This window comes from Takifugu rubripes, chromosome 20 (assembly GCF_901000725.2).
Source record: "Takifugu rubripes chromosome 20, fTakRub1.2, whole genome shotgun sequence".
Taxonomy (NCBI): Eukaryota; Metazoa; Chordata; class Actinopteri; order Tetraodontiformes; family Tetraodontidae; genus Takifugu; species Takifugu rubripes.
In genome coordinates this window covers 13035816-13106712 of record NC_042304.1, presented here as the reverse complement: position 1 = coordinate 13106712, position 70897 = coordinate 13035816, and the positions used below count along the sequence as shown (strand labels likewise).

General features: G+C 44.7%; 2 protein-coding genes across 5 annotated transcripts in view; both read right to left on the bottom strand.

Moving 5' to 3' along the window:
• Window positions 1–10819: 10819 nt before the first annotated feature.
• Window positions 10820–57704, bottom strand: nek7 (NIMA-related kinase 7). Its single transcript, XM_029828005.1, has 10 exons — window positions 57400–57704; window positions 38952–39038; window positions 33472–33612; window positions 33075–33137; window positions 30010–30120; window positions 27334–27442; window positions 26481–26588; window positions 22212–22306; window positions 16225–16338; window positions 10820–13547 (listed from the first exon to the last, which is right to left on the bottom strand). Exons 2-10 carry the CDS (start codon window positions 39009–39011, stop codon window positions 13437–13439), a joined length of 912 nt encoding a protein of 303 aa, XP_029683865.1. The 5' UTR covers window positions 39012–39038; window positions 57400–57704; the 3' UTR covers window positions 10820–13436.
• A 6128-nt stretch (window positions 57705–63832) lies between these two features.
• lhx9 (LIM homeobox 9) overlaps window positions 63833–70897 on the bottom strand; it is an 11511-nt gene continuing 4446 nt past the window's right edge. For 2 of the 4 annotated variants that reach the window (XM_029828190.1, XM_011615029.2), the window contains 3 exons: window positions 70040–70398; window positions 67493–67695; window positions 64937–66990 (listed from right to left, as the gene is read on the bottom strand). In XM_029828190.1, coding sequence (XP_029684050.1) covers window positions 66736–66990; window positions 67493–67695; window positions 70040–70398 — 817 coding nt within the window. In that variant the 3' untranslated portion in view covers window positions 64937–66735. Of the gene's footprint in view, window positions 64517–64936; window positions 66991–67492; window positions 67696–70039; window positions 70399–70897 lie in introns of those variants that run through there. The other 2 variants (XM_011615031.2, XM_011615030.2) reach the window with 2 other exon arrangements.

The following is a 70897-nucleotide window of genomic DNA, read 5'->3' as shown; positions in this document are numbered from 1 at the left end:
CAGAACGGTGACAGTTTGGGGATTTACTGAACAATCTGAACATTAAAAGATGAGCCCGTGCTGTTCGTTAGTTGTGCTGTGACGACACACTGCTAATAATAATGATAAAATCTTCCTCTAAAAGCTTAAATCGCTTTTCCCAGCATGCAGTCTCAGCTACGCCGGTGTGCGAGATTTGGCGCCATCTAGCGGCGGGACGAGAGAACTGCAGAACCTACAGGAGACTGAAACTAATTTTCTAACTCAAATTCGTCACAGATGAAATTTGTAAATTCCATGTGGAGTTGATTTTAGACTTAACGCTGGGGAAGCGATGAATTAAAACTGAAAACATCAACATTTAAAATGACCACAGATTCTAAATCTAGAGTAAAGCCGCTTTAAGGAGAATGTTGCCTTCACGGCCACGCGTTGGTGTTGTTAGACGCACAATGGACACAAACGTCCTCCGCCTAAAAGGAAGACTCACACTGATTTTTTCTGCGCGCGCAGACACATTTGGTCTGATAAATGAAAAGAAAACGCGTGAATCAAAAAAAATCCCCCGTGCCTCCTGTAGGTGGTGGAACCGCATCCTGGCGGTCGTTAACTCGGGTCGGGTTCGGGCGCGTAAAGGGCGTGTTTATGCTCGTGCGGCGCTGCTGTGTGATGAGTTAGTTTGGGCAAATTTGCTACCCCGTGTGGTGGCGAGCTTTACGAGTGGCGCAGCCTTTAATATGTCCCGCTGGCCATTAACGCCGGGCCAATGTGGACCTTTTATCGCGGCGCAGTGTCTCATTTGAAGAGTGGGCCGTAAAACCCCAGGCTCTGTCACTCAGTGGCGTTTAAACTAGGACTGATTGGAACTATCTCTGGCCTTTTGCTTTCGCACCTTCCTCCCCGCTTGCGTTCTTTCTCGGTCGCTGCATGAATAATGAATGAGGATATATGCAGGCTGGAGCTCAGATATTAATGGAGCAGAAAAATAGAGGGGGAACAGTTCTTTGTGCTGCCAGCCATTGCTTCCACACCCTGCTGAAGCCGCCCCTGCCTGGTCAGTTTTTCTTTTCCTTCTCCTCCTTTTCTTTCCTTATTTGTTCTTTCCTCCCGGCTCGGGCTGGACGGTGACTTTGACAGGAGATTGGCAAAGTTTTGGAGGAGGAGGAAGATAAACTGGGCATGGAAGGTGGATACTGTCCAAAGGCAACTGCACACGGACAAAATGTTTGTGTGACTTTGAGCAGAACAATATCGGCTTTGAAAAGTGGGCGAGAAATGAGAAATTCCAGCAGGAGAGCGACCATGTTTGCAGGAGGAAGAAGCCACTCCGACACTGGGAGAACATGCAAGCCACTGTTCTCGGTGGGAACATAAAATAGACAACGATGCTACCGAATCTGAGACCAGCTGTCCGGATCTGATCTTGGATTGGCTGGATCCTTGCTGCCGTCTGACCTCCTTCGCTGCCAAAGTTGACTAGAGAGCTGCGTCCTGGCTGTTGTCGGTTCGAGCAGCTCTCACTCAAGGGCATGGCAGGTCGCTGCCTCCTTTGTTTGCCCCCGTTCTGTCTTCCTTCCAGCCCCTCCAGCATCATTCGGGTCTGGCCAGAGAGGCCCCGAGCCAAACTGTGGCAGTCAAGGGCCAAATCAGATCAGAGGTCAGAGGACACTCACTCGATCCCTCGCTTCTGATCACTTTAAATCGCCTATTCTTGAATCCAGGTGAGACGTAAACGCGCATTTTTTTGCGCCGTCAGACAGCTTCGTGGAGCTCCTGATGACAAAGGCTCGCAGACGTGGTACATGCGGCGTGCGTGGGGCTGGCAGGCGGCGAGGTCTGGCCCCGGGCTGGCAGAGTCTCTGCCCATCCTTGGATGAGTCACCCAACAAGGCCAGAGGCCACCGATAATGGGCAGATCTGTGCCAGGACGTCTCCACACTCAGCCATGTCACATCCCAACCTCATACGGACCAACGCAGACGGGGAATTGCACTTCCTGTCCAACTGAGAGCTGGCTCCTGGCGGCGAGGCGGGCAGTCCTTGACCTCCGACCCCGTCACTGGCGACCTCCAAACACCGCCTGATTATCGTCGTTCATTTCAGGCCACAGATGATTTTTCAAGGTGAGTTTTTTTTGAAAGAAAGATGCAGATAAATGTTTGTTTTTCATAAACCCACCAGACGAATGAGTAAATATGATGGACAAGACTGAATTAGCCTTTTTGAACGGTGGTGAGTGCACCTGATTAGTCTTTGTGCCGGCGCCTCATCGATACCTTTATACGCTCTCGCCGCTGTGACATCCTTCCTGCGGAGGCTTTGTACAATTCTAAGTTTGCACAACTTGTTAATGGGACGAGCGCGGCTGCATCTCCGTCCACGCACTCCAAAGGCTCAAATAAAAAGTGCGTTTCCACCGAGATGCAAGGTTTTGATCTGAGAAGTGAAGCCGAGTGTCAGTGAAATGGCGCGAAAAAAAAACCCGGAGTCTAGTTCAAAAAGTTTAAAACGTAACTTTTTTTGTGCTCGCTCGGGCGAACGTTTCAGCTAATTACGCACAAAACCCTCACGCTCGCAGCTCCGATCCACCCGCACCGCCGTCTCGGCAGAGGACAAAGAAAACAAAGGAGACTGACAAACAAACAGCGAGTGAAAAAATATTTATATAAAGGGGAGGAAGCTTTCTTTCCATATAGCAGCTGAGCCGAGGCGACAGTGGCGTTTAATCAGTTGGTTTTTCTGGCGCCGTCAGCGCGAGCAGCCTCGGCGGTGCAGCCCTCTGATCAGCGCTGGGAGAGGGGCCCCCCGCTGAGCCGCTGCCGCCCCTGAACCACAGGTCAGTCCTTGGTGAGTAGGTTTCATTCTGCTGTCGCCTTCGCTGCGCTACCTCCTTCTCTCATTAAGATACGAGATGTGTTTGTGCACGCGCGCACTCGCATGGGCTCGTGTTTGGGGGGTTTTTTTTGTGTTGTTTTGCACGCGTGTGTGTGTGTGTAGCGAATGCACCCCAGGAGTAGCCTAAAGGGGATGTGGATTCCCGGCCTCCGCTGAGATCCGGCAGCACAACCAGGATTTCTACCAGTGGGGGAGTTGTGTGGGTGTGTTTGTGTGTACGTGTGCGAGTGTGTGTTAGGGGGGAGACGCGCGATGCATCAAGTGACTCAGTGCCTCGGGGTCAAATGCACACACACAAGCAGAAAGGGAGCTGGTGCTGCGGCAGGGTAAACAAGAGCCGACTGTTAGATCGCATCAGCCTCATCACACGCTTTATTATGCTAAATTGGGAATATACTGTACACTAATCAGGAATCCAGGAGTCGGGGGAGGGGGGGAGAGGGGGGAGCACTCAGCTTAAAGGTGAGGAAAACTTTGAATTTGAGTAACTTCTTACTGTGGGTGTTTCTGCAGCCAGCGCGGGTGGCGCTCCGGGTCGAAAGGTCGGGACCTTTCACCTCTGGTGCGGTCCTCGTTTTGTATTCTTTTCCACAGGTGTGAAGCCGACTGACTGGTACCGGAGACTCCGGCTCTGGGATATTTGGATGGAAGTCAGGGCTCCTGTCTGTCGCTCTATGCTAATATTGGCCTTTAAACAGAATTCACAGAAAACACACTTGCAGCCGCGTGTTTGTTCACTTGCATAAATGCATACGAGGCTCATTTCATGCTGAACATCCGCTCGAACACAACAGAGGAACTCCACAAAGTTCAGGGCGTCTATTAATTTTGAGACATTTGAATAACATCACAGTGTTTATTTAGCCCCGGCGCCAGGCTTCATGTCTGACGACTAAAACTTTCTTCAAACCCACTTGATTTTACCTGTTTTTAGACTGTGAAAGATGATGCGCACAGGTAGAATTTGTCCGTTCTCTCACACACATGCACACACACAGACACACACAGACTCACACACACATGCACATACACAGACACACACACACAGACACACACTCTCTCACACACACGCACACACACAGACACACACAGACTCACACACACATGCACATACACAGACACACACACACAGACACACACACACACAGGTGTCCAAAGAGAACTGGGGGAAACAGGCTTGCCAGTCACACCGTTACCTATTCTGGAGGTGCCGAAACAAAGGTGTTAATTAAGAGTTTTGGCAAAATGCACGTTTGGGTGTTGTCATGTGAGACCGGCTGTAAACACAAACAGGTAAATGCTGTGTTGGAAAAGTTACTTAGCTAAACTTTGGTCTTAGAGGAAACTCTAGGTCTTTACTGATCAGATAGACAATACTGTGACCATAAAATACTGTCTTTTTCAGATGTTTTTGTTCTCTGTTCTTATTCTGCAAGTTTTTATATTTAATATTGTGTATACCTTTATTTTTTCTCTTAAAGGAGAAAGTACTTATTTACTAAGGAGCATTGTGTGCCGCTCTCTTTATTTATATATTTTGCTGCTTTAACACAGCCTGGTTTCCTGTGTCTTATCATACATCTTATATTCTTTAAGTGGCAGCATTTCATTCTGTTGAATATCTGAGTGCAAATATTTAAAAAAAACAACTTGGCTCTGATTAAAATTTGCTCCAAAATCTGTATTAAGTAATGAAAACATCTCTTGATTAAACAGCCAAACTGGTTGGGCACAGACAACAGCGCAGCAGCTCGGAAAAGCTGCTCGTGTACGACCTAATAAGATGAGATAGGAGAGGCTTTAAAGTGGGGGTCGGGCCTCCCCAGGGCAGCTCCCCACACGGTCAGGGGGGGCTGAGTGAATAAAGTGAAAAAATATTAGATTAGTAATTACATTAGTTCTTAAAGTGGGATCACACAGCACAGAGTGAATGTGTGATATGGTTAAAGACATGGTGAAACAGCGGTAAAACAGTATCGGCACAGCAGTGGTATAACGGTACGTAATAAATACGTTATAGCAGTATTATAACGGTACGTAATAAATACGTTATAGCAGTGGTACAACGGTACGTAATAAATACGTTATAGCAGTATTATAACGGTACGTAATAAATACGTTATAGCAGTATTATAACGGTACGTAATAAATACGTTATAGCAGTGGTACAACGGTACGTAATAAATACGTTATAGCAGTATTATAACGGTACGTAATAAATACGTTATAGCAGTGGTACAACGGTACGTAATAAATACGTTATAGCAGTGGTACAACGGTACGTAATAAATACGTTATAGCAGTGGTACAACGGTACGTAATAAATACGGTATAGCAGTGGTACAACGGTACGTAATAAATACGTTATAGCAGTGGTACAACGGTACGTAATAAATACGGTATAGCAGTGGTACAACGGTACGTAATAAATACGTTATAGCAGTGGTACAACGGTACGTAATAAATACGTTATAGCAGTGGTACAACGGTACGTCATAAATACGGTATAGCAGTGGTACAACGGTACGTAATAAATACGTTATAGCAGTGGTATAACGGTACGTAATAAATACGTTATAGCAGTGGTATAAGGGTACGTAATAAATACGTTATAGCAGTGGTATAAGGGTACGTAATAAATACGGTATAGCAGTGGTATAAGGGTACGTAATAAATACGTTATAGCAGTGGTATAACGGTACGTAATAAATACATTATAGCAGTGGTATAAGGGTACGTAATAAATACGTTATAGCAGTGGTATAACGGTACGTAATAAATACGGTATAGCAGTGGTATAACGGTACGTAATAAATACGCTATAGCAGTGGCATAACGGTATGTGATAAATACGTTATAGCAGTGGTATAACGGTACGTAATAAATACGGTATAGCAGTGGTATAAGGGTACGTAATAAATACGGTATAGCAGTGGTATAAGGGTACGTAATAAAGACGTTATAGCAGTGGTATAACGGTACGTAATAAATACGGTATAGCAGTGGTATAACGGTACGTAATAAATAAGGTATAGCAGTGGTATAACGGTACGTAATAAATACGGTATAGCAGTGGTATAAGGGTACGTAATAAATACGTTATAGCAGTGGTATAACGGTAAGTAATAAATACGCTATAGCAGTGGCATAACGGTATGGAACAGACTTAAAAACATACCTTGTGTATTTCCTGAGCTACTACTGGACAGTCTAAGAAACTTTGCCGTGTCAGCACTGGTATGTGAACGGTGTTTGTGCACGTGCACCTGCGCTGATGCACGTGGCCAGACCAGAGGATGCGTTTGAATCTGAACCTGCGTGCACCGGGGCGGCTGTCATCATCATGCTCACGATGAAGCCCCTTCTTCCCTCCTGACTCGGGGGGGGGGGGTGGAAGGGCGCCTGTCGTTTGAGGCTCCTAAAGCAGGTGCACGTCAGGGGTGTAACGGTCCTGCTGCTTTGGTGTCTCCTGTGAGCTGTCACAGAACACGCAACACAGAAGAAAGACATGAAGACGAGACAGAGAGATGGAAGAGGACAAGAGGAGGGAGGAGTCACGGCGCCAGGGGAAGGGACAAAAGCGAGCGAAGCCAGGGTGGGTGTAGGGAACAAGGAGACAAAGAGAGGAAAGGGGAGAGGACGGAAGGACAGATACTGAGGAGGACGGAGAAAAAGTCAAATCTTCAGGACAAAAATTACACAAGAAGAGCGGGATTTGGTCGAGTTTTGGTCCTATTCTGAAATCACTGTAAGTTAGAGAAGTAATAAATAATATCACACACACACACACACTCACACACACTCTCACACTCTGCCCTGGAGGTGTTTTGACAGAGCTCTTTCTGTCTCAGAGGTGCAGGACTGAACGCAGCGAGAAGTCCTTCCAGCGAGCTGCCGTCTCTGTTTAATATGCACACATGCATGCTGTGAATATATAGTGTTCATACGGGCACGTATCACTACTTTATTTTTAGACTTCAAGTCACGTCCTTTGCAACATTCCGTGCACTGTAAATTGCACACAGGTACACGTGGAGTGTACAGTATAGATGGTATAAATTATATAGACACACAGAAGAACTAAAAATAAAGAAAGAAATGGGTGAGGGGAGAGTGAAAAGAACCCAGGGACCAAAGTTTTGTCCAACCCCCCCCCCACACTGGAACCAGCTTAAGGTTTTTCTCTTATCAAATGCATCGATGTAAATAGATTTAACAAACTTTAGACAACGTGTGATGACCTGTGACAAAATAACCTGCTGGTTCCAGTCCGATTCCTATAAAAAGTGCTTTTGTTTGGTGTGTGTCGGACAGCCTACACACACACACAGCTCACCTGGAGGTGGTGGGTGGGAGTGGGAGGATGGGGTGTGTGTGTTTAGCTGTGGGCCCCGCAGACAGGCCGATCAAAGGCTCCTCAGTCTTTGTCTGCTAACGTTGAATAGACAATAGTAAAGAGGGCCCGCTTTGATTTCAGCTCACTTTTATTGATCACAGAGGAGCAGGGATTGAAATATGAGAGACAACCCTGAACTGGATTCTTCTTTAGCTATTGATTATATCCAGAAGAGACAGCATTTCACCGTGATCCAAGTTTTTATTTTATCCTCTTTTTTTTGAAGCATGAAAACGTGTGTCTGGCTCTTCGCCTGTCTTTCAGCAGCACCTGGTAAAACACTGACTACTGTTATTTTACCAGACGATCCCTCGTCTGAAGTATCGGCTTTTTAAGCTTCTCCTGAAAGCTGATGTCCAAAATTTTTTTCTTGGATCTGTCAGTAACCCGTGTGGCTCCATCATCCGGCGCCCCCTCAGTAGCTTATAAACCCTCTTTTTAGGACGTTTTGTTTCTGCAATTCCAGAGGAGGTCCCGTCGGTGCCGGCAGGAGGGCGAGGGATCGTCGGAAGGCGGAGCTCCGCTTTCATTCGCTACAAAGGGGTTAGAATTTAAAAACATACAATTTTTGTTGAAATTGCAGCTCTTTTAGGCTTCTTCCTTTTATTTACCCTCTCAAATACAAGCGTCGCCCCATCGGTCGGTGCTGCCGGCGAACTCCCTTCATCTTCATCTTTAGGGCCTGGTTAAGCTGAGCTGACAGATGTGGTTATTTGGGGACAGCTCGTTGGCAAGTTTACGGCCAGACTGCTTATTTTATTAGAACCCAGCACATGTGCTGGTGACAGTGAGGGAAATCCTTTCGGAAGTCTGGCGTACGCTGGAAAACTCAGACTCTAAAGTGGACATAAATGTCCCAAATGTTTTTCTCAGAACGATGAGGTTTGACTGAAGCAGCAAAAATAAATCCAGATTCTCACAGAAGGATTAACTTTATTTGCACTTCTGGCGATTCTTGAGCTCATCCCTACATTTTCCTTCTTTCTTTTAACCCCAGATCTTAAATAAAATGGTGGTTTAGCTTCTTTTTAATTGGAGACGTTGATACACTGTTTCTTAATTTGAGGTCAGAATTTTATTTTATTTTTTCCAATTTTGCCTTTCTGCAGCCAGATTAAAACATTTTATCCTGCCGGAATTATAATCTCCCTTTAATTTTGTAAAAAATTTAGCATCAAGCGTCCGGATTAAACAGACGTTCGGTCCACGTTGGGGCCACGGGCCACCAGTTGGTGATACCTGGCTTTAAAGAATTTAATATTTTATTATTTCAATACTTTTACTTGTGGATCTGGAATTAAGTGTGTTTTTGCAGAGCTCATGTATTAAACAACACACACACACACACACACACACACACACAGGTGGGGGAGGTCAGGTCTCACATAAGGAGGAAAAAAAACCACACTGACCACCTGTAAAGCGTCTCAGAGGATCGGGTTCCTTTTGAACACGTTAAAGACGGGTTTATTTTCAATAGTTTACAGTTTGTGAAAGGGCCTGTTCCGGAAAGGCTGGGCTGATGCTTCCAAGTTTAGTTTTGCAGGACGGTGTTTTAAAAACCCCCTGTAGGGTTTCTGGAGGGGGAACCAGTGCGTGGCTTTTTAAGAGGCCCTGACAGCTTTTAAGTGAGCCACTTGGCTTTTTATTTGGGCTCAGCTCGCTGCAGGCTGCTTGTACTTTAGCGTGCCCCCTCTGTGCCGGCCTGGTGGTTGCAGATTAAGGACACGCAGAGCAAGACTCATTCATTACGTCGGCGTACACGTACTTATTATCTGTGCTGTTTGTTGTGTGTGTAGCTCCGCATATGTTAGTGTGTCAGGGACAGGAGCTGATGAGTGACGCCAGTTGGGGCCTGCTGGGTGCAGCTTCCAGCTGATGAATGACTGCAGGGACCGTCTTTCTTTACCCGAACCTCGCCACGTTTTCCCCGGAGAGCAGCCGCTGACAAATACTCCAACCTGAGAGCCGAGCAGGCCCGCGACACGCGCGCGTTTCATTCTAAATATGAGTTTAACCTGTTCAAAGTTACTCAAGTTCAAACAATGGAAGCTCTCAAAAGATGAACAGGACCGCGCTGCCGTTTCCCGCTCGCGCTCGGAGGCCGTCCCTGGTGATTCTCCTCTCCCAGCAAACTAATATGTTTGAAGCTCGGGCTGCCATCGCCAGGCATGCGCCACGAGCGATTTCAAATGTGCAAAAAAATATTGATATTCCAGGCTTCTAAAAACAAAACACACGGAGAAATGGAGTGGGATGGGGGGGGATCAAGTCAGTGTCCTCTGGAATGGCCCCATTTTTCTACCTCAAAACACTGGGAGCCCACCTGAGACACTAGGCGAGGTGAGAGACTATTGCTTTTTCTTCCTCGTTCTCCAGTGGATCCAAACGACAACACATTTATGAACAACATAAAACCGCACAAAAGATCCACTGATGCTTTAAAAAAAGAGCATTAAAATTAGCTACTGCTGTACTAATTTAGCGTCTGACGCAGCAGAAATTCCTCACACATTTAGGAAAATCATATTTATGCTCCGTGTTGTTGGGGGGGGGGGGGGTCCAGTCAAAGCTGCAGTGGAGACGTTTCACCACAAGATGGACTGAGGGATGCGCACGTTTGTTGTGCAAGGGGACAGGAAAAAACCTCGCTCATATTTTTCAAAGGCTTCCTCATTAATGCTGCGACGCAAAACCAGTTTGTAGCGATATATAAATACGGCAGCACTCTGAAGTGGCGCCCATGGGGGAGGGGCCAATGGCAAACAACCCCTGTATTAATTCCTGATATTTACTTTTGTTTGTTTTCATTGGGTCTGGGGCTCCACGGGAGCAATTTCTGCTGCGATGAAACTGAGCAGAGTCCCCGAGGAGTTCATTACAGGGAGCGAGCCAATGCCCACCCACCCCCACGGCACCCTGGCCAAGAGGGACTCAGAGGGCCCAGAGGGATGGTTGGGTTGGGTTTGGTGGGTGGAGTGGATGGAACCTACTGGGTGCGTGAAGGTGTGGTGGGAGGAGAGTTGGGGGGGCAACAAGAGGGGAGGATAGGGTAAACATTTAGCTAATGACCTCAAGCACAGAAGGAATTAATGAAGCAACACAAATGAGGACATTCGCTCCTGGTGTGTGTGTGTGTGGGGGGGGGGGGGGTTCCCTCCTCATATCATCTTGGAAAGCTCAACTTCTCTTTGGAACAATTCTGAAGACGCAATTTGCCGTTTTTCCAAATTCAGATAATCTGCAGAATTAGGAGACGTTTGTCTGTTTCTGAACGCTGAGTTATTTTACCATAGTGGAACGGGGATTACCCACAATGCACCGCGGTTTTAAAGCAGCATTTAGGCAGCTTCAAAACAGTCGATGGTGGAGTTTGATTGAAAAACAAAATACTTTCAAGAAAAACGAGGGAAAAATGTCGGCGTGTGTGTGTGTGTGTGTGTGCGAGTGTGTGTGTGTGTGAGAGAGAGAGTTTTACATTTGACATTCATCTCTGATGTGATGCTTTAAATAAAATCCTTCAAGAACTACAAATAGTCCAACTCCCAGGAGGATTTTAAAAGCTTTATTGCATTGTTAGCATACAAAGCATTTGCAACGAAGACATCAAATGTTCATGAAACAACCAAAAACAACATAACATCGCTTCCAATATTGGACTGTATGGAGCATGACTGGACTCTTCAATGCAAACGTGAAAAAGTTGGGCGCCGCCACATGTTAAAGACAAGGAAACAGAACACATCCTGACAAAAGAAGAGACCAAAATTTTAAAAGTTATGTTGCAAGTAAACAAAAACCATCCCGTTCAAAGAGGATTAAGGCACCAGAACCCGACACCGGTCCCCGGGAGTCTTTAAGGTGACAGAAAATCACATGATTTAGAAGCCAAATATCAAATGATGCAACATTTTCTGCCACGCTGTAAAAAATACAACTGATTTTTTTTCCTTCTAGGCCCTACGTCTAGGCTGTAAAAGGCTTCGCTGTAAACTATTAAAGCTGAATAAAAAGGAACAAATTTAATATTTGGTTCAATGTGACCTCTTTAGGTCACATTGAACCAAACTTCTGTCGAGGTTTAAACTGAATATTTAGATGTTGCTAAATAAAACAAAAACCGGCTCAAATTGAATTGGACTCACAACTGTGGCAGAGAGGCGACGACAAACGGGGGAAAACACACACAGAGGTGAAAACTGGCAAACACGTTTTAAACAGCTTTACCAAAGTTAATAATAGAGACACCAAGAAAAAAACATGTGGACCAAAACAAAATAACTTAATTTTTTCCTCAACAGTATGAGCTTTTTAAACAAAAAAAAAAAAAAAAAGGAAAAAAAGGCAAGAAAGGGGGATTAATGAATTGTAGGGCTGTTTAATTTGAGAGGAAGCTGCAGAGGGACGCGTTGGCTTCTGTGGAAACCTGAAGATGAACTTTCTCCATCAGGTTTTTGTGGTTTATAGACATAAAAGATGATGTCTGAGTGGTGATTTTGCAGCCATGATCAAACATCAACGTCTCTCCGCTCATTTTTATGGACGAAAGCTCAGATAAAACACGGAACATTACTGAAAACTGGTAAATCCAACAACACTGTGTGGAACCAGATGAAGATTTACAAAAAGGCAGAAGAAAACAACAGGTTTTTTTAGATTCCCAATAATCTTTTGAATATTTTAACACAATAAAAGGAAAAAAAAAAAAGAATAATTGATGGTTTAACCACATCGAGGGCTGGTGGTGATAAACTAGTGTAAACCCACTCACCGTTCAAATAGATCCATTTATTCCTCAAACAGTTCAAAGAGCCATTAAACCTTCTTTGTTATTTACAGTCGAGTCCCATCGTTGTTGTTTTTTTTTGTATTTTCAGTAAAAATGTTTGCCTCTCACTTAAAAATGTACCTTTAAATGTTAAAAATCCTCTTTTCTTTGGTAAATCCTTTCAACCCCGAGCCAAGAACCAGACCGTTAAACAGCAATTGGTTCATGAGCACAACATTCTAGAGGATCCTCTCACTGCAAACCTGCACAGCAACATCACCAGCCAACATTTAGTCCACAAACGCTCCTGCGGCGTCAAACCTTCGCCAACCCCCGGCCAGAACCGTCCCTTTGGGTTTGCTTATTTTTACACCATCACGGGGAGTTAAAGCAGAAACGCGTCACAACATTTAATAGCAGTAAAGCTACGTGGAGCTGACGGGTGGACCGGTTTGCTGTGGGGGGGAGGGGGGGGGGGGGGGGGGTTCCTCAGTGACGGAAGTAAACCACTGACATAAAACCGCCTTTGTTACATCTTCAACGGCTCCTTCCAGGTTGTCAAAAGAGAGACATTCTGAAGTTTTCAGACAATACATAGGTGTCAAAAAGACTTACATTCAAAGTGTTGTGGAGACATTTGCTCGCGCCCCCCCCCCCCCCAGCAGATATCTACTTTACCCTCTAAATGATCCTCCCTTTCTATATACATTCATAATATATGATCACCCTGCCAGCCTTCCAGTACCAGGGTGGAAAGTGCAACGCTGCAGCGTCTCAACCATCAATAACACCATCACCACCTTCTGTTCTGCTGCCCTTTAGTCGAAATCTCTTCATCAGCGGTGGTTTTTCTGCTTTCTTTAGCTTCGCAAAACAAACCAAAATAACCAAAAGTCTGGGTTTTGAAGATAAGTGCCAGGAAATACTGAATCAATGTGGATTTTTTTTTTTCTTTTCTCCAGAGTTTAAATACAGGGGTCTTCACGAGGTTTAACTCGTCATCCTTACACGTAACGGGCCCTTTCTCTAAATCAATTTCACTACATTCCAGGAAACACGACGTCCGTGCCAGCAGCTGCTGAACGCAAACGGCTCCTAATGTGTGAAAATACAGGACGGCAGTGTCAGAGCCAACAGACTTACACTTTTGTACGATCGTCCACGTTTAACAAAAGACGGTTTCTTGCTCTCTGGGCAGAAAAGGTGGAGGAAAAAACATTACCGTCACCTTAAAAATACAATTCAATTACAAGTGTTATCACAAGGAATTAAACTGTGGATGGACAGTTAAAAAAAAAAAAAAAAAAAAAAGCTGACAGATGTGTACGAGTCCAGCATGACGAGCAGGGATGAAGGCGGGGAAGAGTTCTGTAGGCTACAGTGTGTGCGTCTCTGGGCTTAGCTGCCCTGTGTTATGCTCTTCATGTGTTTAGCAATGTCGTACACGTAGGTGATATCCGGCCTCTTCTCCGGGTCGGGGTTGATGCACATATCTACCAAGTTCCTCAACTAGTGAAGGGGGGGGGGGGGGGGGGGTTGGAGGTGAGGAGAGGAAAACAAACAGTCAGTGTCGATGTAGCAGGACGGAGGTGTGGTTTTATAAAGAGAATAAAAGAGCTCATCTTAAGCTGTTCACGAAGCTTTTCCCTTAATCGGGTAACGGGACCAGCTAAATGGAGCCGAGACAAAGACGCGAGGATGGGTGAGGGTGCTAATCATCCGCTGGTCTGCTGCATCCACGCACGTGCGCGCGCACGCACGCACGTGCACGAGCAGCTGCCACGCGGAGACGGCACTTAGACTTGAAACCGGTTGATTTCAGCAGATCGACAGACAGGCTCGCAGGCAAAACAGCCACTGCCATCATTAAAAGAAGAGGAGAATAAAAGATGGAGGGGAAAGAAAACATCTACACGGGGTTGCTATGGTAACTGTCTGCCGACTTCCTGGCCGCTGTTGCGTGGCACTGGCTTGGACGACTCCTCCTCAACCACAGAGAGGAAAAAGTGAGAGAGAGAGAGCGAGCGAGCGAGCGAGATGCAAATTTAGACAGTCTGAGAATTAGTCCTGCAGAATGGAGACGGAGCGGGGAAGAGCGGAGATGCAGATATGTAAAATATTCATGCGCTCCTTTGCATGGCGAGTGGGGGAGCACGGGGGGGGGGTGTCAGGTAGAAGAGGGTGTTAGTGAATGGAGGCGTGGGGTGTGCAGGGGGGCTGAGCACAGACGGAGATGGTTAAATGACACAACAAAGATGAGCAGCTGACAGTTTTCTGCCGATCCTTCAGGAGCATTGTTTACATCCAGACAGCCGCTGCAGGCAGCCCCCTCATCTCCATCTCTCCATCGCCCTGTCTCTCGCTCTCCCTCTCCCTCTCTCTTTCGCTTTGTCTCCCTTTCTCCGGGATGGGGGTGACATGCGGAGCAGATCTCAGAGTGGTGCGTGAAGAGGGAGCTCTTGCAACCAAAATACACACTTGCAAAATTGCTCCTGTGCTGTAAAAACACACAGACGCGCACGGAAAATTTGGGACGGCGATGAAACAACTTAAAGGATATTAGAATGTTTCACTATACAGTGAGAACATGGCCACTAATTGAACGATCACTTTGTTTAAAGTACTTCTCCAGAGTGGGAAGGATAATAAAATGATATGTATAAAATAAATAAGCTAAACTTTGAACTCTTTACACACGCCATCAGTGGCATTTCTTTGTTATCATTCTTGTGTTTTAGGGGAGACGTTGCTGGGAGACCATAAAGGAGAAGAAAATAAAGAAAAGAGTGTCGATGCTTCCGTGTTTAGGACGAACAAGAGGCATTTTCTCCTGCTGGACTCAGAGGTTGGGAGATCTTTTCACTATCAGTGTTATTCGCTCGTCACATGTTTAAACTAAACATGTTTAAACAGAAGTTTGCATGGCTGGAATCTGGTGAAATTATTAACGTTTTTTTTTTTGTATTTCTGATTTGTCCCCTACTTGCGAGACTGTCCTGGAGTCTTGTCTGGGCTCCACAGCGGTGCTGCGTGGATATGGTCATAAATGGTTAATGTGCGTCCCAAACCTGGTTTGTCTGGTGTGTCCACAGAGACGTGAGTGACAGCTGGGACGACTGCAGCTCTCAGTCACTGCAGGCAAAACTTGCTGCAGTGCGACTGTCCTGGATCACAGCGGAGGACAGACGGCCCGCGTCCTCCAAAGACTCGTAGGAATTTATTATTTCATCAATATCCACAGCGTACCGCCTTTAAAGACTCGGTTCTGAGCTGAATTATTTCTTTTGTGGCTTCATTCAGCCGACAGAAATTGTGGCGCTAACGGCAGCAGCACAGCACATTTTATAATTAGGATTTATCCAGTCGGTGAGTTTTACTGGCCATTATCTGCGCTCAGCACTGAAGCTGCTGCCCTTTACATGCCGGTATATAAGTCTACTACACGCAGAGTTATTGGGTGGGCCTGGAACACGCAGCACAGAAACCCCACGACAGCGCGGACGGACTTCCTTACATGTGTTTGCCTAAGTTCATCGGTCGTTAGCACCTGTGAGACGTGCTAGAATGGGTTAAAGTCCTGGTTTTAGCTTCAGCTTTGGCTGTCAATCACCGTGTAAAAAAACCAAAGCAGACTTTCACTAACCACCGCGCGTGTGTTTGACTTTATACGTTGAAGGGAAAGAGGCAGAAATCTTCGCTGGAGGAAGCGACATGCAAAGACAAAGCAAAGCCACGCGCATTCACACACACATCAGCATCAATCAGGGGGAAGGTGCTCGTTCACCGCAGCCCGACTATATTAAATCTTTGTGCTCGAGCGGGCCTAAGCAGAATTACAGCAGATGAGTTAACATTCAGTCGGGGGAAACATGACACTCCAGCCCATTTATTTCCACTCCACTTTGTAGCGTGGCCAGATGCTTTGGATATGTGCATTTAATTTAAAGTCCTAATCAGAGCCAATCTTTTGATCAGAGAGTAAACTCGTGCTGCATCGTGGCTCAAACAGTTGGGTGGATTTCATTTTATAAAGAAGAAGAAGAAAAAAAACACTTTGATTGTCAACAAAACTCAAAATCAGCAAACTGGCTCAGAGAAGACAGAACTGGCGGCGGCTGCTTCCATGAGCAGCTCGCTTCAAAGATTTTGGGAACGCTGAAGGTAAGGTCAGCTGTGCAGCACTTACCTCCTCTGAGTAGTGATCTGAGGGAAGAGGGGGGTAGTCACACTGTTCTATTTTCTTACAAAGGGAGTAAAGGTCCATCTTGTCCCCGTAGAACGGACTCTGTAGGGCGGCCATCTGCAGCAGAAGAATATGGACAGAAGGAGGAAGAATTATGGGATTTCAGACAGGCGACTGACTGATCACTGGATCAACGTGTCATGGATTAAATCCACACGTGTGCAAGTGAGGCAAAAAGACTACAAGTTTAACTAGAAGGTCTCTGAGGTATCAGAACTTTGTGAAACCTCGGAGACGAGACTCATTGCTGAGAAGTGTGAACGGAAACGTCAGCGAGAAGAGAGAAGCAGCAGCCGGGTGACGTCAGTCATGATACGTCCCGAGGAAATGAGTGCACAGGACAACGCAGAGTGCTGGTGCTTTCTACCGTGCTGGGCGGCATTCCCATTTTTAATATGTTCTTCATAAATGCACGCAAACACACACAAACCCACACAAACAGGCCGCACGCACACACACACACACACACACGTAATTTATGGCAGACGTATAAATTGGAACAGGGAGGATTACACAGATATAAATAGGATGAGAAAAAAATCACACGTTTACTATAGCACATAAAGTTGTTGAGTTTTTCTACTTTTTTACAGGTTTGTTCTGTTTTTCCACTTCAGGTGTGTATACAGCATTACTGGGGAGGATATGGTATGTGTCTGACAGCCTGTTAATTGGTGGAGGGGGAAAAAACAAAAAAAACAATAGGAATGCGTGTACATATGGATCTGATCCAGGTGGGATGTGCCAGCTTACAAAAAAATAAAAAAAATAAAAACAGACAACAGAAGCAAATATGCAGCTAAAAAAAGGACCATAAAATAAAAATCAAGACTGTGAGAGGAGCTACATATGGAAAGGTGAAGGTGGATTAAACACTTTTGCCCATTTGCAAAGAACAATATCAGGATTGTACATGAATAAAACTGATGATGACACACAGTTTGTGGCAAATTGCCTGAAAAAGTGCCAGCTTGTGGGCAGCTGGACACATCTAAAATATTAATGGTGCTGGAAAAAAGAAAAAAGAACCCAAAACAATTGTGATGGTGCAGATTCTGACAGAGCCCGCGTCACCACCTGCAGGCGGCGGCAGCAGCAGCATCTCAGTGGGTTTTCTCTCCTCTGGACATCACTTACCACCAAACATTCATCTGTGAGTCTTAATCAAACATCACATTAATGCAGCGCGTCCTCAAAAATAAACAGCCGCCGACCCCCGTCTGAAAGGAATCGGACAGTGGTCCCCCCCTGTTCTGACGACTGCTGAAAGAGGCTCAGCGGGAGGCTGACAGCGACGGGATGTGTGAGAAAATGCGGATCCCTGTGTGTGTCAGCGATGATGAACCTCCGCTGGGAACAAAGTCTCTTATCTGTTACCCAAGATTTCCCATTTGTTTTGGTGGCGATTAAAGCAGCAAAAGCTGATGCATTAAACCTACGGAGCTCATCAAAAACAGCTACGTCAGCATTAACGAGTGTGTGTGGGGGGGGGGGGGGGGGCTGCAGTCGGACTACGCCTGCCTAAAGACTCACTACCAAGCATATTAATTAAAAAACAAATGATGAGGAAATAAATACATCCGCACCCTTGTCACGGGAGTAAAAGTCATTTCAATTTCGCAAAAAGTCAGAGAAAAAGAGAGACACCAGAAGGAGAAGGGTTAAACAAGACCCAATCGTATTTTCATGCATCTTCTGCTTTTGACAGATGAAAAATGTCAACTGTCCTGTTTGTATTTGGGAGTTTTTGCACTATTCATCTGCTTCATTAGTGCCTGCTGCTCCCAGCCCCTGACAGCTGCCGGCCCCCTGTTCTCAGCACGCGCTCTCTCTCTCTCTCTCCCACACACACACACACACAGAGACGCACACACACCTTTTTTCAGACTGTGTCGTCGCAGTGGTTAGATGATTGACTCACTCTCTGACCTCTGAGGCCCTGGCGTGTACAAGCCTGTGTGTGTTTGGTTCATTGATATTCCAGAGACATGCGATGCACACGCATGCCTGCTGTCTGTCTGAGGGGTGTGCTCTGCTGGTGGCGTGAGTCTGTGCATGCACACACACACGGGGGGAGAGAGAGAGAGAGAGAGGAGGGAGAGAATAGCCACACGTGGACCCTCTCTCTCTCTCCTTTGTTCATCAGCTCTTCTTCAGCTGGCCAGGCTGTGGCATGTAAAAGGAGCATCGCCATCCATGTAACGGCGTCTGGGTGGAACCTTCCTGATCCTCCTCTCTTTCCCGCTTCTCCTTCCAAACCCCAATTAAAAGAAGTGATGAGGGAGTGACTTCTGCACCCTATTCTTCCATCTACCCCCTGGAGCCAATCCTGGCATTAAAGAACTTCTCACAACTTGCTCATTGATAAAAACCCAAACTTGTTTTTGGTGCATGAACGAAAACATCCGAACTGTGAGAACAGCGGTCTCACTCTCACACACACAGACGGGCAGGAAATGAGTGAGTGAAAGAGTATATGTGAAGAAAGCATGACTTTTTATGTGCTCACTGGTCCTCTATGTGGTTTTATGATGATGCATTAATCAGGGCGATGCGTCATGCTGCAGGGACAGTCATTAAAAATATACCTGCACCCAGGGCAGTCATCCACGGAAGAGGGAAAAACACTGGCAGAACGGACCAACCCAGTAAAAGTGTTGGGTTGGATGTGAGGAAGGATGTGTTCCTTGAGTTCACTTCCTGCTGCAGCTGAGAGCAGATAGTGTGCTGGAGTATTTAAGAAACACTTCAGCATTCTAGGTTTTGCATTTATTGGCTTTTTCTGCTGACAGGGCAAAGCCACTGCACCAAGTCTGTTGACTACATATTAAAATACGACCCCCACAAAAACACTGGGAAAGAGTAAACTTGGGAACAGCACTAACCTCTGAGCACCTCTTTAAAGAAAAACCCTACCATGCACAATTTTTATTATTGTCAACAAAATAACAAAAATTAAGGCATTTGTTCCCTTTTTAAATTAAAAGCTCTTCTAAATAGGCTCAAAAACAAATGAATTGACCGTTTGCTTCCCAAAGCCCATTAAGACTTAACAGTAAATATAGGGTAGGAAGGAAAGGTAAAGATGGGCTGTGGGGGGTCACAAACATATGGAGAAAATGTGACATAATAGCCACAAACGGGTCAGATAATTTGCTTGATTTGGCCGTCTCCTACAGGCTCTGTTAGGAGGCACATGTATGTTAACACGTCAAAAACTACACACAGGCTGTGAAACACATAAAAGGGAAACAAGGCTATCCACAGGCAGCAGGCTTTGTTTGTGAAAACCCCACTCGGATTTTCAAAAACATATAGAGACCTAGCCACAGGGCCAACTCATCACATGCCAACGCCAGCTGCCGGGAACCCAGCATTTTTGGGCCTCATAAAACCAACTGCAAAACAAGAGGGGAGGGAGAGGAATAAAGCAGGAGGCATGAGACATGAGCACAGTCAGAGGTATGGATGGCTGAGCTCCTACAGGAAGGAGACACATTCCAGTAAAGCTTTTCAAGATATTCTCCCCCCTTGGCTAACCTTTATACCAAACACAGCAACCGCAAAACATCCGTGCGAGCCGGAGACCTGAAGTGTGCGTGGAAAGCATCTCTTTTACAGGGAACACACCGAGCGGAGAAACCAATGCAGAAATGTGAGACGGATTTGACAAAGAACAACCGGAGAGAGCGATGCGCCACAAAGCCATCGACCAAATCCTTCCTGGTCATCCAGAGGAACATCCCCGATGACTTCAGCCTCCACGTTTAGAGGGGCGCAGGGAGTTGGGGTTATATGCACAGGGCAGGGTCAGGTGATGTAATTAGGTCAGACACAAGGAGAAAGGGATCAAAGAGAATGGAAGATAAAGATAGACGCACATACAATGACCAGGTATTGACAGGCAGACGCTTTGGACCTTAAACCAACCCCGAGGCATGAAAAAAAAAACAAAAAAAACAACGCAGGTTCTCTCGAACAGAGCAGTTCCCCACATAAAAAACAAAGATCCCTGGGATAAACACACAAGGATGGACACGTATACAAAAACACACACCGGCACGGCCATATTTTATGCTCAAGCAAGAATTTGACAAGTACCAAAGGGACGGTGTGCGGATTTCTATGTGAATTCCTTATGCCTTAAGGTTAAGTGAGGGAAAGGGAAGGCATTTGGAGGGAAGGAGAAGAGAGGATAGTATTTTAAGAAAGATGGAGGTAAAACAGAATGCACTATGGAGCTGAGTGAGAGGAGAAAGTGAGGGCTTGCTCTTCAAAAAGAATATGCATGGCGGGGTGAAAGCTGCTCTAAAAACAATAAGGTTGTAAAATCTTCATCTCCACGGGCTCCGTGCAGGGCTCACCTTGACCTGTTGGCTGGAATTCCGGCTCCAGTGTTTGTTATTTTCCCTTTCCACTTCTTCCCCTTTGCAATGGCTCTCCAAGCCTCTCTCTCTTCTTCAAGCCTCTCTGAAGACCTCTCTCTAGCTATACATTTCCTGTATGGATCCTCTTTTCCTTTCACACCTGTCATGTGGATTCTTTGCCTCCTGACCTCCTGCGGGAGCACCAAGTCGCCTTTTATTTTTTCACTTTTGCTTCCTGGCTCTCTTCATTCCTTCTCCTCATCTCCCCATCTTGTTTCAATGATTATTCTGGGCTGTGACCACTGGTAAATATCCAAAGGGTGATAAAAGTCCACGGTTGGGGCCCAGCTGAGCGTTAGTGCAAACCAATCAATGGTGTAACAATTTAACACGAACAGCTTCCTCCAACAAACACTGGAACTTACAGAAGTAAAAACACACTTTTATCATCAGCCCTGATGTATAAAACACAAAGGTGGCGACCAAGCAGAAGACATTTTTGGGAGAACTTAAAGGATTTGTAAAATAAAATCGAGGTCTGGGTTCACTTGACGGCCACCGTGTAAATTAGAAAATGAAATGCAGTAATGCTGCACAAGCCAACAAATTTGGATTTTATATCACCCTTATTGTAAAGAAACTAAAACGCAGACACAAATTGTGCTGAGAGAATGCGACCTACAGCACCGCCTGCTTTCAGCCAACCACAGCCCCGCCATGCCGCACTGCATTGTGGGGAGCTAATTAGCATGAAGGACTGTGGTCTCTGAGCAACCATGACCTGCAAGCCGAGCAAAAACTTCTTCCTAGCACTATTTCTCCACCTCTATGCCTGAGGCGCTGTGCAGAAGGTGCAGTCACTGGTGCGTTGAAATGCAGCCCAAGTGATCAGCGACTCGGGGGAGTTAAGAGAGGAGAGCAAAATGTGGGTGTTGCAGTGGCCGACTCTGAAAGCGCGCGCGTGCGCGCGCGTGTGTGTGTGTATGTGTGTGTGTCTTCTTGCTACACGTGAAAACTGGCAAGATGAAACATCAGATTGACTGTTCTCATCCCCGTCCATCATTGTTGGGCTCCTTGCTCTTTGTTCCCTCCTCCTGGGCTTATTTCCACTCAGTGTGGTCCACAGCAGAGCCCTGCGGTGCGCTGCTCCCCAGTACGGACTAATCAAACTAGTCAGTGTCACTGGGCGGCCTTATCTAAAACACATGGCTGTGTCAGTTCTCTTCACCCTCTAGCTTTTCAATGTTTAGCAGGTTCCCAGGCAAAAAACCCTTGAACCCAAACAGTCACAGGGGCTCGGCTAAACCGACCCACACCAGCAAAGGGAGAATAAAAGGTAGAGAATATAATTTAAGCACATCATTCCAACCAAAGTAGGCATATTTGTCAATTTACACCAATCACAGGTCATAGCTAAGGTGTATGTGAAGGCAACACAGACAGTTTGAATTTGGATTTGTTCACTTTTGGTTTTGGAAATATTCAGTTTAACCAACGCGTTTTCATGTCACTCCGCCAGTCGACTGCAAGACGAGAGCGGGAGCACGCATCGCCATGGTTTACCTCGTAAAGCAGGCATCCTAGCGACCAGATGTCAGATTTGAAGTTGTATCCATTTTCATGTATCCTCTCTGGTGACATGTAGTAAGGAGTACCCACTGGAACAGAGAGAGAGAGAGAGAGAGAGGGCTCATGAAAGTGACAGAGGTGGGAAAGAAAAGCAGCTTTAACATTTTTGCATTGGAACCCACGCGTCCCCAGTTCATCGACATCACTGACGCAGTTCACACAGCATAGAGAAGCAGACGGGGGGGCGGCGATGGCATCTCATACTGTCACACATTCAGGGGGTCGAGATGCTCGATGTTTAAATCTATTCGAGTAATGTTGGATGAAATAAGGTTAGCTGTCTCTGTGAACCCTCACATGGTGCACATGAGTGTACGAGTACCGTATAGGATATGTGCAGCCACAACATATGTATAAATCAGTTCTGATTGCTGAGGTTCTGTAATGATGTAAAACAGTAGTCTGAATACGTCCTGACAGCAGCAGCAGAGATTAATGCTGGCTCTGGTTTAGAAACTCAAGAAACGCAGGCGGCCAATGCGGCTGGCAGACATCCAGAGGATCGGCCCTTCGCCCAAACTGGACACACGCAGGAGCCACAGCTCAGCAGCACGTCCATAGCACACTCCTGGAAAATATGGAATATTTACTGTGTTCCCAGCTGAATGGCAAAGGCTACTTTTTCACTTGAGTTCTGTTTTCTGTGATTTCACATGCAGGAGTCTATCAAGCGCGCTCTGCAGAGGTTTCCCATTAAACACACATGGCTGAGGGATGGAAACTTTTACCAACCCCTCTGACTAAAGCAGGGCAAAAGGAGCCGATTCCACATGCTTTGGAGCAAAGGCGACACCGTCAGTGTAACGCTGTTGGACAGATGTGCCTTTCATATCTAGAAAGCTGAATCAATTCTGTTAACCACAGTCCAAAAGGACAACGGGGAGGAGTTTCAACAGAAGGTAACTGAACTAAAGGAGGTGGAAAGAAAACCATGGCAGTAAAAAGCCTTCCTGCGTCGTCCTCAGCATAATGTTAATGTGTCTGGTAAAATAAGGACCCCAGAGTAATTCTGCACATTATCAGGTCAGAGGAAATTCAATATTAGAAATGTGATTAATGCAACGATTATAAAAGAAGCCAGGAGATCTGAAGTCCGGAGGCATTAATACAAAAGCTAACCATTTTAATTTTGCTCCAGACCTAATTGGGTTGAGAAACACACTTATCCTAAATGTGTGGTTTCATATAATGAAGTGTTACCTGTCATTTCAGAAAAAAAAGCAGCATCTGCACAGACAAAGATGAAGCAAGAATGACCACGTAAGAATAAACACAGGACTGGGGATTGCTGCTTTAATTGGCCCTCCACATATACCCGTGGTATGTGAGATTGTGTGTGTGAGTGCGTGTACGGGTGCGCTGGGAGGTCTCACAGTGCGGTCTGAACAAGCTCCCCGAACATTCATTATTAGTTGATTAAAAGAATCAGCCTCTCTTATGCTAATAGTTGCATTAAAAAAGGCAGCGGCGCTGAGCCCGGGCTCCTTCAGCATGCTAAATTAAGGCCACATTACTTATTCATGCAAATAAATTGAAAGTCATGTTGGGATTGATTTCCATTATTGTGAATGGCTGTGACAACAGTGTATTCTGTGAAAAACAGGGTAATGGCTGTTGTATAGGAGGTGAGATGCCAGCCAGTATCAAGATCCTCCTGTTTAATGTGCTTTTAAATGAACAATTATCTGGGTTCTTTCAAACACGGCTGTTCATCTGACTGCAAATTATTTGTTATTCAAAATTAAAGCTTTGCTCAGACCATTAGGGCACGTTTTAAAACATTTGTGGGCTGTTGTCAATTTATTTTTTCGGGGATTTTTCCCTTCTCTTTTGAACAGCAAGTGAGCAGCAGCTTCTCAGAATCTCAATGAATTTCTCATTCAGACACAGGGTGAAGTCTGATTTTGCCTCTGTGCTATTGTGATTGAACAAATAAAACATTACACTGAAGGCAGCTGCAGCAGCACAGCCAGGGAAGGTTCTCAGAAGACATTTTCCATCCCCTTATGTGCCCATTATGGTTTTTCTTGCTTTACTAGAGGTCCAGCTGAGTCACCCTTGGTTGGATCGCAGCCTCCTTTTTGGTTTCACAACTTGCTTGCTAACTTTTACAAGATCACCCTGTCTTTGCATACATGCTAAATTGTCACTATTTCCAACAGCAGCCTCCCTCTGAAGTCTCTGTTTCTCGTTTTCCTTCTGCTCTTTTTTTTTGCTTTTACCCCCGTAAGAATCGTTAACACCTCTGTCATTACAGGCGTTAATTGCAGGTATGCTATACTTCTTATTACTGCCAATTGGCTAGTCTCTGATTTCAGTCTTGATTGCATGAACTTTCCAGGTAGTGAACAACTTTTCTTTCTTTTTATGAACCGTGTGTACATAATCCCTGAAGAACTCTGAAGATCGTGCAACGCATTTTGGGTTTTTTTTTTGTTATTGTGGGTCAGTGTAGTAAGAGTCTATAAGCCGTCATACGCGTGGACTTTAAAAGCGTTCTGCTTAAACTACCAGCCCTCTTTTTCTTTCTGTCACAGTTAAGCTCTTTTTTTATACCATACTCTCTCTCTCTTCTCTCCTCTCACACCTGACACACTCTGTTTCTCTTCTTTGTCACCTGTTCTTATCATCTCTTTTTCTTCTCCTCTTCTCTCTCTTTCTAGCTTAAAGTCAAGACACCAGAAAGGAAAAAAGTGTTGCGGGGAGGACAATTTAGTAAAGCTGGAGGGGGGTGTTGGCAAATAAAAATAGCAGATATTCAAAAACAAAAACCATGAAGTTACTTTCCCCTGGTTTCACTAGAATCAGGTTTAACTTCTGAAAAGAACCAACATAAGGAAACTGAAATGTTCTTATACTAATACTTATATACTAATGAATTTACAAATCCAAAGCAATCAATTAAAAAATGACTAATTTAGTTGTCTGCACTTCAGAGATTCATTTCGCAATCCTTATAAAAGAAATACGATAATTAGCTAAATCTGGGGGTTTATGACATGCAAACAAAGATTGTCTGAACGACGGGCGTTCCAGATGACCCCTCTGCTTCTGGGGCTGCCTGGCCTCACACGGCCTGAGGAGGGCGCTGTGGAATCAAGATTTAATGAGCAATCATTGCGTCTCCTGCCACTACACATGGTGTCGTGGATCATATGATTTACACCTTCTCATAGGCTAAGTTGCCGCTGCAGAGTCTGAGAATAGCATGCTGTCTGTGGCATTAACGGATGAACATCGGGAAGTGAAACAGTGACGCACCACTTTATAAACAGGCTCAGTTTTCTACAATTTAGAGAAAAAAAAGCGTGGGATAATTCCAGCTGTGTTAGAGTTAAGTGGTCTCTCTAGATAAAAAATATAAAACATGAAAATATCCAGCTGTTGAATGATGTTGAGGATGCCCCGTATTTATTTTTATTCTAATTTCCTAATCATTTATGACTAAAAAGTCTTTACTGTGGGTACAGCTCATATCAATCATGGCACGTCTTGTTCTTTCCACGCTTAAGAAAAAACAGTTCCAGGGACATTTACAATAGGTCACAGTGATTAGTGCTGGTAGGAACAGGTTGTTAACAAATTGTTAATGGGTACGCTTGTGATTTAAACACTTGGGCACCTTTGAACTGAGAAGATCAGAGGTAAATGATTGCATGCGAGTGTGTTTGCAAAGCATAAAATTATGTATTTAAATATGTGGCAATATTTGGTGGGAGAGCTTTGGAAAAGGAGACTCAGAACATATTTTAGTTTAAAAAAAAAAAACTTAAATTCACAAATTGTATCTATTGTACAGTTTGCAGCACTTGTTGAAACTAAAAAAAACAAATTACTACGATTTTGATTTATCTTCTGTGCCAAACGCCCCCATCACTGCCAACAATATCCTTCATTGTAAAGTTGCCTGGCTCATTTTACAGCACTCATTTACAATCAGATCTATGTGTCAGAGAGCTCTGCCCAGACCTCATCTGTGTTAGGTTTAAAGGTCAACGCGAGAGGAAGTGGCTAAGTGGCCTATGAAAGGGCAAAAGCCACGACCAGGCAGCGTGTCTACGGAACACGCAGCTCTGGGCTCAGCCAGCTTAATGAAACACTTCCAACACTGAGTGATTATTGTGGGCAACCATGTCCAGATGCATGTGTGTGCTCACATGTGAAGAGTGTGTGTCTGCGCGTGTTTGGGCGGCTGTGATTTACCGAGCGAGTGAGCAGCAGTTGTTTTCGAGCTGAAGAATCGCCCCAGTCCCAAGTCTCCTAGTTTCACTACTCCTGTAGCTGTGATGAATACGTTGGCTGGTTTGATATCTGACAGAAGAGAGCAGGAAGATTAGGGGAAAAGTGACACCAAAATAACAATCTCAGGGACCGGAATACTTAATGCTGAAAGTTTAAGCCTGACAGTGAAAATATTAATTGAAGGCAACACGAACCAAAGGGTTTTGGTTGCGTTTTCCCTTTGATATGTTTTTCTTTGAAATGTAATGCCCCAGTGTAATTATAAATGGATTCTGAATAGGCACCCTGTTAAGTGGCCATTAAAACTCAGAGGTCATTAGTGTCGCTGCACTCTAATAATAATCAGCCCAACGGAAGTTAAGCACCTGTAGGCTGTGTGTGTGTGTGTGTGTGTGTGTGTGTGTGTGTGTGCGTGTTACTGTGGAAATCAACAGGCCTTGACCAGGTCCTACAGAAAGCATATGTGCCCGTTAACACCATGTTGTCTGCACAGTGTGCACTTCTGCTGTCTGTCATATTCAACTTCATCATCTAATCATTTCCTTATTTCTATTTAGGAGAGAATGCAGGTTTAAATGAAGGCAGCAACAGCAGAATGTTGCATTACTCCTCATGTGTTTGAGAGGTTCTCTTCAAATGAACAACTCAGGTAGATGGAAACATGACGGTCTACACCAAGTGTGGGAGTTTAAGTGTTTACCAGGATCTAATCAATGTAAAAGAGAGAGAGAGAGAGTGTGTGTGTGTGTGTGTGTGTGTGTGTGTGTGTGTGTGTGTGTGTGTGTGTGTGTGTGTGTGTGTGTGCCAGAATTACCTCTATGCATGACTCTCCTGGAGTGCATGTGTTCTAGCGCACTGCAGAGCTGGACAAAATACTTCCAAACCGACCTTTCTGGGATAAGCCTTCTCTGCTTCTTAAAGTGCTATAAAATAAAAACAAGCACACACACACACACGCACACACGCACACACACAGAGTGTAACATTAGCATACCTAGAGGAGAGAACAAATAAATTATTTTTATAGCTGTGGGAAAAATTGGTGCAGCATGGAGTAACATTTTTAAGATAGCACACACTGTACCGTAAAGACAAAGTGTTTATGTCAGTGTGTGTTTATACTGCATCCATCCCCAGACTGGGTCCATGGTGCAGACTCCACAGTTAATAGAACCCAGACCACTCTGCTCCCAGTCTGTTTCTTACCTAACCGATCTCTGTATCGTTTTCACTGCAGTCCACAATGGAAAGCACATGCACTCGCAAAACTGTGGTACCTTCCAAAACTCTTCCATCTGGCACACAGCTTATTCCTTAGGTACAGTCCAGCTTCCGATGGCTCAATTTTTCCAGTTATTTTCCTTTATTGATTAACTTGCTTATTTGGCTGGGCTAAGTGAGTGGGTTTTGGGATCACCAACATTAGGGTATCCAGAGCCACCGCAGTGACGACTACCTGTCAAATTATTATCATGACGAGACCAGGATCAAATATGAGCGGATAAGATCGAAACAGTGTAACGTTTCACTCTGCCTCTAGGATCTAAATGTGTGTGCTTATGGTTCCATTTGCAAAGGAGACCAGAATGTTGAATGTGAAATACACAACTTAGCATGCACCAACAGCTTTAAAACACCCTTTAAAAGGAAATGACGACGATTCCTTATTATCAAATATCCGTACGAGTTTCTGGAAAGTTTGACTGTATGCAGAAATGAATACCTGCACAGTGAGTGTAAGGGTCAAAGTGTCAAGGACACTGCTGGTAAAAATGATCTATTGCTATCACCAAGTAATGAGTGAGTAATGGAGGAGTAGAGAGGAAAGATGGCAATGTGAGTAAAGGGAATGTACATGACATTAAGAAAAGCTATAAAATGAGGAAAGGAGAGAAAGAGAGAAGAAAAGACGGGAGAATAGACCTTGGCCTATATCCAAACAAAGCCGTAGTGAGCAGCCATTCTTCCCTTGCCCTCCATTTCCATATCAGAGGACTGTTTGATGTCAATGGGGGAGCACATAGACGCCCACCAACACCACCGCCACCCTCTTCTCCATGCCTTTAATAGCAAACACTGCACATGCAATATTCTGTAAGTGCATGCAAATCAAGGACCATTTGATTTCATTTGAATTCTGAGATGGTCAGAGAGAGAGAGAGAGAGAGAGAGAAAGCAAGGGAGATTGGTGTGAAGGAGCAGAAATCAAAAAGAATAAAAAATGTTAAATTTATTCATCAGTGTTCTGTTTTACATATGACACACTAATGTGTTTACGATGGGATGGGATGGCACACACCTCTGGACACACACACATATACATACATATACATATATATACATACACATACACAAATATCCATAAATATATAAACTGAAGTGCAGCACTGAACGTGTGTTGCAGTGTTTCCACACTTTTCTTGATTTCAGTAGACCGTATGCATGTATTCGCTGCGTGTAAATGAGTGTGTTGAGCCTGCCATGTTCACTCTGTTGTACCACTAATCCTCACCTCTCCTAATTTGTTGTGTAGAGCTGCACGGATGTGGAGCTGCTGAGTCTGACTGCAAACAGCTTGTTGAGCTGCGCCGATACCACACAGCAGCATCATTTATGCATGGGAGAAGACCAGGCTTTATACTTGCGCACCACTAATTTGCTATACTGGCAGGTTTTCATAATATCCTCCACCATGCTAGCACACACACACTTACACACACAGAAGTGATCCGGGTTGTTGATCCGGGTTTAAGGGTAGACGCACATTATACTGATTTAAGTCAAGCAGAAAATCCCACCAACCTTGAGTTTGTATCTATAGTCCAGAAAATATAGCAAATAAAATACACAGCTGTCTTTCCTGCATATGCATCGCGTATGCTCTTAAAAATAAAAAAACACTAACGTGTCTTTTTTTCATATTTACTGGACAAATGTCCACGAAAACACTTCCCTAAAGTGGAGGATGGCCAGTATAGGACAAACCAAGACACCGTAGCTCAATAACCCGTCACAACTGGTATCTCAGAGGAATAAATCTAGCTCACTGCAAGTATCTCACCCCATACGTAAGCATTTAGCACGTGTACCATAAAATGTGACGCTAGGACCAAAGAACTTATGGAGGGATGAGACATTCCAGAATTTTAAGAGCATTATTCACTGAATCTATTTCCCCCCACAGACGCTGCAAATGTCAACACGGACGGCCAGATTAAAGGCAGCTGCAGGACATTTTATATTAGCTGTGTTTTTGGTTTCTGGATGGACCAGATGATTCAGAGTGACTCAGTGTCAAAGACCTCCTGCCTCCTTCCCTTAGTTTTAAACCACATCAGCAGTTTTCACAACTTTATTTTTCTTTAAGGGGAAAAAAAGGTTATCTGCTGAAGCGAGATTTGGCATTTTTTTAAATTCATGAGTCCATAATGTTCAGCAGCGTGGTGTGTGTGCCAGTCCTGATCGACCGCCGTGGCCTTGGCAACCTTACCTTGATCATACGGGAGAGATCTCCTGCATCTGCCAGCTCCAGGACGATGTTCAGCTCATTGTCCTCAATAAACGACGCGTGGTACTTTATCACGTTGGGATGGTTCAATTGCTGTCAAGGGGAAAAAAATGAAAATTTTCCAGTCACAATAATTCATGAAAGAAAGAAACAAATAAAGGAACGCCATTTTTTTTTATCCCTATACCAGTTATCAAAAAAAGATTTGCACTATTGAACAAAATGAATATCAAAACATCTGAATCCATACTTGAAATGCATATTTAAATAAGTGTGGTCCTAATGAAACACTTTTGTCCTCTAGTGTGACAAATCTGGGTGACATGTCACAACAACTCAACTGTCTGATGACAACAACCCATGTGAAACACACACACACGCACACACACACACACACGCCTGACAGTCAGATAAACAAGCATCTCGGGCTTATCTTTGACTGAGATTTCTTCCTGTTGGTTGGTCAATAAGGCAGGATCAGTAATCCCATAGTAAACAAAAACTCTCTACCCATCCAGTGCGGGGGGGGGGGGGTAAAGGGGGTTGTGATGCAATGAAGGGAACAAAAGAAATGACATTGTGACATAAGTAAAAGTAATATTTGAGACAGGGCAGAGTTGAGAGGGAGGAAAAGGACAGTGTTGAGAAACTGAGCTTTGGAGGGAAAAGGTGTGCAGAGTGAGAGAAAGGGAGGGATGTTGATGCCTGGAGAGCTGGAGACAGGGAGATATGTGGCATGGTGATGTCAAGGGGAGATGGGAATGCGTGATGTGAGCAGACGGAGCAGTGTGACACGCGTCCTCTACTCGGCTCCACTTCGCTTTCTCTGCTGTGATTAAAGAAATGTTCATGCTCGGGATGATGCAGAGAAGAGGGCCAAGGAGAGCACAGCGCCGTACACTGCGCCCTCCACTATAGCTCTGCATTCTTCCACCATCACCATTCTTCTCGCTTCTTCATCCCCCGTGTCTGTCTTTCCTTCTCCCTCCCTTGCCAGATGTATTTTTGGCTCAGAGTCACAGTTCTGCACGGCTCCACACAGTAGCACAGGCAAGGAGTGATGACAAGTCCATCCCCCACTACCCCACTCCTCTTCCATAAATTGAACCTCAGGCAAAAGCTATATTGCAATGAAGAGATGCGTTCAACACGATGTTGATGTTTAGAACCGAGATTTGAGCCAAGTGCCACGACTGGAAAGCTTTACATGACGTTTGCATTATTTTGCAGAGCTTCACACATCTGAGGAGCTGATTATGTTTGACACTAGAAAGAAATATATATATATAACTGATGGATTAGTTTGATTTATTAACAGCTTACAACAATAAGACAATATGAGGAAAATTGTAACAGCATGATAGCTTCCTTTTGCTGATTAATGGAGACCACTGGACTTCCGAATACTGAAGGAATTGAACAGCCCTGGGATTTGAAGAATGAGGAAACTGCTGTGGATGTTTAGCAGAGAACAGGCACTTCTGCACTGAACAATTCCAAACAGGAAGATTTCAGACAATGAGGCCAAGCAAAAAGTGAGATTCTCCATTTGGAATCATCTTCCCAGAGCAAGAAAATACAGATGAATGAGTTCACACAAACACAGACAGACAAACAGGCAGACTGTTGAAGGGCCATGACTCTTTCTGTGTGTGTGTGTGTGTGTGTGTGTGTGTGTGTGTGTGTGTGTGTGTGTGTGTGTGTGTGTGTTGGCGCGCCAGTATGTGTGTCCTTTCAGTCTGTCCATGCCAGTGTGCCTCTCATTATTCTGATTTGGCTGTGTCTCCTGTTGTCCTGTCTAGCGGGGGATAAGGCAGAAGGACCGTCTCTCGCTCACAGCCTCGCTCTTTATTATCGGGCTGGCTGGGCAATGCAGGACTGAGCGCAGCTCACATGTTCACAAGCCATCGGGTATCAGGAGGAAAAGAGACGAAGGGGAAACTGTGAAGGGATGGAGAACGAGTGGGGAGAGGGAAGGAAACGGCAATGAGTTATGGACAGAGAAAACATGGGAGATTTTCTAAATTATTCTGTGAAAAAGCTCAAATGTGGGCTGCCTGATAGGATGAAATAGTCACCTGCTTGAGGGTGACATTTTTACCTCGGCCTGACCCCCACTTTGGAGGTCAGAATAATAGATAATCCGGGCGAATCCCACTGTCTTGTGCTGTCAAGTCAATAATCTCCTACTCAGATTTCAGCTCTCTACAGGCTCTCGCCTACATTTGAGTATTGTTGCCTTTGATTGGACCAAAGAGCCCCAGGAGCTTCACTGATGTGTTTGAAACAAACTAATTGGTTTTGTTTTCTTCTCCTTATGTGTATGTGTCAGTGTGTGTATGTGCACAAAACGCCTGCAGTGCACACACACTTGTAAAGACGTGCTTCATATATGGAGGGATACACTACCAGGAATATGAGCACACACACACTCACACTGCAAGCACATAACTCTGACACCCATCTAGGATCCTGCTGACTGCAGGGAAGGGGGGGGGCACCAAGACTGTCATTAGCTTGTTTATTAGAATTTGAGAGCCACCCATCTGACACGTGTTTTGTGGCAGTTTGATAAATGAAACCACTTCCTTCAGAATAAAGAGAGTAAAATAAGACTGTGGAGAGGGAGGAGGTGAAACATCAAGTGGGAGAATCCAAATTTTCCCGCTGATCTACGGTTACCCTGGTTGAAACATTCTAAAAGATAAAAAAAGGAAAACCAAAAATAAAAAATAAAAAAAACAACAGCAGTTTTGGCATTTAAAAAAAGAGTCAATGTGAGCCTGAAGGGATGTAACACTGGTTCAACAACACACACGCACATACACACACACTAATATTCTCACTAGTGCGCCTAAAATACTCCTCTGCATTCATATCCATGCAAGGAGACGTGCACAATGTGCATATCCCCACACACCACTGCCAAAATCCAGGCAGTCTGGTGCACATCAATTGTTTTTCTTTGGTGGAAGGTCTCAGCTGAGGCACCTTAAGAGAACAGAGCACAGCGCATGACGCCGTCTCCCTCCTCTCTGGTTCTTTACCTTAAGGAGATCTATCTCTTTGATGCAATCTTGCCGAGCTTTGGCATCCATCAAGTCGAATATCTATCAAGAGATCAAAAGGGGAGAGAGAGGGAGACAGGACAGAGAATGGTGTTATGACATATTGAAGAGATGCTAAGATGGAGAGATTTAGAGAAACTAGGAAAAAAAAAACAACAACTTCCCAACAGAGGACACAGTTGTTGTTATCCACAGTGACTACAGGTGTTTCACGAGCGTTTAACATATATATCCATTTGTAAGGTGTTTATGTGAGCGTGTGGATGAAGCAGAGCATCATTTCCTCTGTTGGTGCGTGCACATGCATGCTAGTCAGTGTAGTCTATGTATCTGCATGTTATCACCATCAAAATGATATTAATTCTATTCTTATTACCTGAACCTTCTTCAGGGCCACCGATGTGTTGCCCAACAGGTACCTGGCCTGGTACACCTCGCTGAACTGACCGCGTCCAATCTTCTTCTCAATCTGGAAGTTTGCCAGTGAATTATGGCCCATATCTGGTTGCAATGGTTTCTGAAAGATTTGGAAACAAACAGCACTTGTGAGATTTGGACACGAAGTAGATTCTGTTCCAGAGATACGGTAGAAAAAACAGAGAATACTCCAAGAACATTAACTGAAACTGAAACTTGACCTTTAGAATTGAAGTACATTTATAAAACCTGCATGATAATTGCAATATTAATTCCTGGGCTATTTTTAATAATGCCACAGTGACCTTGAACTTTGGTCGGCAGAAGCTGTTGGGGCTTTGCCGGAGTCCCAGTGGGGAGTGTCACATTCAAATTAACACCTTCGTGTGAGCTACGCTGCAATCATGAGGATGGGATGGACAGGCCGGCCGAAGACGGTACGGTCAGACATCTGATCACACCGACCTTGACGCTGAATCACGAATCCTCCTCAGTTCAACCTCGAGACCATGAACAACACGTGCTGCATAACCTTGAAGAAGAATCCACTGCAAACATTGTGCTGCAACTATATGACGTCCAAAGACGGCAGACAAACAATCCCACCACGTTTCAAATTGAAACATGGCTGAAATTGTTGGTTGTTCTGTCCTTATTCTCTTTTCCTTCTGTCTCCTTGTTTCAGCTGTTTTGTGGAAATTAAAACTGAGCTTGGCGATCCTGACAGATCAAATGTCCCGTTACATAATGTTAGCATCTTATGACTGCGTTGCCTGTCTTGGTGTGTGAGATCAAACGTTCCCGTGTCCTCCGTTTGTCTGCCAAGTATTCGCACCAACAGTCTGGCACTGGGCCACAGAGTATGCTCCTCTGGCCTATTCTCTCTGAACATTCTACCACTTGGATTTGATATGTGGGGAGGGGAAGCACGGAGCAAGCTGCTTGACCTTTACAGCCTTTTGGTTAACTTTTACAAGGCATTGGAGGGTGCAAACGGAAGGTGACGGATATCAGAATGCCACACGTCACCAGCACTTCTGCCAATATGGTAGTGGGAGAAACTTTAGGGCAAGCAGCTCAGGAGGGTGAGAAGCAAAGGTCAGGAGGAATCTCTAAACACTGACGCATACAGGAAGGCAGAGTCATCATACGTATGTGTGCTCCACCTGTGTTCAGCACTATTGTAAGCAAAGGTGTCTTAATAATACAAGGAAATCCAATTTTACTTTAGTAAAAAAAAAAAAAAATGGACAGGATCTCGACATTTGCTTACCATATTTTTATAGACACACTGACAATGAGAGAGAAAATTACCAAATTTTGGTTTTTCCCCCTACTGGTAGTCTGGATGGGTCATTTCTTATTATTTTTAGTGTTAAGCTTAACGTTGACAGCCAAGTGGAAAGGCGTGAGCCCATTAAGATGCCCTGTCCAATTAACACTTGACACTGCTGAGGTGTGTGCATTCTCCACAATGACATCACCATCATCCCAACGTGTCCAAAAGTCATTCTGACAGAGAGCATGACACACTGCTGTGCTCCCCATTATAAATACATATAGTTTAATGGGTCGGCTTGGACAACCTTAAACCTTTTTGTTCTTTAACAGTAGCTTTGTTAAAAGTTTTATACGCCAAATACAAACAACAAATGTGTCACATTATTGAGATATTGTGCAATGACTTGTCATTATGGTGACAAAAGAATTTGTCCGAGGATACAGGATGAACAGTGAATGAGTGAGAGAGAGAGGGAGAGGGAGAGGGAGAGGGAGAGGACAAGAGGGCATTGCTTTCATTCGCTACATGGTAGGTTGACAAATGTTAGTATGAGCCTCTAAAGCGCTGTGACAACCGCCTGCTGAGAGCACAGTCTTGCTAATGTGTCCTGGCATGCCGGCCCCGTAATCACACATTTACATATGCAATGACCTACATTTGCATGTCAGATCGCACACTGTCCAGCATGATTAACAGTGGGCACCTCCCCATGTGGAGTCGCCCTGGGTGGCAGCAGAGGCCATGCAAGGGCGGAAGAGAGGGCTGCAGGGAAGGCGGCTTTTTTGGCAGCCAAGGGGCCGGGCTGCCAGGCAGGATTATGTCAGCCAGTGGCCCCGGCATTAGACACTTCATTAGAGCTAATCTGTTTAGCAGTGGGCAGTGTATGTAAACTTCACAGGCCATTTGCGGCACCTCTTTGCCCTCTGGCCTGGCCTTCAAAGGGCAGCCCGGCGAAAGCTGACTGACAGGCCGTCTCATCTGACGCACAATCGGGAGCTTCCAGCTGAAGCACACACACGAAAGCATACGTATATATGGGCAGAGAGGAGCGGTGAACAATGCAGGGTTCAGGATACGTACGTAGCTGCATAGAACACAAGAACGCACCTAATCTGGCTAATTTAGAACGACATATGTAACATTTACATAATGGCTTTGTTTTTGCCAATGCAATATAAAAATATTAATTGTCACGATACCTGCAGCTCCCGTGCACTCTATATTCCTGATTGTTGAGTCAGTAATTCCAATGAGTTCATATTTTCATTAGTATTGGTCTGTCAACTCTCTACTGGGCCAAATTAATCAAGCAAGCAAGATAATGCAAAAACTGACCCGTTTTACATCAACATGACAGAGACAAAGCTAGGGCCCAATCCAGAAATGATGGTACAGTGTTGGGATCCAAAAGGCCCCCTCATGCTTCTAGTTTTTTCTGAACCCATTTAATATTTAAAAAAAGACTGATAGTAATTAAGTAATTAATGAACACCCAAGATCTCAGAAGTAGCCTATAAATCGCAGCCAAAATTCACTCACGGGAATCCTCAGTTAAATCATTAACCACTTTTACTTGGCTGTTGGCTTGTTTTTATTAGTTAATGACGCAGGTGCACGACTGTCACACACAGACTGATTTACACTGTAAATTTTATTCGATTTGGATCAATCATTCCGTACTACGATTACACTATGGTATGCTCCCAATATGTTGGTAGCGACAGGGGATAGAGATGGCGTGTCACTGCTGCATGGTATTATGGGTAACATCTATGAGGGACAGCATATCTGGTGTATAAAGGTGATGTAGAATCGCCATGGGCAACACGCTGGCAAGAGGGTTAAAAGAGAGAGAGGATGTGGCAAGAGACAGCCAGAGCAGACAGACAGCTCACTGGGAGAGGTGTGATTCCGGCTGCCCAGTAATGACACCGCTGCAAAACACAACTGACACGACACATGCAGAGTGGAAGAGGCGATGCAGGAGACAGGGACAGGGAGACGGTGAAAGAGGGAAACGACAAGCAGCAGAGGGAAGAGGGTGTGATGTGACAGCCCTGCAGCGCCAAACGCCTGCCACAGAGAGGCCAGAGGCAGCACGGAGGTGCTGTCTCCCATGAAGAGGCGTAGCAGGGAGGACATGTCCACACCAAACTGGTGCTGCTGGAAAAAGAAATCAGCATTTTAAAAATGTCTAAAACTGGAATGAACGCATTTTTTTTTAATGTGAAGTTGTGACCAGATGCAATGTTGCCACAGTTAATGCAAATTTGCCCTTTTGCGGTTTAATTTTTGCTACTTTTCAAAATTAAAAATGGACACTGCTCCCCCCTTGAGAAAGCAAGTGTATTTAATGGTGCGTTTTGTGACAAGATGAAATCAAAAACTGCTTTTAGTTGTAAAGAAAAACAGCCTAGGATGGATTGTCTTCGACTACAAAGATGGAGGCAGACGGCGAATCGGTGACAGCGCCCGGCGGTGGGGCGCTCCCATCTTCCCCAGTCACCTGCCCCCTTGAGCAAAGCACCATGCAATATTCATCCTGAGCCGGTGAGACATCCATTCAGCCGAACAGGCAGGATTTATCCAAAAGGTGCCTGCCGTTCTTCCCCTCTCAACCTGCTCCATGCCAGCAGATCCGAGTCTGTCAAAACCTGTTGTGACTATCAAAACATGATATGAGGGGGGGGGCCTTCTCGCCAACCATCCCACTCGCTCAAAGAGCAAATGTGCCATTAAAAATGCACATCTTTGCAGCTCATCTCGCTTATCTAATGCATATGCATCATACCCTCGGGACCAAGTGAAATGATATCGCAAGTGATACAGAATATCCTTCATCAGAGATACAATTCACATTTCTTCAGTGGGCTGCCGGGGGGAGGGGGGGGGGGAGTTTTCTCCTTGTGCTACCACACAGTCTGAACTTTGGGAAAGTGAGAAACAGAAAAAGCACTTGTTGAAAGACACCCATCTGGATTGCTGCTTAGACAGCCGTCTCCTTAATGCAGCCGGCTCTTTTCCCTCATCAACACAAAATGTGAAAATCAGCTGAGACGAGAGCGGAAAAAAACATGATGCAACGCAGGAGATTCGCCGTGTTACCGACAACCTACGCGCCAACACCGGGCCCGGAATTACCGCTGATGTAAACTGCTGGAAATAGACTGAAAACAGAGGAAGAAATCATTAAGTCGGTACAATAACACATAATCAGGAGAAGCTCCAGCTCCTGTTTGTTTGTGAGGGGGTGTTACCTAACTGAAATTAATCATCGCCGCTTTTATCCGGCTTTCTTGTGTGAGCAATCCAATTTAACTTTAATTTTGCAATTACATTTTCTGAGGATAAATTAACCCCCTTGGCAATTCCAGTGTTAGTGTTGCACGTGCAAGGAAAACAACGATCGGGTGTTCAGGCCTATATTTAGTTTTGTTTATTTCTGCAAAAAGAGAAAATATATATCTGCAGCCACTCTTGGCTATATGGATGAACCTTTGTTTTAAGTCTGTTCCATAGTTATGGAGGAAGGACACATCCTTCTGGAGAGAGAAATCAATAGGCCTGATTTCGAAGGGCCGTATTTAAAACCACCTATGACCAAATGGGCACAGAGCAGGAGTTGTATTGAACCAGGAGCGGTGTGCTGGCGTGTCAGTCTTCAGAGCTCTGATCAATAGAAACAACTCAGCATTCAACCTGTGCTGTCCGTCTCACCGGTGCTATGGAGGTCTGAAGGCTGCCCAAACTGAAATCGCTTGATTGACATGGGGGGAAAAAGGGCAAACAAAGCTGCCAGTGGGCAGTTTCCAAATGCAAAAGAGGGGGAGATATGATCGCAACTACAGGATGAAAAGGTTATATCTTCAGAAATGAATACTAATTACTTGGGTCCCTAATAAACAAATATACAGGACCTGCGTCTATCTGCCAACGCTCGGCAGGTGGACATACAGAACTGAATATATATTGGGTAGTAGAACAGATCCTGGAGAAGAGAATATAGCCTCATTGACTGGCAAACTTGATTCAATGACAAAAACCTCAAGAGACCTGACATGTACATATATATTTATGTCCTGCAGCTCTTCCCCACCCCCCCACCTTTTAAGAGCCATCATACGTGTGATTTGGACAGTGTTTCTGTGAGCGTGTACCTGTGGTTGAAAGACTGGCGGGGCTGCTTGCTGTCCTTGTGGCTGCTTGTCCATATACATGGTGGTAGAGGGTGATCCCTGGCACCTCTGTCAATCACATACAAAAGAGGAATTCTGTTATTCCAAAATTATCTTTAGATCACACAATACTCCGAGCTCCTTTATCAGCGGTGGCTACAGTCGTACCGAGGACGCCGATATCTCCGACCACTGAAATGACTTGGTAAGATGAGAACTGCTGCAGCTCCGCAACATTTGGGGCCGAAGGTCTCCCCTTTCAGCGGAGGATCTGGTGTCGTCCGACACCGTTCGAGCCTCTCGGGCTGCAGCGAGCAACCTCAATCCTAACAAACCATTTCTAATCCCAGCGTGGGATGACTTGGCAATAATTGGAAAAAACAAAACTTCAAAATATGGACTTGATCTTTGGTTTGACTTTGTCTTTATTTCTGGAAAAAATAAAGATAAATTTTACCTAAATTGACAATTAACATCTCTTCACATAAAAAAAAGTGTTAGCTCATGTTAGCTTACAGTACATCTCAGAATTTATTTCAAATATAAACTTTAATTAACATATCCTGACAATGAATGTAAATTTTATTGGATGTAATATGTGCACAGCAGCAGTCGTTTATTTAGAAGACGTAAGAAAGAAAATCAAGGCGGGGAAATGTTTCTTTGGACTTGTAATTAGACTGAATATCAAAAAAGATGCTTCAGTTCCAGCTCAGGCCTTTGTATGTGGGGTTTGCATGTGCTTCTCCAAACAGTTGATATTGTCCCTCTGTGTATAAACACTAAAAGTGTGCATGAACGGACAGCAGACAAAGCAGCAGACCAACAAAGCACACACACACGCTTCATAATGGGACATTTGCATGTTTTCCACTAGAGTGAGGCCGTCTGTTGGCCTAAAATCTCCACGGCCAATTAAAGATCCTGTGCTACGCGGAGAGATAAGAGCTGCACCGATACATCGGGCAAATATTGGCATCGCGATATTCACCTTGACCACTGGCACTGGACAATCAATAAATTACAATTTGCCAATGGCAGCATTCAATATTTTGATTATTTGCAGTCTGGTATTCGTTGCAAATGGATGCCGTCATTTGCTGTGCTAACCAAACACTTTCTAATTAAATCCAAAGCGATTGGATGTAATTATAAGTACTGGATCTTGCCCCTCTTCACTGGTTTGGATCTAAACTTGGGAAGTTGCGTAGCGGAGTGTCCGCTGGTGCAGAAATGACGAAGCCCATCTGCGTAGGAAAGGCGTTCACGCCGCGCGCTCCCAGTGAGCCTGTCAGACAGCAGCGCCAGAGCCGCTTCAGACGGCTCTGGCGCTGCGCATGTGCAGCTAACAGATATACTAGGATAAATACCGAAGCATAGAGCCTTTTTTAATAACTGCTCTGGCCTACTGTAAGGTGGTGCTCAATGGAAACATCAGAACATTGTAATCTGTGTGAAAAATACAAGACGTTAACAAGCCATTTTTAGTTTTTACAGTTTATCATAAAAGAAAGAGGGATTTCACATCATTAGAGTTTGCTCCATGATTTGGTACCACTGAATTCGACAGTGTAGTGGTGGTTATTTTCTTTAACAATGATTTCTTAGTTTCCCTGTGGAATAAATGACAACAAAAATAATGATATATAATAAAAAACATCCGGAGATATCAGTATTGGCTCAGAATTGGTGCATCTGCGTTGTCAGTTTAAACAAATAAAGGCTAATGATATTAATTAGGCATATTTTTTAAAAAGCATATTTGGTGTGTATAACATGTGAATATACAATTTAACGTAGGTTAGTTTATTTTTAACATGAAATTTGCCCACATCTTTTCTGCAGAGGAACAGGCCCTCAGATGCCCCTTAGCTGTTAGTTTTCCTGCGTTTGCTGGCTAAACTATACGGTTTCATATGTGTTGCAGGTCTCCACGTGCACGTGTGTGGGTGAGGCATTTACTGTACGTAACAACATTGCAGTCGCTTATTTGGAGCTCTATTTTCTCAGGGTGTCCTGGCCTGGGCACAAGCTTTGAAGATAATAAAAGTGTTTGTGCAACGTTGTCTCTCCGGGGACTGCTGCTGCACGGGGAATATTATCTGCAGAAAATCCCATTTAAAGCTTATTTAAAGTTCAAACCAATTGAAACATATGAGGCATTTAGAGACGTTTGGGTGTGTTAAAGGCTCGCGGCTAACATACAAACTATTGTTAACAAATCTGATGCAAAAATACAAATATTTGGGTGCTTTTTTTTTTTTTAGGTTGCACAAAATTACAGGGAAAAAAAACAATTTGAAATTGACTTTATGTCTTGGTTTGAATTTCATCTCAAAAATTTGGCTTTGAGACCCGAAACTCTTGAACATAAAAGTATTAAATGTTATGAGGAAGCAGTGTGGATCACAGCAACGTAAAACAGGATTTATCTACATTTCCATGTGTATTGTGATCAGGACACGGACCTTTCTGTTCTGACCCAAACCGCCTTGTTACATCAAAACAGACAAAACGAGCAGCTTATTGTCCCAACAGTTCAAGAACTAAATGACAAGATAATTCGATTTATAATGACAAATATCAATATGAATTTACTGCTGCATACATATTTATATCTTGGACTCTGTTTCATCAGTAGCTGCCAAAATCTGAAAAAGCCAATTATTTACAGAAGAAATTGGCTCAAAGATTTGTTTGAAACCTCTATATGGAAGAGCCGTGATTTTTGTGTGTCGCGGATGGACCCATAAATGTTTATGGCGCATCACTATAAATCAATTAAAGATATGGAAATGAGGCAGAAATTGAAAGACACACACACAAACACACACCTTTGATTTCTCTGGCAAATGTTTCTATTCTGTTGTGAAAGGTAAAAACACAACTTCAGACCACTCGCTATAAAGGGACTTATCTTAGCGTTTCCAGCTAATGTGAGACTCCAGTCCGACCCTCTCGCAGGAGGCTGCATAACGTGATAATTCCATAATTACACGTCAGTGTAAAGAAACAGTGAGATAGACGTGGAAGAGGAAAGAAAAGGGACTTCAGACCACACAGCAATTTCCTGACAGAACAGTTTTCCTTTGGTCTCAAATTCTCCGCAAACCCTTTTTTAAATGACTATTACCATGGTTGCCCCTGCATAATTATCTTTTATTGAAAAATTTAGTGTTATCAGATGTTTGTACCATCACAAAGGCTGTAATCAGCTACTCCCTCCTTTCCCTCCATTACCTGGCCTGGGTTCAGGGCAGCAGGCTGGAAAACCCCTCTTATTTAATACCTTAATTCTTTTGTCTTCCAGCTGAATACGGTCAAACCCTACATCCCATCGGTGCAAAATGGTTCCTCCGCTGCATGAGCCCGACTCCTGCTGTGCTCGGTGCATTTTTCTGTCACTAGGTGCAGCTGGAGAAACAAGCGTTTCTCCCATAAAAAGGCCGCTGCATTTCCATCAGCAGACAACAGTTTAAGTGGATTTTGAAAACTTTTGTGTGGAAGAGAATGACAAAGTGGGCCCCGTTTGCCTTTCTGCTGCAACGCCGTTGTTCAATCTCAATATAAAAGGAGCAAAAGTTTGGTCAACTGGGGCACAAGATGGAGAATGCACAGCAGAGGAGGAGCAGGACATGGGGGGGGGACAGGCATGGAGATGAGAAAAATGCCAAGAGAAGAAAATATGCTCGTTATATGTGAAGTGTTCAGAGGGCTGAGGGAGAGCGTGGAGCTGCACACCAGAGATGATGGTACTGGCTTTAGCGCCTCTTTAATCCTGATTCCTTCCCTTCTCCATTATTCATTTAAAGCAGGACAGGAAAAAAAGACAGAGCCATTTATAAAAAGGTGGATCAAGGCACAGGGGGTAGGAGGGGAAATGAATGTGGAAGTAAAGGGGAAGGGTCCCGGAATTAAGCAGTCCCAGAGAGAAGAGTGCTACATCAGCTCTCGGTCCAGGAACAATAAATATGAACACAGACTGATGAGCTTGGATCTGAAAAGAGAAAGAGAAAGACAAGAAAGAAGTTGCGAGGGGGGGTTAAAAAGAAAGAGGGGAAAATATAATGTGACACCATCCAGCCCGGGTGTAGGATGTGAGGGAATCAAAGGCACCTTTGAGGAGCCAGAAGACGACAGTCAAAGTGCTAAAAGAGTAGTGTCCATGATTACAAGAAGTGGAGAAATCTTTTGAGTCTGTGCTCATGAAAGCCCACCCTAGGCCTCCTCTGAAACCCCTGCTTGACTATAACTGATGATACAAAGAGAGAAAAAGGCAAGAGAGCGGAAGAGAAACACTAATGATGGAGGGGTCCTGAGACTACAGAAGCTGTACACTCTCCAATTCATTTTAATCACTATTCAAAATCATTAGTCTAATGTGCGCGCGCTCGTCTCCAGTGGGCTCGTAGGACGCCAGAGAGGAAAAGAGCTAGAATGAAATGAGAGACAAGACTCTTTATTGTCTTTCAATCTAAAGGAAAAACAACATGAGGACGCAGGCACAAACCTTTGAAGACTGGTTTTGCAAAGCCAGCCAAACACGGGATAGAGTCACCGAAACTTTTTTCTTTCTCAAATCTGGCTACAAACGCACAAAGTTGATATCAGAAGATGTCAGAAACACAAACAACAACACTGGCATCAAACGGGAGTCGTTACTGAACAGGAAGCCCAAGTCTGGCCTCCACCAGACTGTAGCCAGTGTTTTACAGCAGTTCAGATCAGACCACTGTTAGCTGTGTTCAGCCTGCTTCTGTCCTCCCAAAAACAGCCCAAACATACAACAGGGGACCGTTCCTCTCCAGGGATGGACGTTCACCAAACCTAGAGGTGACTACATTTTTGAACGATACTAAATCTGGGGAATCTAAAATTTTCCAGAGGGTGACCCAGCTCCTGTACTTGAGACAGAGCCATGGAGGAGCCCTCTGTGTAGCCTTCATTATTCATGTGCACACTATAAGGAGACTTCCTGTTTGCTCACAGCCTGCCCAGACATTTTGTTCTCAACGCATACGCTATACTGACTGAATCAGAGGAAAAGCTGTTCCAGAGATCCGACCCAGTCCCGGTCCCATTCAAATGCACAGCCGCTGGGGAGTCTGCACGTCAATCATAACTTAGGAGGGGAACCGGTAATGGCAGAGGTCCGTACTCTCCCACTGATCCTAGTCATTCCTGCCATGTTGTGTGACTATGTACAAGTCATATCCCCACCCTAGAGGAAGCACAGCGATGACATGGAAATAAGGAAGCCACCAAAGTCCACCAACTTACAATTATTTATGAGCTTTATTTTCCTGTTTGTGTATGTTTCAGTTTAAAGATCCACACCTGTGAATGTGTGTCCTCCTCCTCCTCCTCCTCCGTTTTCCTCTCCGGTTTTAAGCCACTATAGAGTAGATGGTAAAGATACCTACCACTGATAAAAGAACTCAAGCACATGCAGGTGTCAGCCGCTCTCCTTCCTTTCTCCGTTTTCCTTCCTACGTTCCCCCCATTGTGCTCCCACGTGCTCTCCAGCTTTTGTGCGTTTTGGACACGAGTTGGCACGTGACTAATGGCCCAGGCCACCTCTTTGCTCCATTGTCCTGGCTGCTCTCTGCGACAGCACTGACAACTCTCTTGTGTAGAGGGGCCCTTTGTTGCGAGCCTGTCACTTCAGCAGGTGCTTTGCAGCGAAAGGTAGGAGCCGGCCAGCCAGCCAGCCAGCCAGCCGGCCAGCCAGCCAGCCAGCCAGCCAGCCAGCCAACCAGCTCGCTGCTTCGTTAGCGCCGCATACACTTTGATGTGCTCATTTCATCAGATGCAGACGGCCGCCGAGGAGGATGCTAATAATCACTTGAAAAACAAAAACATTCCACTCAAGCTTGTAAAAGATAAACTCTAATTTCAATGATAAAAGAAGAGTGACAGACAGCCAGGCTTCCAGGCAAAAAACCCACTGTCAGCCACACGGGCTCTCCCTCTTTTAAAACCACCCTCTTATTTTTCCTGTGTAGCCAATTCATCCTGTCAATCACTGAGAATAAACAATGTATATTGACAAATTAGTGCCTGTGTAAGGCAAGACAAAACTGTGGGCAAAGTATGCAGAGACACGGCTACATTTACACAGCTGTGTGATGTCTCAAAAAGCAGCTTAGTGTGAGAAGGAGCAGGCTGTGTGAAGGAGAGAACCCCCCCAGGCGTTCAGGAGAGGGGACCCTGGGGGTTTATGCTATGCTTGCACACACACACACTCACCTCCCCGCAGCCCTTCAAAATGCCACGTTACAATCACACCTCAGTTAAAATAGGAAGCGAATGTATGATATGTAAAAGAGAATCAAGGGCACTTAATTTACACTGGCTGCCTGAGCAGAAAGTAATGTCAGGAGTCTTTACAATGTAGGAGATTCTAATTATGGGCTACAACAGTAGCAGTGGATCAGAATCATTAACTTGGAAGTGGACAATTACCGGGAGGATATTGTTGCCATTTAAATCAAGGGCCATTTGACTGTTATTTTTAGTTATTTGGCCACGTTTGTCACTGTAATTCTTGTGTTGCCAGTGGGAAACATGCACATGGGTACATTTTGATGCCAAGGCAGAGATAGACTTGTTCTGTATCTGTTGGCCTGTGTGCATATGGCAGGCTGGGAATTCCTCAGCCCTTTTGTGCAGAAAAATAGTTAAACGGATGTTACAAGCTGTGTAATTGTGGAAAAACCACATCATGCGCTAAACATCTCAACCCAAGTGCATAACAAGTGCAAGCAATTATATCCAGCTAGCATCGCTGTTCGGTTGTAACTCTGGACCAACTTGTCTTTAGCCTGTAAGCCAGTCAAACAGCAGCCAGCCAGAAATGAAATGTTAAAACGGTCATGGTATTTATCATCTAGCACCAATTTCTTTTTCTTGAAATGCATCTGATCGATGCCTTCGAAGTTAAGAGTAACACTTTTGCTTTTCTGATGCAGATGGTTCAGGTCAGTGATCACAGTCTCACAAAATCTGTGAATCTGGCTTCAGCTGAAAGGCTGTAACTGTACAAGAGCCAAACGGTCTACCCTTCCTGGCACCTAAGCAGACAAAATCCTACTCCATGACCCAGCAAGTGTCAGGAGTTCAGCTTCAACTTCACTGCTTCTTATTCTAAACTTTTTGCTTGCGCAAAAGGGAAAATAAATCAGGTCTACAACAAGCCATTGAACAGACATTGAACGATAATCCGGTTCATAAAGCATTTGCGAGCTTTAATCAGTAGATTTTAACTTTTAGACCACTCATGGTCACCAACATTTGCAGAATAAAGCATGAAAAAGATCCCGAGGCTTGCATTACTACCCCTGGCGTTGCAGGCACGACTCACTCCACTGCTGTAGGACCAAAAAGGCTTGTTTTTTATACCCACGTCACTTACTGACCACCAAATTAGCTTCATCACCTCTGGCACAGGGATATTGGATGTGACATCCTGTACCATGGGGCAGGGACTCTGTTAGCCTGCATGGCTAGAGGGCTAAACGTTTTGTTTTTTCAAAAGAATGGGGGCAATGAGGGAAATTTCATGAAATAATAGAATGTCGTGCTCAGATTTATATGCCATCTAAGGGACTGTTTTACATTTACATTTCTCAGTAAGACTGCAACATGTTACATTTTGAGCCGAAAAATCTAGTAGGAGAATGTTGCCAACCTGGAAATGAACAAATAAATCAAACACAATGATTCAGAGGAGTAAAATTAGTCAAGAGAACACGGTGCCTCAGTCTCTGCACCTCTCTGAAATACTGTAAATCAATAAAACGGTGTGTTCACACTCAATGTACATAAAGTTCTCTGTTCCGTCTGGTGTGAATACACCATAACACATCAGCTGTCACCTCCAGTCTCTTTTCCTCATATTGATTGTGTAAGATTGAGAAGGTTTTCCCAGTGTTAGATCCATTATATTAAAGTTATCTCTTATTTGCTTTTACCTTGTTATATTCTTTATTCTCGTTATATTGCTTCTCATTACTTGATGTTTCTTATTATTTGCTAATGCTTAATGTTCATGATGCTTGATGTGTCAACTCGAACTTCTCTGGTCTGGAAGTGGCATTGACTGGAGATAGAGCTGCAGAGCCTGACCCAGGAGCTGTTCTTTTAATCTGCCTGATATGGAAGAATGTGCTGTTTGCGAGCTAAGCTAATCAAATCAGTGAAGACCTACGTATAATCTCACCATTATGATTTACGGTCTTTTGCTCTGTATGGGACCTGCTATCTTGTGTTTCCCCCCTCCCTTAGGCACATTTGAATTCTGTGTAACTAGGAACCTCCTAATTTCAATAAAAGAAGGATGGCGGAAGTTGTGCGTCAGAACGTGTTGGAGATCTGGAACTGAGCACATCTCTCCGTTCTCCTTGTAAAATTCAGAACTGTTGTCTTTGCCTCATTTGTTTTTCTCATGTTTCAGGTCGTTTGAACCCAACACACAGTTTCAAGGTGTGTCAAAGGTTTGTGGATTTGGATATTATTGTATGATAACCTCAGCCATTTCATGTCATTTAAGTGGTGTGACCGTTATCGGCCACGTGTATCTGAGGCGTTCACCACTTACAGAACGGGCACAGGAAAACGTGGAAGGAAGCGTCTGCATCGGTGACCCTGCAGGGAGTTCTGAAAGGAGGAATTTGGTCAGGAAAACATCCCCTAACTGATAATCCTTAAAACAACAGATGTACGCAGCATGTGGAGAAGGAGCAGCTCCACATCTTTATGAGACTTTCCCAGAGAGGATTGCACGATGAAAACCAATGCGGCTTTGGTGACTTTATTTGGTTGACTTGTTTGATTAAAGGCTTTCTTTTTAGTTGAGGAGCCAAGTCAGCCATTTATTCACAAAATTCACAGATGCTTCTCACTAAATCAGGAGATAGTGTCTCTGTTTCTACATTTGAACGTATTGATAATTATTTTACTATTTTTTCAGGTCTGACCTGGTTAATGAATTAGTAAACCTGACACTTTTGTACCATAAAGCCTCTACAGTCACACAACCAGCAGCCATCGGGGATCTCACATGACTTCATGTATTTTCTCCAACAATAACAGTGAGAATTATTTACCTGTGAACAGCACCGATAAAGCAGCAACTGTTAGTGATCCAACTTCTCGAATTAAGGTTCTCAACTACCCATTAAAAAAACATCTGCTGCCTAGTCTGCGTTACACACCAGCGGTCTCTCGTACTCCCTTCAAGCAGGTTTTTCCTCCCTCGTCTCCCTGGACAGTTTGAAGCGGTTACCCTGCATCAGCATCAAGGTTTGTATGAGAGGAAATGACAAGAACAAGATGTCCAAAACATTAGTAATGTGAGAGGAGCAGTTCCCAGGCATGTCCTTTTACATAGCCGAGCGCTAACATGAAGGCTAAGGGTTCGTGCTGGGGCTTCTCAGGGTCCAGGCCTTCTCATGTACCTCTGTGGAGGCCGGGGGAAAAGGACCAGAACCGATTTGGTAGTAAAAGCATCCAGGCTCCCCAAAACCAAAAATAACTGTAGTGATTTCCTCCTTTGAAAAGGAGATGAGGACAGGCTGTCTGTGGCGTTATGTTTACAGACAGTCACACGAGTGCAGGCGCAGTGACAGTGCATGGGAACGTGGCTCCACAAAAATCAAGCCTGGCTCCGTCTCTGCTTGGGTTTCAGCCGACTGCGGCTTCTGTGGTGGCCCCGCTGGCGGCCGTACACACGCACGGCCAATCATCTAACCCAATCCAGAGCACCGCTACTCAATCCCGGGTCAAACGCTGTACTCGGACTGAACACAAGCATGTGTGTGCACCCGTATTACAGTCACGCTGCCAAGGAAAACGACTACTTCCTGTTTCGCAGACAATAATAAAACAATTCTTTCTCAACAATTCGCAATCACGGGTCCCGATCGCGCTAAAATGGGGAGCTCCTCACATAAAATCAGAAAACGAGTGCAACTGAATCATTCTATTATAAAATGAGTTTAAAAACAGATTTGGCATCATGTGCTTGAGGAACAACATGCATGAGCAGACACACAAGCACGCTCAATTCCAATGCTTATTTTCATTCCTCGGGCACTCGTCCTTTTTTGCATGAGTGCATCAGCCAGCACACCGACACACAACCTTCGTGTGTGCGTGTGTGTGTGTGTGTGTGTGAACGCGTGTGTGTGTAACGGAGCTGACGACTGGAGGATAACTTCACCCCTGAGGGGTCACACCTCTCCCTTCTTGCCCTCCTCCCTCGTCTTCAGCCCCTGCCTGCAGGGATTTACTTTTTCAGTTCAGAAGAGATGTCAGACCTGTTCCACCATCCTCTTACACACACACTCGCATCCGTTCAGCCAACATCTGTAAAACCCACACACATTAATCTCATTTTAGAGTAGGATCAGGAGGACAACAGTGGGATTTAAAGAGGAGGAGACTATTGTGAAATATTAGGGATTCGTATTGAAAAAAGCTCATTCCACAATAGTGACAAACCCAATACAAGACAGGAAGTGAAGATCCTTATCAGATTCTTCCTGTAAATTCATTACAAAACCTTCTAAATTCCTTGATTAGAAGCAGGAGGCGTAACATTATTAGTGTATTTTACAGACCAGTACACCAATAACGGCGCTGGACGAGATGAAGACAGCTGCATAAATTATGGCTGCAGGTAACAGCTAATTAAGACTGTAAATCATTACGGAGCCTTGTTATGTTATCTCAACTTTCCTCTAAAGAGAAAAAGCTGAGGTTCTTTCATGTGAATGAAAGTCACAGTCTGCATCTTTCTACCAGACACACACACACCAGGCCAACCCTCCTACTCACAAATACAGTGTGTGAGGTATCGAAAATCAAAATATGAGCTGGTGGAAGCAGCCACTGAAGCTAAATCCACCCCCCCCCACATTTGTTGGATGGGGTTGAGGTGTGAACAGGCCACCGTTCTGTGTTCCAGCAGATTCCTCCTGTAGCAGATATAATACAGAACTGAACAGGCCTCTTGGACAAGAGGTGAAACGTCTTAGAAAAAGTAACACAAATCCAGTTGGATTTTTGTTCTAAGCAACACAATAATTCTAATTTTAAAAAAAATCCATTTATCTATGAAACCCCAGCCAGTCCTGCTCATTTGGCACATCCACGCGAGGTGGCGATAATATTGATTCGACTTCACTGTTGAGCTCGACCACAATCTGCTGATGGCCAAGAAAATATATTACGTTATTATATAAAGTCTGATTAATTGCGATCAATTACAGGTCAAGTGAAGTGAGCAAATCAAGGAGTGGGAGCTTGCAGCCCCCAGCAGATAAACCTCCTTTCTTAAAGAAAATGAAGACATTATGAGTCATTTCTGTCGCCTCCAAAAAAAGTATTAGGAACCGAGATATAAAATGCAGCAGAGCCTCCGATGTCATAAGACGCCATTACCATATTGTATATTAAAATATATCTGAATCAGATTGGGAGCCTGGCTCTAAAAAAAAGAGAGAAAGTGCAGAGAAGGATGGAAGGGAAGAAAGACAGCATGAGAAACAGAAAGAGGGAGAGAAACGCTCCACAACAGGGATTGAAAGGAGCTAAGCCAGATAGGTCTTCCCTGCCTCCTTCACATAGGAGAATATTAATATTAATGAAACTTCCTGTTATCGCGCTTTTTCCCCCCCTCAGACCATTTGAACATGAAAAACTTAAAAAGCACAAATTCCAGGAGTTGCGTATCACAGTTTGACCCGGAGCCACACAGCAGACACCAACCATGACAGACTCGCTGTTCAAAGCGAGCGGGAGCTGCTTTCATCAGAAGATCCTAGTGTTTTGCTTTTTTCCAGTGTGACACCACCAGCCAATGCCATCTGCCTTTTTCTAAAATCAGAACTTCAAGATGTGCTTCCTGCTCGTGTGTTGTTTTTAGGTGGGCTTCACAATCAAGGCCCAGCGTCACGCAGCCTGCTGCTGCTTGCTGACTGCTGTTTACAGCCAAACCCCACAGCGTGGCGCAATGTTAAATATTCACTGTTAAACTGTCGAGCCGGAGTCGGCCTGGAACCCTACCAGGCGTTCACAGCAGAGGACTATTACACACCCAACTTCAAACGCGGCTAAACCAAATCAACCAGCCCATCCAGAATCAGATCAGCATTGTGCCATCTTCCTGCCACACACCCTTCCAGAAATTCCGACGCTCCTTAGAGCTTCTTTATTAACCCCCTTCGTCTCGGTTCGCTCTCGTTATGGGGGAAAACGTTCACGTGAGCATTGTTCGCACTTAAAGGCAGCTATAGACTCCAGAAAGCCGACTCCGGCTCCTCGTGAATGCCTTCAGACATCTGCAAAATATTTTTTTTTTTATTCGCTGCCCCGATCCTGTACTGGCAAAGGTCTCTCCTTCTCGGCTTGGCAGGACTTCTGACGGAGCCAGCCGGCAGCGCCGTCCAGGCCTCTCCCCCGCTGCTGCAGCTTCCTGCAAGCTCTGAGGGAGCCAGGCTGCCTGCCTAGCACTGTCTGACCGAGTACAGTGCACAGCACCTCCTGGCCAAAGATGCAGAGGGAAAAACAAGGAGCGGAGACAGAAGTCACGCATGTAAATGTGCATTTAAAAACAAGAAGGGGCAAGCATCGCTCCTTTCTTTTAGGGCAGTGATTATCCAGCCGTTACATCCTCTTTTCATCGCAGATGACACATTATCATTAGTAATGTAGGCAGGAAAAAGGATGAGGCAGCGAAACATGTCTGGTCATTACCAAATCTTTCCAAGCACAAAAGCATTGTTAATGACGGATCTTTTCCACGCTTCCTCTTGCCACATGACCTTCAGCCTGCGGTGCTTCATCGGTCCAGATGTTGCCCCACCAAACAAAAACCGGTGATTTCAGATCTCACACGTTAGCTTAATCCAGATCGGTGAATCCTTCTGAGGCAAGTGAAATGTTCAACTGTGCCTAATAATCTGTCAAATAAGCGACTGTGAAGATCTAAGTGACCTTTTTTGAGATCAATGCGACTTCTGGACTGAGGAGGCGCCATGAACAGCCTCTATTATACAATCCAGAATAAATAATGACAATATGGAGAAGTAAGACACATATCAAGCTGCGAGAATCACAGCTGCTGCTGCCAAATACAGGAAGCAAAGTGGGCAAAAATTAATTAGGTTTGTAAAAGTTTCAACAGCCGTGTCATTAGGGAACCGTAGATCTAGGCTGCATTTACAACTGTGCATATATTTACTGGCTGATTTTATTATCTCAATGAGCTCTTTATATGTACTCTCATGGTGAGTTTTATGCCTTTAACACCTCAATATTTCACTACAGATGGGTTCGGGTCAAATATATAAAATTTCCAATAAAAAAAAAGAAAAGAGACAGTCGTAGTCGCGAGGAAGAAGCAGCCAACACCAGTGAAGGCTCAAACAGTACAGTGGTCCGAGAGAAGAGGCGATAATAAACCGGAGAGGAGATGGATGGCAAGAAAGTGCAAAAGGGAGAGAGACAAAAGAGCTGGAGGGAAGGTTAGGCAGCAGGAGCCCAGGGCGCCTTCTCATTATGACTCGTCTTCTTCCTGCGTGTCCCCAGGTGTCGACTGCAAACCTCAAAGCCCAAGGCCAGACCGAGAGACCGGGGGGACCGCGCGAGACCGCTGTGAGTCAGGGTGCACGTGGAGAGGAGGGCTGCAGCAGAGAGGACCAGCACATGAAGCAGAAACATGATCTGGCCGTTTTACCGGTCCAGCGCCTGCAGTATCCATCACGGCGCCCGTATCGGCCGGGACAGCTGAGGTCCACACGCATCGAGGGGAAAGCAAGTTGGGGAGAGTCGCCCAATTGTCCTTCAGCCGTTTGTAATCAGATGAATCGTCAGATACAGTCAGGCCTGCAACTTCTGCCATCCGCCGAGATCCCACTGTTATCAAATGACTGTAAGAATGATGCTCAGCTGAGAAGAGGCTCAGCCTTGAACTTAAATAGCTGCTTTAATCTCAGTATGCCACCGGTTCTCTCTGTTCCTGCTGAGAAGGAAACTTCGACTTGCTGTCAGCACAAATAGAGAGAAAGCCCTACAGTTTTAGGCTTCAACTTCCTGTTAGCACACAGCTACCCACGAGGTTTCGTCTTATTATTACTATTGTGGAAGGGAGACATCCTTGAACTACCTACCCTACCACCTTGGTGTGGAAGACTGGATCAGAACGTGTACTTACAGGCGATTGCTAGGTTATCAGTGTGTGTAGGGCTGTGTGTTCCAGCACCCTGAGGGTCTACACCTCATCAAACCCAAGCAAAATGGATGCGAAGCCTGAACGTGGGACACGTTCTCAAATTTGGGTTTACATCTTGTGATCAGCCCCTCGCTAAATGCCTTTGGTGCGACATTACCGCGGCACAATAACACGAGAGACAATCTGTCAAAGACAAGATGCTAGTTTAATACAAATGTTGCTCCTGTCTGCAGCAAATCCCCTGTGAAACATTAGGGCTCATTTGCGACGAGGCTGGAACAAACGCCTATAGCGCAGTCGGCGAGCGCCGCACAAAATAAACTTCCTCCCTCGTTCTGTTCGCGAGCACAAATTGAATCTGCTTTTGTCTCATCTCGTGACAAATGGATGCTGTCACTGTCACTGATGTGCTGTTTACAGTGGCAGAGAGCATCTTGTAATTATTCTGCGAAAGTGAATTTGTATCCTGAGGGATTCCTATTTTTGCACGGGGATAATCAAAAGAGATGGAGAAGGAGAGGGGACGACTGGAGAGTGATCTCCAATGTTAAAAAAACCAAAGACAGGAATTCCAGAAGAGGTCATGCCAGGCTAAACCTTAACTACTAATCACTTGTGGCCGCTTTTAGAAAGTAGCTTAAATAAAGAAACTGCCAGAAAATACTAGATATTGGGAAATAATGGATAAAATTACACTACATACTGCGATCAAGCCAGAGTTGCCATATAATGTTTAAAAATAGCTCTCTATAACATGCAATGCGTGCATATTTAACAGCTCATCTATGCCATACCTGGGGGCCTTATTTTTGACATTTCTAAGGAGCACTTTGGGCTCATTACGTTTATTTCTGCATCCATATTTGATCAACCCTCGCTGCATTATGGTGCTGCTTTCTTTAAGCAGGATAAAAAACCTTTCCTCCCTCTCCTGCAGGAAGAGCAGCATTCAGGGCCAAACACAAGCTCACTGCTGTTATTAAAATAAAATACAACGCCTGGGCAAAACCTTCCTCTCAAACAACTCGCACTGAAATTATCCGCTGCCGTTTCATAAACTTCAAACGGGGGGGGGGTCAGAGGTCAATAATTTGTGTGTTTGCATGTCTTTGTAGTCGGCTGCCCCCCAGAGCACTCCAGAAGCCAGCGGAGCGAAGGCATCAATGCCACAGCGAAATTAAGAACTTTCACGTGATGCGGGGAGCCGCGAGGCATCCTCCAAGGATATTTGAGCGCTTGATACATCAGTGACCCTTCATGAGACGGAGAGGAGATGGATATGAAAAATATTGACTGGCTGAGTGTGCGAGGGGAGATTACGAAGCTGCACAGAGAGCCCAAGACCTTAAACTCTAACCAATCACAGCCTGGAAAGGAAAGGCTTGATTCCAAACTCTCCTGAGGAACAGATCAGGCTTGGTTTTATTCCTTTCTTTATTCTGAACGCAGGAACCAATGATGGAGAGAGACTGGCTGTGTCCCGAGCAGTGATCCGATACCTATGGAAGCCATATTTCTGTAGGACGCTTGGCCGAGGTCTCTGACAACATGGGACAGACAGTGCTTAATGTAGCTCAAAGACGGCCTGAGGAAGCATCTTGCTGCAAGAGGAAATAAACAGAGCTCACAGTTTTTTTTGTTCTTCACTAACCCCAAAGGCAAGATGACTGTTAAAGTGGTCAGATGACAAACGTCTCATCTGATCTTTAATCCAGTGAAAGGGCTCTTGCTCCGGGCCTGGAAACAGAAAACACTCGCAGGAAACAGCGTTTGGTCAATTCCAGCGCGCCAAGTGGCTGCTGAGGGGACAGATTCCTCCTCTCCTCTCCTCCCCTCCCCTCTCCTTCTCCTCTCCTCTCCTCTCCTCCTCTCTCCCCTCCTCTCGTCCTCTCTCCTCTCCTCTCGTCCTCTCTCCTCTCCTCTCGTCCTCTCTCCTCTCCTCTCCTCTCCTCTCCTCTCGTCCTCTCTCCTCTCCTCTCCTCTCCTCTCCTCTCCTCTCCTCTCCTCTCCTCTCCTCTCCTCTCCTCTCCTCTCCTCTCCTCTCCGGCTGCAGCAGAACTCACTCCATTTACATGTTTGCCTCTGATCAATATGTCAGAACACAGACCCGAGTTGAATCCAAGGGAAAGCCTTTTTAATATCCGGGTCTCTCCCTTAATAACAGCAGGAGCATCTTTCCTTTAGAGCGTGGTTAAATAACTCTTGAGGGAAAACGCTTTTTTGATGACAAACTGGGGGCTAATTTTAGAAACACGCCTTTTCTATTGTTACAACCGACCCCCAACACCCCCCATTTAATCCAAACAGTGAAATAAGCCAGAACAATAAAGTGTGGCTAAAGTAATCCGACCCCCGTCAGCTAAATCTCAAAGCAGCAGATCCTGGCAGGAATCCCTGATGCAAACATTTGGCAGCCATTCGCCGATCATCCGGTTCGTGACACACTCCTTGAAACTCAACTTCACAGAGAAAACCTGCGTTCGTCTGCATCACCTGATGACGCTGGCAGACTCCAGCCTGTTGTCTTTGACGCCGATCGAATGTGGCAACAGAGAAGTGAGTAATAATTGGGTCAACAAGGTATGTCGGTTCCTGCTAGCGTGCGCCTGAATCATCCCTCTGCAGCATCGCCAAATTTGATTGTGGAACGCCTGAATTATTTGGCTGTGATTGGCAACGACAGCAACGTGGCATTAAAAAAAAACAACAGTGTTGCACCTTCGTGTGACCCCCCCCAGACGGGCTAAACGGCAGCAAAGCACTGCCTAAGGTACCTGTGCAAAACAGGATTCTTCTCCTCTTTCTGCTCTAACACCCCTTTAAGCTATTTTCTTACATTTATTTAGTCCTTTAAAGTACAATACTCGCATTGAAACAACAGTGCAATCAGTGGATTCGCTGTAGCCAACGTGAGTCAGAAACCAGCCGTGACTCACGCTCAGTGTAATGGGTGAAGGCACATTTCCTCACCATTTTTTTGATTTTTGTCATTTCAAATAAACCGTCTCTGTACAACTATACCGAACATTTTCATCCAAATAAACACTTGTGAGTTTTTACGCAGCATGAAAAAAAACAAAAACAAACTTGTAGACAGAAATAAACCCTTCAGCAATTGGAATAAAGTTAAAACAAAATCCAACCGTGCATTTGCAACTTACAAGAAGCCTTTAAGTCCAAAATTATACGACTTCAGAAACTTTTGAAACCGCTCTAGAGTTTTCCATCCTGCATAGTTTCCACAGAGGACCTCAGAAGTCCCTCCAAGTGTCCAACTCACTTCCCTGTGGTCAGTCAGCACTAGTATGTAGCAGGATAACCTATAGACAATAACAGTTAGCCAGTTTAGGGTTGCAGGCTACCCACTGCTGACCTAAATCAAAACCCAGGTTCATGATCTAGATTTGCATGGACTGCGTTGCATCTGACATAGCAAAGTGTGCAATTAAACCACATTTAACTGGCCACACAGCTCAACTTTCACTGTATTTAATCTTGGTTTGAAATCGGCACACACTGGACTAAACACATGAACAAACTGGACTAAGCACATGAACACAAGCCTGAGATTTTTCTGTATTTCAGGAAAACAGCTGCCGTATTTTGTGTTGCAAGGATTTCCAATGGAATTCCTGATTTATAGTACAAGTTGACACTTGGCTGATGTTAATGCACACACACTACACAATATACTGTGGGTCAAACTTAAAAGTTAAGCTCCTTCAAGTTCGAAATGTTGCATTTCACCTTATTTCAGCATGGCATCTGTAAAAGGCCAACTTATCTGGCCTCTTTTCATTTTATTTCTTCATCGTGGTAACAAAGCTTCGTCGCCATGCTAATGAAACCGTGATATGGAGGTTATTCTCTATAGTTTACAATATATTTTGTTAACTGACGTAGACATTTAAAGATGATAACGGTGTCAACTTTTGGTAGCGATAACTGGCTAGTCGGCTAACGAGCTAAGCTACGAGGGGGCTAACGAACTTAGCAGAAACTTTTTTTCCAAGTGAATGTCAAGGCGGCGTTTGCGTCAAATATTCAAACTTTTTCTCCACTTCGTGTTAATGCGAATCCCCAAACAACCCGGGCGAGGCAAAGAGAGGTTTTAAGCAGTTTTAAAGCGGCTGTTGCTCTGGAAATGGACGAGATTTTGCCGTCACTCTCCGCTAACGGGGTCTCGGTTCTTACCAGGAAGTCGGCACTGTTGCTAAGCTATCGCTGCTTCGCTCTCAAACTTTCTCCTGGTGGTTATGGCGCCGCTCGTCTCTGCACTGACTTTCCCTTTCGTCCCAAGGTCGCTCCCGGACGGTCGACCTCTTCTCCTGCGTGGCACCGCCGCCTGAGCGCGACTGAGTTTGGTGTCGGAGGAAGCGAGCCTGTGCTGTAAACCGAGCCGCGGCGTGCGTGCGTGTTCTCGGGCAGACTCTCCACTAGGCCCCTCTCGGCAGCACTCCTGACCCGTGTGACAGTAATGTAAACACGGCAGCGTTCCCAGCGCGCAGGGGAGGGCCGAGTGTCAAACCTGCCAAATCCCGCGAGATTTGAAACTTGAACACGCGACGGTCTCGGACGGTCCTGGGGCCGGCTGTGGCGATAACGGCCGTGTCATCCTTAACAACGCTGAGTCATGAAAACGGAGCTAAAGGTTTTGTGAATGGTATCAGCAGATGCAAGAGCTAGATTCTTCCAATACTTCAAAATAGAGGTCAATGTCAATTTTTGGTTTCAGTGTAATAACTAGGTCTTCAACACTTTAGGCTATGGTATAAAATACCAACCCGCATTATGTATGTGAGCTTATCAGCGCTTAGGAAATGATGTTATTGGTCAGGGATGGACCCAATGATGTCTGTCACGCTGTTAGTTTGCAAAATCTATATGATCTCAGCAGGAGATGTGATTCCAACTGCCATCACCATGTGACCGTGTGGTCCAGTGTGGCCAGTTTGCCATATGTACAACAGCCGCTGTCAGTTTGGGCTCTTAGATTATCGTTTGATGTTTTTGGAAATGAATAACATTCAATTGTTTTTTCCTCATTAGTTTAGAATGAATTTTAGAATTGAAATGACAGCCCTTTAATTCATATTTTAGCCATATTAGCTAATTCATCATCACCCAGTGATCCGTTGGCTAAGCTGGTAAACTGAATGTTTACATTAAAGCTGTATTACCTGTAACCTTTTGAATCTTTTGATGCTCTTTGTGGTGTTAGTAAAGACAAACATTCCATGTATGTTATCAGAAATTCAAAGCTAATTACAGATGTTTTAGCATGTGTTTTCCTGCTTTTGAATACCTTTCCTTTACAGTTTCACAACAGGACTTTACATGACTTTGCTAGGTAATTAGTGTGACACACCAGTGCAACAAAGTGCAGTCCTACAATTAACTTTAATGAAGTGAAAATATACACAATAAACTGAAAATGAACTGGAGGATAACACAAATTTCATCCTAATTACAGAGCCGCACATGGTTTACACATTCACCTCAAAGCAAGAAGGTTTAATTCCAGCTCAGGTCTTTTTTTGTAAAGTTTACTTGTTCTCTCAGTGCCTGTGTGGGTGTTGTCCAGTTTCCTCCCACAGACTAAAAACATGCACATTAGATTTTTTGCATAGTTACATATTTTATGAAAAAGAACCAATCCTTTAGTTTGGTGTTGCCAGGCCAACAATTATGTTTTCCTGATATTACTGATTATTACATGTCATTTCTGAACCAAATGACAAAGAAATGAAACAGTTTCTGATGAATAAAGGATGCTACAGATGTCTTTATTTCCCCAGGAGGTAGAGTCGACAACATTGTAAAAACATGCTAGCTTTGCCTATGAAGATTCATGGACAAATCAAGTGTGCATTTGCACGACGCACCCTGATGCCCAGTTGTAGAAAAGTTCCTAAGAGTTTCCTAATGCAAAGAGTAAAAACATCACTGAAAACTGGCAGAAACGGAGCCCCTGAACACACGTGCACAGCTGTGCTCACACCTATGGACACACTTTACACACACACACGCACACAGTCCGGGAATATCATTGATGAAAACGGGTTTGCAGATCGCCTCGCATGGACGGCGAGAGCATCTGGAATTGATCAGCTTACGTCGCTTTGATACCAGCCTTCGGCGCTGATTTCAGATTGACAATTCAAACACTGCTGATGCACAGGAATCACATCTGTCTCCTTCCCATCCTGGTTGTTAATAATCAACAAGTTAGGTGGGGTTCTGTTTTTCTTCTTCTTCTTACTTCAATAGCCTTTTTGTTAACCTCTCTGCAAATACAGAAAAAGGGAGAGATGCCTGGAGTGGAGGATTCCCCCCCTCTTTTCCTTCAACAACAGTTGAAGATTAAAAGAAACGTCTCACAGAAATCTGTCAATTCCGCGTGTGAATAATGCTGTGTGGAATTTAATGGCGTGAGTTATATTGGGTTTTCTCTACACCCACATCTTCTTTCAATAAGATCAATGGCGCTCAGTGACAGATAGGGACGGTCTTTTGTATCTTCAAATTTCAGGTTTCTGAGGGAATAATTAGATGGATGGATGAAAAGTAATGCATCAGCCTGCGAGGGTAGCTGCACCCAGAGCTCCTCCAGTTCAACACATATGCCTCCACATCTGTTTGGAGGAAAAGTGTTTAATAATTGTGTTGAATTCCTGTTGTTCTAAAAGTGCTTCTGCACGCTGAGCTGATGCTGTAACCAGGAGGAAACTTTTGGGGTGGGTTTTTTGGGGGATTTTTTTTTAGATGCCGTTTATTTAAAAGAAGGATTGTCCTTCTGCTTGAGATGTAGATGGGTAGAGGTTCCATTTTATTGCCAACCCAGCACTCTTGGTCTATTGATTCAAATTTAGATTAGTTTATTAGCTCGTTTATTAGCTCGTCATTATTGCGCTCTTTCCTCCCTCACCTGTCTAATTTCCCCAGCGTCCTCCACCTGTCTCTGTCTCCGCCCCCTTCCTAGAGTACATAATCAGTTACCTTCCTCCCCTCCGAGCCAGATTGTCTCCATGCTTGTCCTTGTGTTTCCTCATGTCCCCTTTAATGTCTGACCTTTGACCCAGCTTTTCTCCTCACAACACTTAAGTTCTCTCCGAAGCCAAATCTGTGTCATTCATGCAGTGTTATTGTTTTCGCCAACATAAACATCTCAACCTGGGATTTCATTTAAATATGCAGAAGTGTTGCACCCAGGGGCTGAAAGCACACTTTAAACACTTTAGAGGAAGAAATGTCGATGTTTTCACTCATGTTGTTCTTCTCTTCCTCTGTGTTGTCGATCTGGCTCAGGGGTTAGGCATGACTGCAGCGCGGCGCAGACAGAAGCAGCAGTCAAAGCTCCTGTGATCGGCTGCAGACTTCATAGAGACCAGCAGATGGAGGGGAGATGAGCTGCGTGCATCCTGAAGGTTTAGCAAGAACTGAGAGGTTAGACTCTGCCGGTACAAAGATGACCTGTCACACACTGAAATGTGTCGAATCAGTGCAGACGAGCTCCCTGTTTACGCGCCTCATGGAGCACCAGAAGAAGAGAGAGAGGGATTACAGATGGAAATGTGCACAAAATCCCATCTTTCCCCTCGCGTACCCGGGCAAACTGGGAGGTGGCGGGCATGTGACGCCCGCATTTCCATTTTGTACGCTAATTAATGTTGCTTTGTCTTCAAAGTGCAATTGCAATCGATGCTTTTCCGCCTTGATCGAGGCATTTTCAAGGTTGTCTAGATGGGAGTCGTCACATAAGAACTACCTGTAAATATAGAATAACAGCAGAACAGAGGACAATAAAGACTTTATGGCACCGGGAGAATACTGCGCAAATGAGGCACAGGAGAGAGAGTGTGTGATATTGTGAAGGGCAAAACTGTGAAAACAGCATTTAAAGTCAGCCTAAATCATTCTGCTGCTCAGTGAAGTCAGGTCTGACTGGTTTTAATTGTTGTGTTGGGTCTTAGCATGCTTACATGTCAGCGTCTTCCTTGTCTCTTCCAAATGCACACACACATGTTCTGTTCGTACTTTACCTTTAAACTCAGATCTTCACATTTGATCCTAAAATTTAATGATTTTTAGCTTTTGAATTTGGGTCACTGTCCTCCCAACATGATCAAAACCATCTAAGACACCATGTTTGTAGGAAAACAAAGACATATCTCTCTCTCTCTCTCTCTCACAGACACACACACACACACACACACACACACACAGTTCATATTTTACATTTACACTTAATTCTGGTGGTCAGAGCCCACAGGGAGGAGAGCCTAAATTAAGACCCTACATATACAGGAAAACAATGAAACAAACACGCACACAGGCTTGATCAGCTATGTTTAAGACAATTACACTGGCTTCCATTCTTTTTCTGTTTATTAATACTTGAACCACTAACCTTAACCTAATTCATTGCCCAGCCCACTTTTATCAACCCTAACCATCACAACTGACCCTGACCCAATTCCTAACCTAAACCCAGTTCTAACCTCAACCTTTAAACCGTGTATTTACGCTAAAACAGCCTTTTGAAGTTGTGAGGAGCAGCTAAAATGTCCCCACTTTCCAAAATTGTCCTCACTTTGCTAGTATAATAAGTATTTTGAGCAGGTACAAGAACACACACGCTTTGAATTTACGTTAACTTAATCTTTCATATTAAATATTTCATATTTTACCCTTACAGTTTTCACCTCATTTTCACCATTAAATGAATCAGAATATATGGACTGAAACTTTGGCCACATAATGACCCCAAAGTGTGTGTGAAACATTCAGGATAGAAACCCACAGGAACACACACACATATCACACTCTTCTTAGTGTCACATCTTCACCCTTTTGATGTCCACCTCTGTCTCGCACCTCCCACAGCAAGCGTGTGTGTGTGTGTGTGTGTGTGTGTGTGTATGTGTGTGTGTGTGTGTGTATGTGTGACAGTGAGAGAGTGGTAGCAGGGTGGTGGGTGTGTGAGCTGAGGTTAAAGAGGAAACAACTGATAAAAGTAGGAGAACTGAGGTGGAACTGGCAGGTACACACACACACACACACACACAAACACACACACACACACACACAGGCAGCGACAGTAGAAATGACGCTATCATGTAACTGCAGGTGCCGACTATGCCTCAGTGATCATCCCATACTCTGTTCTGACCCCGTCGCCTGTCAGTCTGTGCATGTAATGTGTGGTAATGTATGTGTGACCATGTGTGTGTGTGCGCGTGTGTTTGCGTATCCACACACTCTTTCTCAGATATTCACAAACTCACGCTCAGTCAAAACTGCATGTCCTGTTTTTCACGTGTGTGTGTTTCTCCTCACCTTAATGGTTTCATTCATCCAAACTGGGTGTGTGTGTGTGTGTGTTGGTTACACCTGTTGGTGGTACACACATGGTGGTACACACATGGTGATACACACGGCTGCCTTTCCTAAACTGCCCCTCTGTGCGTGTGTGTGTCCTGTGATGTTCTGGTGACCTGTCCAATGTGTCCCCCCCCCCCCCCCCCCCCCAGTGACTGCTGGGAAGCACCCCTGTGATCTGTTTTAGGGTTAAACGGATGGATGAATAAAACCTGCAGCATCAGGTAAGGGCTCAGTGACAGGAAGTGATTTATTTGCTCAGTCTTGAGACATTTTCCACTCAATTGATGAGGTTTGCTTGCGTGTTTCCATCATGACTCGGTGGTTCTACACCCAGAATCTGTCAGAGTGGATTTGCCCGTTTAGAATTAGGAACCCTTCACAACCCGTGCTAGTTACTGCAACAAATGGCCAACGCGCTATCGTGAGTTTATTGTTTTCTCTCTATTTTTGCCTCCTTTTAGAAACAGAAGAGAATACCTGGTGTTGGGGGAAGCCTTCAGCAGGCAGCGCAGGGGCTGCTCCAGCGCCGCCTTTTCAAACACCAATAAGATGCGCCACGGTTGCCAACGGCTCAGCGGCAAACCCCTGAAATTCTTGTCAACACGAGTCCGCGAGGTTGTCCAGAATTCCGATCCCGCGGCTCCAAAAGCGAGCGGGGGCCGGCTGTGTTTGTTTGTGTTTTTGTTCCAGCCCGGCTTCTCTGTTGGTGTCAACCCACCCGCCGTCCCGCCGCCAGACAGGGGGGAACAGCCCCGCTGCCACCAGAACCCGCGCCGCTGAGGTCTCCTCTCGCACCCAGTGAAGTGTTTGCTGTTTCCCACATTGTTGGAATTCAACACCAGTCTGTTTACTGGTCCCCATGTGGCTCCAAGCTCCCTCCTCCTCCTTTTTTTTTTATCGTTTTGCCCCCCCCCCCCACAACTCACCTTCTGTACATGGCATAAGCAATGAGACTGTTCCGTAGCAACGCAGCAACTGGAACCACCGTGGTTTTGTTTGGATTTTATATGAGTTTTTTTTTTAGAACGGTGCAGATATTAATAACCCAGGTTTCAGGTACTATCTGGGCACCGGGGACGTCTTTTTTAAATGCTTTATTTTGCAGCTGACAATGAAGCATACAGTGAATCAAAGGAAATAATATACATGTCAAGAAAAATATTAACAAGAGGATGAGGGGCATGCAAAATGAGAAATTCCTTTTTTTTTTTTTTTTTTAAATTCTGCTTTGTGTGTGCGTCCCCCCCCCCCCCCCCCCACTTCCTTCGCTCGGTACAGCCAGATGGCAAAGCTCCAGCTCCACAGTCCTCTTCATACACTCATCATGTTTGATGGGCGTCCTGCTGCTGAGTTTCAGGGAGGCCATGTGTTTGCAAAACGACACATGTGACAAAAGAAAACTTCTATTTAGCGCAGAACCCTGGTTGGGGTGCGTGGGGGCAGCAGCCCGGCCATGTGTTGGACGGTGTATATTTCAGTTACAATGCAGTGGGAAGTAAGCTGCATTTGTGTGCGTGTGTGTGTGTGTGTGTGTGTGTGTGTGTGTGTGTGTGTGTGTGTGTGTGTGTGTGTGTTCGTACCAGTAGCATCCATGTTTTAGACAGTTTTATAGCATTTCAGTACATTGATTTTTTTTCTCTTCACATTAATAATTATCATACACTGTAAGGTTTCCTTCCGTTGATGGATTCAAACTTTCAGGACAAAAAATAAATAAAAAATAATTCAAAAGGGAAAAAAAAAATCATCTGTTGCACATTTTCAACGGAAAGTTTTCGCTTATTTAGTCTCGATACGCTATCATCCTAACATTGTCTTTGTCTTCAATGGTGAGGAATTCCCATCAAAGTTTTCCCCTTCTCTTAATACTTTAGGGAATTTTCAAACGTCGGGATGTATGGCTGTAATGCCCCAAGATTTGTTCTCCCTGAAAGAAACGATAGAGTAAGAATATATTAACTACAGAGCAACCTGGCTTTAAGGGGTCTGCATTTACTTTGACTTCATTTTAGGTTTACGCATAAATATATAGAATATACTGCACGTGGGTATATCAATATATGCTTTGGAGCATTCCTTTGATTTCAGATTTAACGTCATATTCATGCATTAAAAAGCAAATTCATGTGTCTGACTGCAGGGTTTAGATGCAAATCCATGGGGCATTACCTTAAAAACCATAAACATCATAAAATAGCAAATAGAAATTAAAAATGGAAGCAAAAATGAGGACGTCTGGCTGTCGGTAACGACTGAATGCCTTCTCAGTTTGTTGATGTGGGAAACGAAAACTGCATTCAAGGCAGAACACAAAAAAAATGAAAAGTGTAATGAAAAATAAAACCCATTTAAAGCAAAGTACTTTTTTATTCACACAAATTTAATAAGATATATAACAACCGTTTGGTCCATAAATATTTAAGGGGAAATAGTTTCTATACACCATCTTTATCAAGAAACAGGGAAACATGGACAATCTTGATAGAACACTTACTGTACTCAACTATTAACACGAAGATCAATATATAAGGTTCTTGGATCACCCAACTATATCTGAAAGAGTGCACAAATGCTTTCTATGACATCGCTGCCCCCCCACACACTCCCCCCACTCTTTTTTTTTTGTTTCTTGTTGATTTTTTTTTTTTGAACAGGATACACCATAAAAAGATCTTCGAAAATAAGATGCAAAAAAACAGTACAAAACTAGTGAGGCGCCAAAAAGGATGTGAGTCAGTTAACAAAGAACACACAGAATCCTGAATATCACAAACGTTCTCCCAGGTTATAGCATAAGGCACGTAGTAGAACTGAGTTAGGCATCTACTTCATGAAGTAGATTTGGAGTACCACTTTGTTCTGCGACAGAACAAACGTGACGCCCGTGGCGGAACGCACCGACCCCGCTGAACTCTCACCCTATCGCTCCTCCCCCTCTATCTGTCGGCCCGGAGACGGGCTTCCTCGCTGCTCTGTTTTGGTCCGTTCAGTGGTGAGCGTCGTGAGAGGAAAAGGGCGAAATGTGGCCGAAAAAGAGAACACATGGACAATGATTTCCCGCTCCACCCCCCCCCGCCCCTCCCGTGTACAATTACACCTAGCCGAGGTCACGTGGACGCTCGCGTGTCAGATCTACCAATCTAAATCCGCCCCCACAGTGACGTCATTTCTCACTCTGTTTCCCTTTATATAAAGAAAAGAAGATCACACCCTGAGCAACATGATAAAAACAATAATGCACTTTTCACTGGGCAGTATATTGTCACTGTGCAACTGGTTTGAAGTGTGGATCCCCGCCAGGATTTGTCCCTTTGTCTACGGCTAATCTGAGAAAGTGCTCCGTCATGAAAACAATCGATTACAACAGCGCCCGTCCGTCACTGCTCTGGTTGGTTCCTGAACAGTCACCACTGCGCAGATTCCTAACAGTTCTGCTTGTATGAATCGTGTGTGTGTGTGTGTGTGTGTGTGGGTGTGTGTGTGTGTGGATTAATCCTTTTTATAGGTGTCGTTCTGTGAGACCAAAACATTCGGAAATAATTAAAGCCTGTTTTCTGGAGTTATCCATATACAGAACATTCTACAAGTTTATTTCCCAAATTATTCCAAAACAGAGAAAGGAACGCTTTAAATCGGATAGTGCGAACACAGTGCATACATATACATGTTTGTGAGGGCAAAATATTCAGATTGTTTGAAGATTTAGCGATTCAAATTAAAAAGAAAAAAGAATCATAATTGAATACAAAATAACAAATCATGGAATTTTTCTTTTTCGCGGGACACATGACAGGTTTTTCTAAGGCCATCAGCTTCAAAAAAAAATGTGCCTTTCCAAATTCAATCTGTGGGTGCTGTAATTCAACTACAGACAGGCTGCGATGTGGTTTCAAATGCTACACGTTCAAATGACTTCCATGTGTTTTAATGCGGTCACTGCTCTTCTTGCACCCGATGCTCTTGTTTGCGTACACGGTACAGCACTTCCTGTTCCAAGGAGCTGTCTCTGCTAGATTTAAAGGTGTCACTTAAAAAAATAAAATGTAAATCGAGGAGAGGAAAAAGCAAAGAAATAAAAAAAAAAAAAAAAACTGGAATCAGATTCAAGAAAAAAAAAAAAAGGAACAGTCTGCTAGAGACAGCTTGTTAGAAAAGGTTTGTCAAGGTAGTTTGTGAAGGACTCCCAGAATCATGGCTGTCCAAACTAGAGGTGACGGAGGTCACTACAGTGATAGAGGGGTTTGTCAGGTCTGTTAGTGTGGCCGCGCTGGAGGGGGGGGTCAGGGCCCCACTGTCAGATGAGGGCGGAGGGACTGAGGTGCCATCGGCCTTATCAACACCTCCATTCTCCTGTCGCAAAATGTTCCTTCTGAATTTGGCTCTTGCGTTTTGGAACCAAACCTGCAAACCAATCCCAGTGTGGCTTTTACTCTTTGTGTTTTGAACGGTTGACTTTCAAAAAGAAAATGTCAAATATCTTGAACAGTAGATCACATATCAGGCTAGCACAGCTGTTTCATCCTGCCTTCCTCTTAAATCACAGCAATGAACCAGTTACTCTCCTCCAAACTAAATACAAGAAATTGATCAAAATACTCCCTTTTTTTTTTGCTTCCTTCTGCTCCACAGATAGAAATAAACGTGCACTCTCATTTAGAATGATCGGCTACGGTCCCACGCTTGAGCGCTTACACTCAAGGGGACTTTTGCGTTTTTGCATTTAGGAATTTTTCAGATAAGAACCCCTGGATATACATCTAACAGTCAATGGACCAAACAAACCAAATCAAAGAGATGATTCAGTGCAGGACTGGGGTGGAATGGGAGGAGACGTGGAGGAGGAGTGGGATGCAGACAGAAATGGGGCGATCGGATCGTATTAGAAGAACGGCTCTCTGCTTACCTGAAGAACTCTCTTCGTCAGGCCCGTTTTCTGGGCCAGCTGCTTTAAGTCCTTTGCGTCTGGGTTGTGGTTGATGGCAAAGTAGGATTTCATTGTCCGCAGCTGATGGTGTTTGAAGGAGGTCCGCATGCGTTTGGTCTTCTGTGTTGGGGGGTAGGCCTGCTGGTCCCGGTCCAAGTGGTCGGTGTCGTTCTCGTTACAGCCTGAGAGGGCAGAGAGCCGGAGCACAACGGTCATGTCGCCGTCCAAAAGGAACCACGCATAAGATGATTTCACCGCCTCAAATCTCACAGGAAATGTTTCTGATCTGCTGGGAATCAACAGGCTGATGCTGAAGCACGTTAACTCTGCCGAGGTTGAGATAATATTTAAATAAAAGAAGCAGTTCTTCACCCTCTAGATGAACGGTGAGGTGATTACGGTGCTGTTAGCTGTTATTCCTCCTGTACGTGTTTTTAAGAGAAGCGTTTTAAACACACACTGGGACGGAGCTAAATTATTTCTGCTTCTGTTTGCAGAGATTAATAAGCCTGAAGGGCCCCATTTGTCAGGAACTCAGCTTTGTGTGGCAAAAGAAAAGCAGATCCACTAAACTCAATGTCTGCAAACGAGGAAAAAAAAGCCTGAAAAATCACATGAGGTGGCAGCCAACCAAACTGCTGCTTAATAACACCTTCTCCATAAATAATGAGTCAATTATAAAACCGTGAATGATCAGATATAAAATCCCCTTCTTTTCTCTACACAAGCATCCTTTAACATGACAGGATCTGACATCTCTGCTCCTCTGTTCGGATCGTGTTTCACTTGATATTACCCACTAGGGGTCTCTGTATCCAAACAAGACCCAACTTTCCGGGCTGGTGTGCAATACTCGGCGGACCCGCACCTTTCCCCTGTGAGAAGGAACATGAACGTTCTTGCTAAAGCAGCAAACAAAACCTCAAACAAAGCCTCATCCCATTTGTCATGAATCTGATTCTCCTGATCTGCGCAGATTAACCGGAACAGCCGAGACAAATAAAAACCTGCGTTTGGCAGATTGGAACACGGAAAACAGAGTCAATCCCCAATTTTCGACAATCACGCGCTTATTTTTTTCCCCATACGATCCTTCTTTGCGTCAGGAATTCCGACAATCCAAATGTTCAAATGCATTTTAATTCACTTTAAATTTCCCAGTGGAAAATCGATTATAATCTCCATATTCCCAGTGTGACGTTGAATCTGAGCAGATTAATAATGAGAAGATGGGACCTAATTGCCCCCGCTAATATATCTGCTTTTTATTTATATTTTGTAGTGTGTGTGTGGTAATTTCCACCTGTTCACCACCGTTTTTTCACGGTACTGTTTTTTTTTTTTAGTTAAGGCGCATTGAGAAGTGTAGGATTCACATAATCTACCGGATTTATGTTTGTGAGTAACAAACTGGAGCCCTGATTGTACGTGTGTGTGTGTGTGTGTGTGTGTGTGTGTGTGTGTGTAGCGGACTCTCCCTGCAGCAGGCCCCTCCGCACGGCTCTGCTGCGTCCATGAGAACCGTGCTGACCGCCGCACGGGAGGCCAGGGATTCCAACGTCACCTCCAATTAACGCAGAACAATTAACGCGCAGATTACCCTTATTCCTCCCTATTCACCGCGGAACACAGGAAACCTGGCGCACAATGACAAACTTTCTCAACCGCGCACTAATTTGCAGAGAGCGACAACAAATGAGGACGCCGCGGGGGGGCAGGGGGGGGGGGGGGGGGGGGGGGGGTCGGCCACATTCTGCGATTTAAAGCAAAATTTCTGATGAATCCTACGTGCATGTGCAGCCAAATTCCCAGCGCCATTATTTTTCCCCACCTTCCAACAAACACCAGAGAGGATCTCTGCCATCGTAACGCATTTCAGCAGCACCAACTCCGATTCCCACCTTCACAGCTGCTGCGTACATTTAGTTTCCAACGAAATTAGTCTTAATTATAAAAGTCGATGGGCAGGTTGACTGCGAGGTCAAACTTCGATCACTCTGGTGTGCTGCGCACGCCACAGTTTACGGCACAAAACGGTGCGTTGAAGACGCGTGGATGGAACACGGCTAATCAATGGGCGCATGGCTGCAGGCGCGTTTTTACGCACGGCAACATTCACCTGCGTGTTCTTATATACAGCCCACAGATGTGTTTGTTATTCAGACAAATAATGCACACATGCGGCTGTTATACGGGGGGGGGCATAACATTTCAGAAATCTGAAATTAATTCACCGTTTGTGTACGTTTCGAATTATTTTGAGTCATTCTGGCGGAATATTTTGATACGAACTTGCAGTGTTTTGCCACGCAAAATGCCGGACAGGTAGCGAAATAACACAAGAAAAATCCAATCTTTAACTCAAAGGTGGCGGGTATATGTGTATGTATGTATGTATATATATGTGTGTGTGTGTGTCGACAACTGAGACCCTGCTGTGAGTTTAAGGGGAAAACATCTGCGCATCTGTAAATGTTTCATTGTGTTTGGGGAGTGGGTCTACTTTCTTCCGCAGCGCCGTCTCACCTGTGTTGTAGCTGGATATATCTATCCCCATGGCTGGGCTCTTCCTCTTGCGCGGCCTCCCCTTCTGCGCCGTCCCGGTGCCGTTGAAGTACGGTAGGGAGAGGCCGCCGCCCTTGGCTGCCAGCTCGGCAAAGTTGAGCTGGGCATGGTAGTCCGGCCCCTGCACCAGGGTCTCGAAGTGGAGGCGGCAGTACACCAGGCTGTCCTTCATGCCGAAGTGGTCGCCCGTGGTCAACGTTTTGTTGCACGTGGTGCACGTGAAGCAGCTCAGGTGGTACACGGAGTCGCGCGCCCGCATCACCATCTCCGAGGCCGAGATCCCGAGGTGGCAGCGCGCGCACCTCTGCACGGAGAACCTTCTGGAACAGATAAACCGTCAACACACCTCATAGACGGGGGCCGGAGAGGACCAATATAAAGACGTCATCTGCGAGTTGGCTTTTAGTGTCCGGATTTTTCTCTGTTTCAGTCGGAAAAAGTATGAAAATTCCTCAACGATCGGGTCTGTTTTCAGGCTTAATCAGAGCTAACATACGTCGTTGATGTCGTTTTTTTTTTTTCTTAAATCAAATGCAAACTCAACAAAACACAAAATGGCTAAAACTACGAACTCCAGGAATTAAACAACACATTCTATTTTATTTATAAATATTTGCTTCATTTGGGTGTGATTCCGACACGAGTGCGTTATTAAAGGCCCGTGTTTACGCTATATGACACAATACTATTAAAAATGCTTTACATTCTCCTGCGCATATTTTCAATCATTCTGGGTGACCGAGCGAGGAGATTATCTTTTAAGTAGACAAATGAACAATGCTTCTCTCAGAGTTTGACACCGAGCTGATTTATTTTAAA

Coding starts and splice junctions, on each gene's coding strand:
- nek7 (XM_029828005.1), bottom strand. CDS start 39,011: ATGTATATGGACAAGCAGCCACAAGGACAGCAAGCAGCCCCGCCAGTC. Junction 30,121..33,074: donor AAGAGATAGATCTCCTTAAG/GTAAAGAACCAG, acceptor TCCCCTTGACAG/CAATTGAACCATCCCAACGT. Junction 22,307..26,480: donor AACTGCTGCTCACTCGCTCG/GTAAATCACAGC, acceptor TCTCTGTTCCAG/TGGGTACTCCTTACTACATG.